Source organism: Copadichromis virginalis, linkage group LG22 (assembly GCF_057382275.1).
Source record: "Copadichromis virginalis isolate Kocher_CV1m ecotype Utaka linkage group LG22, C_Virginalis_male_GT1.1, whole genome shotgun sequence".
NCBI lineage: Eukaryota > Metazoa > Chordata > Actinopteri > Cichliformes > Cichlidae > Copadichromis > Copadichromis virginalis.
In genome coordinates, this window is record NC_140638.1 from 2,405,216 (window position 1) to 2,476,594 (window position 71,379).

The following is a 71,379-nucleotide window of genomic DNA, read 5'->3' on the forward strand; positions in this document are numbered from 1 at the left end:
ATGAAGTTAAATTAAAGAGACTCAGCTCAGAATAATTTTATGTGGAATTAAAAAAAAATTAACAACTGCCATCAGGAAAATTTTGCTGAATTGTTTTGAAATACTTGGGATTTAGGTTTAACTTGACGTAAGAGTTACATTTTAATGAATGCTGATACATACCCACAAATAAGGTCTAGGGGAAGATGTGGGGAGCAGGGAATAAAAGAAAAGGACACCAAACAGAGCAGCATGGTAAATAATAGGTTTTTTTAATTAGCAGTTTAACACAAAGAGATGGCAATGGCGCTTTATCAATAAGAACAAAAAAAGGTCACAACCCAGTGTTGTGTGTCTAGGTGAAAGAAAGAACAAACAACAAAGATAAATGCACTTCTGCGGCCTACCTCGCCACAGCTCCCACATCTCCAAACTGCAGCACCAACAACCACACCATAGGACCTCTCCACTCCCTGGAAGGCAGTGCAAAGACAGTTGGACTGAAGAAGTCACTTGGATGAGTGACAAAACGTCACTGAAAATGCTACGTCCAGATGAACAGAATCAACTTTGGAGAATGGCACAACAGGTAAGTCAGTCAACGAAAGATGTTGTGGTGTTCGGTTAACCATTAAGCTGTTTAATTGTTGGCTAGCCTGTGACAGAGAGGTGTAGTGGTGCCTTAATTAGGTGGGACAAGACAACTGTAGCCTGCTAGCTCTACTGACGTTTGTCTCTGCTTGTGTATTTGCTGACCCTTCTCCAATTCTAAAATGGATGAAAAGCTTAGAATGTGTCTGGCACGCCGTCAGTTGGTGAAGGAGGAAAGAGAGAGGGAGTTCCAGTTCAGGAGGATGGAACAGCTATCACGTTGCATCAGATAGAGCTGATGAGCTCTTGGCCTACACCTGTTGGTGCACAGGTGTTTAGGAGCTTGTTTGTGGGCAATGACATTCACCTTGTTCTAGTTTTTTCTGAATCAAGTGTTCATAGTTTCTTCATTGCATTTGAATGCATGGCGACTTCGCTGCACTGGCCTCAGGATGTGTATTGTGTAATGTTGCTGTGTACGTTGACAGATAAGACTCATGAAGCTTGTTCTGGTCTGTTGACAGAGGACTGTTTAGTTTACAAAAAGCTTATGAACTTGTACCTGAAGCCTGTAGGCAGCATTTGGTCGCCATACTATAGCAGGGCTGACACAGACTGAAAATCACTTGCAAGCACATTCATGTGTATGGGCAATTTAGAATACTCAGTTAACCAAACCCCACTAACTGCATGTCTTTGGGCTGTGGGAGGAAGCCCAAGTATCCGGAAAGACCCCACATTCTATATACACGGGGAGAGCACTCTGCACACAGAAAGGCCTCAGCCAGTTGATGGATTTAAACTCTATATGTTCTTGCTGTAAGGCAACAATGCAAAATAAAACAAGGTAATGTTAATGGTCTGGTTCTTATATAGCACTTTTCTACTCTGAGCACTCAAAGCACTTTATACAACTAATTCAAACTATGAAGACACTCAAAATAAATTTCCTGTGGTTGGAAACTGTTTGTGCTACATTTTTGTATTTACACTTTTGAGGGATAAACCGAATAAATTTCTCCAACCAGAAATATATGTAAAAAAATAAATAAATAAATAATTTTGTAGTTTATTGCACTTTTTTCCAATTTATGTAGTTACTATGGACTTAATGCAAACATATTATTAGAATTTGGGCTATAATGGTTGTATTGATGTATAGCAACTTGAAATGCTCCCAAAAATGGCTCCACAGCATGTAAAAATGTAAAGATAAGCTCTGGAGGACGTGGTTCTATGGTAGGACTTAAAGGGTTAAAGAAATACGTCATAAATATAATCACCATAGAAACAGGTAAAGACTGAGCCTCTACTTGAATGTAGTGGTCTGACGACTGTGCGTCATTGTGGACTATTATTTATAATTTATCTTAAAAAAAAAAAAAAAAAAAAAAAAAGAAGAGAAAAGGTGTTTTTCTGTTCAGGGTTGTTCACTTCTCATTTAGGCAACTTAAATTTTACTTCTATGATGACGAACCTGGAATCCAAAAAAATGTTGCATTTAATTTTTACATTGAATTAATCAACTGAAGATCCAAATATCAGTCAAACAGAAAAGACACATTTTATATCCACTGCAACTGATTTTTGTCATTTTCTATCGACAATTAAACATTTAATCACTACATTTCAACGTGTAAACATTTTCAACATGAAATACAGTCAGAGCACACTCCGATTATCTGCAGACCGAATTTGTCATGGTCCTCGATGACCCTGTCATGAACCGCAGTTCATGCACACAAGTGGGATCCAAAAGCAAACACAATACGTAAGGGGTGACTAACGGGCTGGCGTGGTGCAGCCATCTGTGCAGTGTTAAATAATCCTCCTGGTAATCACCTGGAATGGGATGCAGGTGCGATGGTGACGGCCCAACCTGAGGGTGTGGCCACCGGGGCATCCCAAACACACCTCAGACACAGAGCCACTGACCATGACAGACCCAGTGCTTTGTGTCTGTTTAAGTTGTATTCCCTGAGTATTGTTATTCGTCGGTTTTGGTTCTGCTTGTTATATTATTAGTCCTCGGATTTTGGTTTCTGTTATTGTGATAAACCGAGCAGCGAAGAAAACTTTGGCACAGGTTAAAGTCCAAAAATCAGTCACCCACACATTCACATTCACACACTGGGGATGGCAAGCTACACTGCAGCCACAGCCGCCCTGGGACGCACTGACAGAGCTCTATACTCAAAGCGCTCTATACATCATGCCACATTCACCCTGTCACGCCCATTCTCACAAGCACTTTCTCTAAACTTAGTGCTGTCTAACCACATTCACACATATTTGATGGATACATCGGAGAGCAGCTTGGGGTTAGCATCTCGCCCAAGGCTGGAAGAGCCAGGGATCAAACCACCAACCTTCCGATCAGTAGGTGACCTTCTCTACCTCCTGAGCTACAGCCACCCTAGCAGCTGCAACTAAGGTAACTCAGAAGATTAAATCATACATAACAGTGTAAACTAAAATGTGCGCACTTATTTTAGAATGCAGTGTTATGTGGATATGTGAAATAATTCTAAACCAAAACCAGTTATTTATTGTCCTGTAAATTAATTCTTATATTTAAAGAAAGACAATGTGAATGCAATGTACAAGCCTCTACACCAGGGGTGTCAAACTCAATTGCACAGGGGGCCAAAACTCAAGGCACACTTTAGGTCGCGGGCCAAACAAGATAAACATTTATTGAACACACTAAAACATGTTTTTTAAACATAAATATGAATACAAACAGACAGGAATATTATTCCAGATTAAATAATCTTAAAAAATTAAATAAACTTTAACTTTAAATATGTTGCTCTTCATAAAAATATATCCTGTCAAAATTATGCAAGTTAGAAATATGAACATGCTGCCAAAACCCCAGAAAAAATAAATGAAAGCAAACACAAGGTTGGAGCCGCATGTAGACGGAGCTGGGCGTTGCTGCAGGAGTGGAACTAATAAACTGTGCGGACCATTCAGTGTCGTACTTTCCCCGAGTGCATCATTACACTGCAGCTCCATCTGAATCTGCACAGGTGCAGCTCAGCAAAGTCCGCTGACTTGGTTCAACATTACTTGGCAACAGGGAAAGTGAGGCAGGTTGCACAGGTGCATTTGTGACAGCTTCACTTGAAACGCCTTCACCGCATCGTACATGTCCATGAACTGACAGGTTTCCTTGCTGAGCTCAAAAACTCTGTTGAGAATTTTTATCCCAACGCAGCCAGCGGACCTCTGTATGAAGGAATGTCAGCAAACTCTGAATCTATTTCCCACATAAAAGACTGAAACTGACGGTGATTTAAACTTTTAGCTCAGATAAAATTTACGGTTTGCGTTACGGTGATCATTACATGCTCCATTTTTAGGACTTTACCACACAGCCTTTCCTGGTGTGTGATGCAGTGATGTGCTGTTAACTCACCGGTACAGTTCTCCTCCTGCATCTTTACTCTTTCATGTCGTTACACTTTGACATACGTTTTCAAAAATGTCTTTCCCTGTCGTTGTCCCGTGCATCGATTTAATGTTCAATATTTCCTCTCCACGGATGAAGCTGGCCAGCCGTGCAGTGTCCATCATGTCTGTCCTTTCATCCACAGCAAGAGAGTATGCAATAACGTTTTTGCTTCTTTCACACAACTGTGTTCTTAAATCAGTGGCTGTCTCACAAACCCGATCAGCAATCGTATTTCTGCTCAGGCTCACATTTGCCAAAATCTGCGTTTTGTCTGGACACAAGACGTCGCACAGCTTCATCCTGCAGCTCTTCAGAGTGGTACCGGGCTCATTTGGCTCCTCTGCTACAATAAAACTTGCTGTCACAACAGCTTCACTTTGTGATTTTGCTGTCAATGTCCATCATGTCTATACTTTTCTTGTCTATACATGTCTGTACTTTTCAGCTTATCCTGACGTTTTGTCTCGTAGTGCCGTCTTAAATTAAATTCCTTCATTATAGCCACATTAGCTCCACTAATAAGACACATGGCTTTACCAGCATGTCTGTAAACATATATTCAGGCACCCACTGGCGCTGAAAGGCTCTGCTTTCAGAATCAACTTTTCTCTCCACTATTGTGAGCGGCGAGCTTCGCAATAACAGAAGTTTGTCTTGATTGACGCGGGAATGTTCCCAGTTAGCCTAGCGTTCAGCAAGGAGGCTGCAGCGCTGCATTATGGGTATGGCATTATCTGTAGTTTGTATATTATTAGCGCCTCATATCACCTGGCCATGCATAACAATAATAGTATATCTATATAAAATGATCTCGCGGGCCGGATATAAATGTACGCCGGGCTGGATGTGGCCCGCGGGCCTTGACTTTGACACATGTGCTCTACACTAACATGGTGGATAATACCACTGTGTGGCTGTACGTGCAGCCATCACAGTTATTTTGCCTTTTTCATGTTCCCCGTCATCTCATGTCTTGTCTCCTTGTTCTCTCCGTCTCCCTGGTCAGTCCGGTCTCAAGTCCGCGTCTCTGTGTTGTACTTCCTGTTTTACTTTGACAGTCCCCCGTCTCATGTCAGTGTTTCTAGTTTTGCTTTCCCTTGGTCTCATCATGTTTGATTACTCCCAGCTGTGTTATCCTCCTGTGTCTCATTCCTTCATTATCTCTCAGCGTATTTAAGCCTTGTGTTTCCCTCTGTCAGTGTTGCGTTGTATCCTCACCATGCTGTGTCGTCACCTCTGTGTTATGATAGGTTTCCAGTTCTCTGTTCATAGTTTAGTGTTCTAGTTTCCCCAGTTTCTTAGGTAGTGCTTTGAGTTTCTTGTTTTGTTTCCTTGTATTCATGAAGAGTTTTTCCTGCACTAAAAGCTGCACTTTAACTTTCCGTTTCTGGATCCTGCATTTGGGTCCTTCATCCTACATGCCGAGTCCTGTTAATGTTGGTGGCGTCAGTTACACAATGGACCCAGAGCCAGCAGTGCACGGGCAGAAATGGAAATTCCGACACCATTTCATAAGAAAAATGGGATTGTCAAAACTTCAGTATCTTCAATGTACTATTACTGTGTGATTTTTATTACTATTAATGAAGGCTACTCATCACCAAGCTAACATTGTTAACTTGCGTTAGCTGAGTTTAGATCATAGACTGCGGACCGTTAGGCTGTTTCTAAATACTCGTGTATACAGGAGTCCGCACTCCGGTTTTCACTAGTCCGAAGTTCACACGGGAGTCCGGACCTCCCAAGAACGCAGCACGATCGTTTTACAATTGGAACGGCAGTGAACGTGATGGCATCACAGCTCCGAAGCTTTTACTGCCACCCCCTCTTAATTTAAGTGTGATTAATATTTGCAATGGAAATATTAATCACACTGTAATTGATGACATTTATTTTATGTCATCAATTACACATGACATAAAATAAATTATACATGATGTAGTAGATTTCTAAAAAAATATAATTTGAACTCATTTGAATTGAACAAATATTTGAAAGATAATCTGATCATTTTTGGAGCAGCCTTCAGGATCCCCATGTATTAACATGCTCTATTTAAACTTGATGTATAGCGTTAACAATCTGCAAGCTGCAAATAATCATGTGCAGTTCCACATGATTATTAACAGATAAAATATCCACCCTACTGTTACTCATTTTATAATATTTGGAAATCTAGTAGGTATTGGTACGGCGAGCAGCCTTCAGTAATAGTAATAAATCGCACAGCAATAGTACATTCATGTAGTTGTAAAAGCATGATAATATATTAAGTAATCCAAAGTATTCAGAATACGTTACTCTCATTGAGTAACGTAACGGAATACATTACAAAATACATTTTGGGGCACGTAATCTGTAATCTGTAGTGGAATACATTTTAAAAGTAACCTTCCCAACACTCATTATGGCTTTGCCATATTGGCCCACTTTATTATTATTTATTCAGTTTATTTTAAGTTAAAGGAGAAAGAAAGAAAGGGAGGGAAAGAAAAACAGAGGAGGTAAAGTGACTAAAGACACTAAAAGAATCTGCTGCATCACCTGCTGGAAGGGAAAAAAAGAAAAGAAACAAAAAGAGAACAACACAGTAGGGAGACCAACAACCACAGAGCAACAACCGAGATAACTATAAGTAACAGTTAATAATAAGTATTGAATGTTACTGAGCAGCATGCAAGACCGACAGCGTACGTATGCTCTGAGGCAGCAGCCTAAAAAGATGGTGTGTGTGTCACCTGTGTGCGTGAGCGTGCTTGTATTCAAAATGTTGGGGGGGGGGGGGCAGCCATGGCACCCTCTTGGAAAGAGCTGAGGCAAGCCCCAGCTGGTGAGGGGGGGTCACCCAGCAGCCATGGTGGAAAAGCCACAGGGGCCTGCGGTGATGTGCCAGCTGTGCCAGAGTGTACCGAGGGCCCCGGACCCCGAAGGGCCCCTGGAAGTGGCCTGAGGCCCCGCCAAGCAGCCACCGGGAGTAAGCCAGTACATAGCTGAGCACCCAGACCCCGACACTGAGAACCACCAATGCACCGACAGACAAGGGCATCAGCCACCAGCAGGGAGTGTGGTGAGGGGAGATAGGCCCCCACACCTGGGGAGCCCTGAGATTTTCCCAGAGAGGTGGAGTCTAAGACCTGACCTGACACATAAACATAGACAAGCAGGCACACACAGACACAAACATGCATTCCCACCCTCATGTGCACCAAATACTCAATACCACATGAGGGGTACTGGTACTATCCAGGTACTATCATCCCCAGACAGGCAATCCACCCTGTCTGGGGACAAGCAGACCACCCCCAGCTCTGCAGCAGCAGGGAGGCCCAGCATCCCAGACCCCAAGCAGACAGCCAACTCCTCCTCCCAGCCCCCCGCCCCGACTGCAAACAGAGAACAGGGGTGTGAAGTCCCCATACCTCTCTCCACCCGGACATATGTGGTGTTGCTGCGTGCTGTTCTAAGGTGTATTTAAAACACGGGAGGGCATGGAGCTTTCTACCAGAGAGCAGCAGGTGTGCAGTTTTAAGACACTTTACCATGAGCTTTGTCAATCTCTTATGGACAGTCTGTGGTCCCATTTATTAAGTCTTGTATATCATTTTAATGAGGTAGTTACTGACCATTTGACAAACAGCCGCTGCAGCCTCTGGACAACACTTCAGTCCACATGTTGGAGGTTTGAGTTGCAGAAAAGAATTTGGTGTCACACACAAACAGGTACACTTGTAGTAAATGTTTTAATACATAACTATAATCACATTCCCAGTAAGTTAAACATGTTGACAAGATCACAATAACAATGCATAGAAGTCACAACAACACGTTTAACATCAAAACAACATGTGAGCCAGGACTCCTGCATTATCTTAAGATTAAAAGCAATTTTCTTTAAGATTTTAAAACAGCAAACAGAAATGAATCCAGACTTTTGATTAGTGCAGTAATTGCTGTAACAGACAGCACATTATGGTTGTTGAACACACATGGATGTCTTTGAATTTTAGACCACTGCTCAAAAATCACTGAATTGTAAGACTGAAATGTTTCTCCATGCTGTATGTTTTTAGTTTTCAGTTCTAGGAAAGATGATCAGGCCTGATTCACTCAAAACTAAGTGCTTCCATGGATTAAAGAAAGGCGTCATAAATAGATTCACCATAGAAACAGGTAAAGACTGAGCCTCTACTTCAATGCGGTGGACTGAGGACATATTATTTATGTTTATTTTTAAAAAGATGGGGGGAAAAAGTGTTGTTCAGGGTTGTTCGCTTCTCATTTAGACAAATTAAATTTCACTTCTGCGATGACAAACCTGGAATCTGACTAAATGTTGCATTTAATTTTTACATCGAATTAATCATCAGAAGATCCAAATATCAGTCAAACAGAAAGACACACTTTATATCCAGTGCAACTCATTTTTGTCTTTTTTGACACATATAAATACATTTGACATTTAAACATTTAATGACTACATTTCAACATGTAAACACATTTTAACATGAAATACAATCAGAGCACACTCAGATTGTCTACAGACTGAAATGAGAAATTGCTGTAAGCATTTATTTTTAGTCATTTTCAGAAAAAACATCAGGACAGAGTAACACTGGTACACTTACTGTCTGGATTAGTCACATGTGTAGTAGTAATTTTGCTTCAGAATTTCATTTTTAAAGCTACCTGTTACTTAAGAAGAACAAACGAGTATTTTGTCACAAAGCTCAGCAGCTGCATAAATCAGCGATTTCTAATGCTACAGTTCACATGAAACACTACATGTGTCGAGGCTAATTTAAAAAAAAAAAAAAAAAAAATTACACCATGGAGCCCTTCTCAAAAAATCTTTTAAGGCTGTTTATGAAGCTGAGTTTAAGAAATATGTGTTTAAATCCTCAAAAATCTTGTGCATTATGGCTAACTGTTTCAGTGCAGGTAACAATGAAAAGCACCGACTGCTTCAGAGACAGAGAGTGAAACTGAATCTTCTTGATTTTTAACATAAGACTCATTGTTGCAGCCACGGTCAGTACAAACGTGATCCTCTTATACTGCTTTTTAGTTTCATTTTCATTGTTTTTCACTAAGTTACTAGTTAGCTAGCATAAATTAATATAAGTCTGTTTGCAGCAGCCAACCAACCAACCCAGTGATGCCACATTTTTTTAGAGTCGAGGTCCATATAGTAAATTTGCCTTAATGCTTAATAAACAGGGACAGCTAACATTTAAACATTACGTTTTCACAATCCCACAGTGACAGATATAGTGCTCGGTGGTACAACCAGAGTGTATATCAAAGTATTTTTATTATTTCTCTGTATAAAAGGGCCATTATGTTGGGTGGCTAAACATGGCTAATTCGTTTTTCTGACTTCAGATGCAATGGCCCTACTTTTCTATTTACCTAAGTCAACATGGCATGTAGACTTTATCAACATGAACATGTTAGCCAAAGGCAACAATTTCTATCAAAAACAAACAAAAAATGTCAGTAGATAATCGAATCCCCCAAAATTCTGCAGTTTCTAGTCAACCCAATGTTATTCTATTTCCTCACAGACTGCTAAAATTATTATAGTTGTATTTTTCATATTATAGTTTTATTTGTTTTTGTCATTAGTGTGTGCTCAGATATGGAACTTTGCAAATGCGAGACTTGTTCTTTATATTTTAACTAACTATACTTGAAAATAAGTTGATGTCCCACATGACAGATTCTCATTTACTTTGATTGTAAGGAAGATCAGTGAAAACTTAGGCTTTTATTCTACATAGTCTTTGAAATATTCATGTTCAGACATTGCCTCAGATTTCAATGTATGAGAAAAATGGGTTGGACCGCTTTTCAAAACAATATGTTAAAACGTATTTGAGATATGAAAAAGTACACAAGATCCATTTGAGTTCATTTAAACACACTCGTCAACCTTTTTATCATCAATGGTGGTCTTTTTGTCAATTCAATACTATGTTGAAATTTCAACATCACAAATAAAGTTACAAGTGGTATACCACCCAGCACTAGTACGACACTGTTCAAAAAGATTTACCAAGCATGTACGCAGGCAGGCCATGCATGGAGTCGCAGTAAGCCAGCTCCATGGATAGCCTTCCATCTCAAAACATCTGCAATGACACCAAGAGTAAAAGCAAGTGGCTGAAACAATGCATGTGGAGCACACGCTCTTGATCCATCATCTGTTGGTTCAGCTGCAGGTGAGAAACAGAAGAGAGGCGAGAGAGAGAGACAGTCTCATCAACACAGAAATATCGAATTACAAACACATGATTCTTTCTCACAAAAACAATCTGACACCTGTACTACGAAACAAGGCTTGGATCTGAGCCCACTTTGGGTTTTAAGTGTTAAGCTACGCCCACTTCAAATGAGTACAAGCAAAGTAACCTGTAGAAATTCTGAGTGGGTGTGTCCAGAGATAATCTTTTGTCAACTGTGAGGACGAGTAATTGAAGCAACTACCAATAACACAGTAGTATATCACTGACTGATGCATGACCAGGAAGTAAATACATTTGAGAGTTACCTACACACGAAGTAAGGGATGTGTGTGTGCAAAGCATGTGCAGTGACTGAATAACTTCCATTGTGGACGCAGCTTTAGAAAAGCAGATCACTTCTTATTGGGTTACTAATCAATCAGTTCTTCGAACAACTGCATCACAATTTCTGCAACATCCTTTAGATCTTGTTGGTCCTTTAATGCAACAGCAGTTTGTACATTTCAGTATTTCAGAAACTGGTGAAATACACTAACTGCTGTGTGTGATATTCCCACACAAACATATCGTAGGGTTGACAGAGGATAGTTGGAAAATTAGAAAAAGGATAAGCGGAAGAGAATGGATCTACAGGGAGTGCAGAATTATTAGGCAAATGAGTATTTTGTCCACATCATCCTCTTCATGCATGTTGTCTTACTCCAAGCTGTATAGGCTCGAAAGCCTACTACCAATGAAGCATATTAGGTGATGTGCATCTCTGTAATGAGAAGGGGTGTGGTCTAATGACATCAACACCCTATATCAGGTGTGCATAATTATTAGGCAAAGTCCTTTCCTTTGGCAAAATGGGTCAAAAGAAGGACTTGACAGGCTCAGAAAAGTCAAAAATAGTGAGATGTCTTGCAGAGGGATGCAGCAGTCTCAAAATTGCAAAGCTTCTGAAGCGTGATCATCGAACAATCAAGCGTTTCATTCAAAATAGTCAACAGGGTCGCAAGAAGCCAAGAAATATCTCAAGACTGGTTTTTCTAAGGTTTTATGGACTGATGAAATGAGAGTGAGTCTTGATGGGCCAGATGGATGGGCCCGTGGCTGGATTGGTAAAGGGCAGAGAGCTCCAGTCCGACTCAGACGCCAGCAAGGTGGAGGTGGAGTACTGGTTTGGGCTGGTATCATCAAAGATGAGCTTGTGGGGCCTTTTCGGGTTGAGGATGGAGTCAAGCTCAACTCCCAGTCCTACTGCCAGTTTCTGGAAGACACCTTCTTCAAGCAGTGGTACAGGAAGAAGTCTGCATCCTTCAAGAAAAACATGATTTTCATGCAGGACAATGCTCCATCACACGCGTCCAAGTACTCCACAGCGTGGCTGCAAGAAAGGGTATAAAAGAAGAAAAACTAATGACATGGCCTCCTTGTTCACCTGATCTGAACCCCATTGAGAACCTGTGGTCCATCATCAAATGTGAGATTTACAAGGAGGGAAAACAGTACACCTCTCTGAACAGTGTCTGGGAGGCTGTGGTTGCTGCTGCACGCAATGTTGATGGTGAACAGATCGAAACACTGACAGAATCCATGGATGGCAGGCTTTTGAGTGTCCTTGCAAAGAAAGGTGGCTATATTGGTCGCTGATTTGTTTTTGTTTTGTTTTTGAATGTCAGAAATGTATATTTGTGAATGTGGAGATGTTATATTGGTGTCACTGGTAAAAATAAATAATTGAAATGGGTATATATTTGTTTTGTGTTAAGTTGCCTAATAATTCTGCACAGTAATAGTCACCTGCACACACAGATATCCCCCTAAAATAGCTAAAACTAAAAACAAACTAAAAACTACTTCCAAAAACATTCAGCTTTGATATTAATGAGTTTTTTGGGTTCATTGAGAACATGGTTGTTGTTCAATGATAAAATTATTCCTCAGAAATACAACTTGCCTAATAATCCTGCACTCCCTGTATAGCATGTAGTTTCATTTTTCAACTCCAGGGATCAATCCTGATGTTATAGACAAAAAATTGAGGACAAGCTTGTTGATGTTCTTTCAGGGCAGCTGGAGCTGTATGGTTCAACTTTACAATTAAGTGGGGAAAGACTTCCAACCCCCCTGCAACGCACTTCATATTTGCAGTGGTTTGAACACTTTTGACAGGTAGCCAGTCTATCACAGGCCAGCACATAGAAGCACAAACGTATTCGTTCTCACATTTATGCTTACAGCCGATTTAGAATCACTAGTTAACAAAGCAAGCGAGTCTTTGGACTGTGGAAGGAAGCCAGGAAGAACCCAAACAGGAATAATGAAAGGGCCGACTGGTAGATATGGTCTAAATAAGACTAAATTAGTTGTCAGGAACAGCCTTGAAACGTATTCTGCAAAAGTCTGTTAACTTGAACAGTCAGCATTGTAGGACATCCTAACACATTTCTGGGCTAACTTTGGGCTTTTGTTTAGAAAATCTGACATATATCTGAGTATATCTGCTTTTTTGCTTTCAGCCTGTTTGTAAAATCAGTCACTCTGCTGACACTAGACGGGCCACATTTCTGATTGGTCAAAGCAGATTAATTAATAGATTAATAAAGCTAGCATTGCCCTACTGATTAGAAAACTACTTCAATGTGAAGCCAGATGAGGAAATGATAATCTGGTGTTGTTGGATAATTTAGTGCTAAGACTGCACACCTTTGCACCCAGTATTCAGTAAGGGTCCTGACAAGACCTTCTTCAAAAAAAGAAAACAAGCCCTGGATTGGCAAACTTGTTTTCCAGTACAGGCTCCGGAAACTTCTGTTCTTCTACAAACTCACCCATTGGATTCATTGTCAGCTTGATGACAATCTTCAAAATGGCTCACAGCCATTTGTTTGTTACTCCCTGTGTTGCCAGAAAACAAAATAATCGCCATCCGTCTTCTCTCTCTCTATGCTTATCCAGTTCAGTACTTCTTCCTGCTGACTGATTATTTCAGAGCTATTGCTGTAGTACACAAAAACATAATGTGTTTTCGTGTCAGTGTGGGTCCACACGACGCCTGCGATGGATCTATCTTTTGAAACGTGACACGGCAGAACGACATCCTGTCCGACCGTAGCTCTGATGGTTGTTATTTCTGAAAGACAGAAGCAACAACACAGAACAGAAAGGTTGGATTTAAAGCGTCTGTGATGCCAAACAAACCAGAATCCAGTGTGTGCTAAATATGAATAATATTATTGAAAATCACATGAGGAGAAACTTTTAGAAAATCAACTGCCCACAAACAGAAGTCAAATAACAACTTCAACCTTTCACAGCGTAAGAATCGTCTATGAGATGATGTCACGCTGGAAAACATGTCTCCCTTCCTCAAACAGAAACTGAGTTTTTACACAATCTGCTCAGTATCACAGTTACAAAGTAGAAGTACTGATGTCGTGATGTCAATGTTGATAATTTGCTCATATACATATTTCCATGCCACATATACACGTGCACCCATGGCACTTTATTGATGTATGCAGAACAACAAGGTCTTAAAATGTCTTCATTCCTGCAGCCTCCTACATGATGCATCTCAGAGTGGATGAGTCACCCACTTCACACCACATCTACGGTACCATTAGAGTTACCTGAACCTGGAAGCTGAGCTGGACTGCACTAAAAATAAAATCACATATGGAGGTTTAGACAGACTACTAATTACATAACGATCAGTAGTTAAAAGTATGGACAATTTCGAGTGAAGGTGGGTTCAAAATGACTTTTCTAAACTTTAAAAATTGGACTAAATATAGTTTAACCACATAGGACATCACCACGATACTAAATGTTGCTCTTTCAAATGAGCCATATTGCTCAAAGGGACAAAATTGTTGTTTCTCATTTTTTGTACACCAAATAAAGAGTTTTGCGCATCGTTACTCAATTGTGACTAAAAATGCATCCCATGAAAGAGTTTGGGTCTTTGGGGGTTAGAGTGAGGTTTTGAATTGAGTCTGCAGGCTGACGGTGTTTCATCATTTCATGTTGAAATATGATCACATGTTTAAAGTGAGATCAAGCAGCATTTTTATTTTAAAACAGTTTCATAAAACAATAATAGATCTCAAAGATTTTTTTTTTGTGTCCTGATTGGCTGTAGACCATTTTCAGTCAATCTCGTGTCGTGTCTCCTGTACTGCACCGAATGTGTTCAGCTTGTCAAATTTACATAAATGTTCACTAGCAGAAGAAAACAAACACAACAGTGTCGACGTCAAAGGATTATAAGGCGCATTAAGTGAAACCAAACAGTCAGATGAGTCAAACTTTACTCAACTCATTCTTCTTGCTTCCTCTACTTCTGTACCATTGATTCATTAATGATTCATTAGTGTTGAACTCTCTTGCAGCTGCTCTATTTCCATGTTCTGGACCTAAAAACAGGGTTCGATCTTTAGTTTCATTCTATAATACTGGATTTATTTTTCTACGTAAGTTTGATCTTTGAGAGTTTAAACAAGAGAGAAAAGTGTGAAAATGTTCATGCCTGTCTGAGAAAAGTGTATAAAGTGTGTAGTGAGGGGTTTTACAGCCTTAAAACATCTATGATAATTGTAAGAAATAAAGTTCACTACTTTGCTGATTTCATCTTTCGCAGGTTATTTTTAGAACGTAACTCCCGCGATAAACGAGGGACCGCTGTATTAAAAATGAATTTGCAGACAATGAGAACGTACAACATTTTATATTAACAGAAACTAGCTATGACTTGAATTTCAGGCTGAAGTTGGATTTTTGTTTTTGGTTATGTTCTTTAGTATCTGTGAAACCATTAGCTTAATTATTGCAATTTCAAACAATAGTTTATGCCTTATACGTGGAAAAATATCTGACCCCTACCTGCATCGCTGTGATTTCTACAGTCTTTCAAATCAGCTGTCAAAGGTGGGACATCCAATTATTTTTGGAATTTCAATTATCCATAATTTCATGTGAGCTTCACCTCTGAGAGTCCATATTCATAAAGCCATGGTACCAGAGATTTGCCCCAATAAATTGAAGATTTTACCTTCTTTTTTTTTGTTAAATGAAAGACTTTTAAAATAGCCTCAAATTATTTTAGCTGCTGTCAGTTGAATATTTATATTTAAAATTCAGATGTATAGTTTGTTACTGGATGATTCCAACTTCAGTGCCTATTAAGGAACACTGATCTCGGACCAGTGAGATTGTGATGAATGAGATAAACATTGTGCTACAAATTTAAAATTATTCAGATTTCTCTTCTTCGCTAAATTCAGATGGAGGTTCTGCTGTTTAGTTATTTTTGTTGTGGGGAATCCTGATGGATTCCTCTCATGACACACACCCTAACTTAACACCTGTCTGTCCTCCACCTGTTCAATTCATAACTACAACGACACCAGTCGCTCACAATTCAGACACTAAGCTTACAGTGCAGGAGACGAAGTATCTAACATAACACAGACTAACAGAAATACACTTCTCTGTACTTACATGTATAACTTTGACATTGGACATACATCCAAAAGAACTGATTTACATCTTACTTATTAAACTCACCTTTAGAAGATGATGGTGAAAAAGAAGAGAAGAAGAAGACGAGAAGCAGACAAAGAAGAATCAAACCCAGCACAGCTTTTCTGGACATGTTTGTCTTCGTCAGCAGTAGCGGTAATGTCTGAAGTGCTGCTCAGATCTCTTTCCCTTATCTTCTTGAGTTTGGGTGTTGTGAGGGCTTGTAGCAGGGCTAACTGGACACAGTGTCTGCTATTCATGCGCAGGTTTTCTGCTTCAGCCCCTCCTCCTCATCCTTCAGACTGGGCGCAGAGCTGGAGGTTTGCTGTTCTCTACTGTTCATCAGTGAACTGTCTTACATCCACATTCATTTAATACTGAATCAACACAAAATGGAGTGGGAGTCTACAAATAAGATCAGATTGCTATATTTATGATATATTTGTCACCTATATGAAATCAAACCAATTTTAATATTAGATAAAGATAAGCCACGTAATTACACCGCGTTCCAAATTATTATGCAAATTGTGTTTACGTGTCATAAAGATTAAACAAGTCTTTTTTCAATTGAACCCATGGATTGAATTGTGTCTCAGGGCTCTTTGTATCACTGAAATCAATCTCAGACAGCTATGATCATTAGTTTGCCAGCTGAGCCCAATTAAAGGAAAAACTACTAAAGAAGGAGGTGGTGGAGTCATGTTTTGAGCCGGAATCACGGGAGAGAACTGATCGGCCCTTTAGGGTCCCTGAAGATGTGAAAATGACCTCTGCAAAGTATGTGGAGTGACTGACCACTTTCTTCCATGGTAGAAAGAGAAGACTTAAAATCCTATTGACAACCTTTGGAGCATCCTCGAGCAAAAAATATGAGGGTGGGGCAGTTTGCATCCAAACAGCAGCTCGGAGGCTATTCTGACATCCTGCAAAGACATTCAAGCAGAAACTCTCCAAAAACTCACAAGTTCCATGGATGCAAGAATTGTAAAGCTGATATCAAATAAGGGCTCCTGTGTTAATGTGTAACTTGACCTGTTGAGATATTTTTGATTGAAATAGCTTTTGATTTCAGTAAAATTGATCTACTAATGCTGCAAATTCAACAAATGACCATTTTCAACCTGTAAAATTTTTTGATACTCTGTGTGTAATAATCTGGAACAGTGCATTTTAAGTTTTTTATTTTTGAAAAACACTGGTTCCATTGGCAGTTTTGTACAGTTACGTTTGAAATATACTCAAATGGTTGATGACTCGAAAATTATGCTGACTGTGTTTTGAATTTAGGAAAATCTAAAACAATTACATTTGCATAAAATTTGGACCAAAGTGCAGCTTTTAAATTATGATTTCATTTACTAGGGGAAAAGGTTATCCAAACCTAACTGGTGTGAAAAGTAATCCTCCTCCAAACCTGATAACTGGAGTGCAACCATTGGCAATCAACCATTAGTGCTAACTGGCAGTGAGTCTCTCGTCACTGTGGAGGAATTTTACCCACTGTGCTTTGCAGGATATGGATAAAACTAAGAAATCAGGAGGGACCCAAATGCTTTTTCACAGCACTGTAAATTAATTCACCTACCTTTAAACTTGTCATTTAAGAGAGACGATGTGTCACGGTTCTGGGTCATTTTGACCCAGCATTTTTGTCTCTTGTATTTTTGGTATTTATCTATACGATGGTCTATGTTCTGATTCTTTGGTTATCCTGTTTTGAATATTATTTTCCATGTTTCAGATTATTCTGGTTAAGGGTTTAGTTCTTAGGTTTTGTTTTGGTGCACTCGTTTTCCCTGTAGGTTTAGTTCAGTGTCTAGTCTGTCTAGTCTACCCATACCCTGGGTGTAGCCTGTGGTATGAGGTCTGGTCAATAGCCTTGTGTTGTTCTAACTGCTTCAGACATCACCCTCTTCCAGCAGCCACTTCCTGGGTCTTGTTTGACGGGCTCATAAGTATTTTCGTCACTGAGTAGTGACAAAATTTTCTCATGATAGTCTTTCTGGTTTAGCAAAGCTGTGCACCTACCCTTGTCTGCCGGAAGGATGATAATGTTATTGTCATTACCTTCCTCTCCTCCATGGTGATGTTGGATGCTGGGGGCTTTGCATTGCTGAGACGAAACTTGTGTTCGTAGTTGCTCTGCTTCCACTTCTGCAATATTGTTTTTTTCAAATTGCTGTTTCTGTGGCTGTGATCAGCTCTACTAGCAGGATTTGTCTTAGCGTGACAACAAAATTCAAGCCTTTAGCAAAGATGTTTTTCTCTGTTTGGGTGAGCTGTCTGTCAGACTAATTCTTCACCCTTGGTGTCACATTGTTCCCTCTTCTGGCCGTTTAGGACACTCTCCGTATTTTACTGTAAGTAAGTAAGTAAGTAAGTAAGTAAAATTTTATATTTATATAGCACATTTCTATATAAAAAGATCACAAAGTGCTTCACAAGTATAAAACAAAAGCAGACAAAAGTTAACAAAATGTAATTCTAAAAAGATGTTTTAGTTGTTTTTTTTTAAAAAAGTGACCACTGAGTCCACAGTCTGGCAGCCACAGTGGCAAAAGCTGCGTCTCCCTTAGTTCTCAGCCTTGTGTGCTGAATAACAAGCAAGCCCTGATTGCATTACCTCAGGGACCTCCTAGGGACATAGCACTGTAAAAGTTCAGTGATGTAGGCTGGTGCTTGTGCTTGAAGAGCTTTGGAGGTCAGAACTAGTATCTTAAAATGGACTGTGAATTCAACGGGGAGCCACTGCAGCTGTATAAGCAACAGTGTCACAGTATGAGTTCAGTATGAGATACTATAGGGCTCAATTTAGAAATGTTTCTTAAATGATAGAAGCAGGACCGAACCAGAGATTTGACGTGAACATCCAAAGTAAGAGCAGAATCAAAGGTTACCCCGAGGTTGCTGATAGACGATTTTACAAATGTTGAAAGAGGACCAAGAGCATTCATTAGAATGTAAGGGCTGCAAAGGCTGGTGAGGTCCAACATTAGGAATACAGAACATTTTCCTGCATCCTTTTGCATCAGAATATCACTGCTTCCAGTGATATTCACAGGGGAAAAACAGATTCACACTTAAATCTTCTTCCCTATAAGCTCACCTGAGTTGTCAATGTTCTGCATGGCTTTTCTCTTGCTCAATGGCTCTCTGCCATTTTTCTCTTGGTCTCCGAGCTCCACTCAGTCATGGTGGGCTTGGCACTCATTGTCCAGATCTTCAGGCATCAGCAGTATGATGGCCTCATCACTGCATACCAAAGACTGAAGAGTAGCATCCTCTTCAGTCCCTACCTTGCTCTTTATTGCCTCTTGAAGAAAAAAAAAGAAAACAGAACTTTCCAGCAACATTTTGCCAACTTTATTCAAACCACACCACACTGATTAAAATCTGTTAATCATTAGCACCGAGGTCCCACACGTGGTAAATAACATACTCATGGCTTTAACTATTTAAGGTCACAACAATAAGGCATTTTCACTGTACTGAATCCCAGTGATCTAACATGCTCCTTTTTTTTTTTGCTGTAATTTCTAGGACCCCATTTTCATAGTAATTGGTAAATTGACTGAAATTAGGCAGATGGAAAATCTCGACTGGATTCAAGAGCTTTCGGTTGAGTTGTGGAATCATTCGAATTGCACTGTTGTACTGATGTGTTGTCTACTTCTGTCTGCTGGGTCACTTTTTCTCAGGTGAAAGTGTCAGAATAGCATTAGTCTTAGCAAGCACTTGTCTAAGGGTCAATGTCATACTGTGTGTACTGCATTTTGTCTTTTACCTGAAGAAAGACTCCTCAAATCCTTCAAGTTTTGAACTTATCCTAAGGCTCTGAGTACACTCCCAGAGACTCACCAGGAACAAAAATACCAAGAACTCATACACAAACATATATATTAAAGAAGGTAGACACTGCATGTTTTGCTGGGTGGCAGAGTGGGGAGGATGTTCATCTGTGATCTGTGTGTGTTTTGTGGTAAGCACCGAAACATCACTACACAACACCAATGCTGTGGAGACCTCACCTGGTGAAGCTCTAACACAGCAGCTATGGAAGGATTCAGGATGAAGGACATTAGGAAACATGAGGCAAAATAAGCTGACTTGTCTCTTAATTCATGGTTTACTGTTAAAATGTGTTGTCTCATTCTAAATTTGATTTCAGCAGCAGGTTTCAATAATGACAGTGGCAGCAGTTTAAGCATTTATAGCAAGTGTGTAAGACAGAGAAAGATAACGTGGGATGCTGTATTTGTTCTGGTACATGTGTCCAAAAGAATATCTGCCCGAGGGTCTATCTCACCTTAGTTTTCACTGGCTGGCATCAGTGCTTATGTTTGTGTAGAATGATTCATAAATGACCCTTGCAGTATGACTGAATGGAGACAGCTGGGGCCCCTTAGTAAGGTCATGTCGCTAACTGTCACTGCAAACTTTGTACATTGCTGCTGTGTCTGATTTGTCCACAGGCGACCGTGGCTCAGGGGGTTGGGAAGCGCATCTGTAACCGGAAGGTTGCCGGTTCGATCCCCGGGCTCTCTGTCCTGGTCGTTGTGTCCTTGGGCAAGACACTTTACCCTACTGGTGTTGGCCAGAGGGGCCGATGGCGCGATATGGCAGCCTCGCTTCCGTCAGTCTGCCCCAGGGCAGCTGTGGCTACAACTGTAGCTGCCTCCACCAGTGTGTGAATGAATAGTGGTATTGTAAAGCGCTTTGGGTGCCTTGAAAACCGCTATATAAATCCAATCCGTTATTATTATTATTATTATTGTCAGTCCTAAGGGGCCCCCTGCTGGTGCTATTGCCTTTGGGCACCAACCAGTTATCTGCCTAACTTAGAGGCACCTCTGCATGCACCAAGAATGCATAAAGGATTTCAACTGATTTCTATAATCACTCAGAGGCATTCTACCAAAAACATATAATACCTGTCCTGGACTCATTGTGGCGAATAAAACTTGTGTATTCCAAAAAGTCTTAATACTGACTGAGTAGCTCTATTAAGGAACATGTCATTACCAGTGTTGGGCAAGCTACTTTGAAAAAGTAATTAATTATAGTTACTAGTTACTTCTTCAAAAAAGTAACTGAGTTAGTAACTGAGTTACAATATTCTAAAAGTAATTAATTACTTGAAAAGTAACTACTGCGTTACTTTAAAAAAATGTTTAACCCTCTGGGGTCCAGGGTATAATTATAAGATGCTGAACACAGCTTCAGCCGTCTGTTTGTTGAAAAATAGTAACGGACCACATTTTCTTGTTAGTAACTGTAACGGCGTTGTAACGATAGGAATAGTAATTAGTTAGATTACTCGTTACTGAAAAAAGTAACGCCGTTGGTAACGCCATTACTTGTAAAGCCGTGACAAAGCTGAAGCTGCGCCGGGGCTGGATCTTTCAACAAGACAACGACCCGAAACACTGCTCAAAATCCACTAAAGCATTCATGCAGAGGAACAACGTTCTGGAACGTTCATCTCAGTCCCCAGACCTGAAAACCTTGAAAACCTGTGGTGTGAGTTAAAGAGAGCTGTCCATACTCAGAAGCCATCAAACCTGAATGAACTAGAGATGTTCTGTAAAGAGGAATGATCCAAAATACCTTCAACCGCAATCCAGACTCTCATCGGGACCTACAGGAAGCGTTTAGAGGCTGTAATTTCTGCAGAAGGCGGATCTACTAAATATCGATTTCATTTCTTTTTTTGTGGTGCCCACATTTATGCACCTGCCTGATTTTGTTTAAACAATTCTTGCACACTTTCTGTAAATCCAATAAACTTCATTTCACTTCTCAAATATCACTGTGTGTGTCTCCTATACGATATATTTAACTGACATTTTTTATTGTAACAACCACGATTTATACAGGAAAATAATGACTATTAACAAGGTTGCCCAAACGTTTGCATCCCACTGTAGAAATGAGCTGAGTAGAGTCATAGGCGCGGGGCTCAGCCAGCAGCCAGTGGAGAAACCACAGGGGAGCAACATGTACTGAGAGAGGTGAAGTTTAATACCTGACCTGACAGACATAGACAAACAGACACAAGAGCCACCTCCACGGGACAAGACTCTGTCCATCTGCATCTAAAGGACACTCCTTCGAGGATGCCAATGTTCACATTTTCAACAGAGAGAACAGGTGAAAACATCTTCAAGCAACTTAAAGAAGTCCAGACGCTTTTCTTTCCAAGCTTCTAAGAAGACACAAACATGCATTCCTACCCTCATGTACACAGATACAAATACTCACCTATCATAGAGACACACACAAATAAATGCAGCACACATACTCCCCATACACACTCTGTACTCCCAGTGTGTTGTTCTTTTACAATAAACAGGAACAATCAGAAAGTGTGTTTGGATTGACAACAACTGTGATGACACATTATAACCTGTTATTAAAGTTCTGCCCCTGCTTTGATCAAATGTGGGTTACTGCTGGTTAGTTAGTGTGACTTCATACAAGCCTGTGTGTTACACCAGTGGAAGAAGCTTTTCCTTCATCAGTCTTCTTGTTTCTTACTATAGGGCTGAACAGCTACACTAACACTCTCTGGCTCTATGCTGCCCCCCTGTGGTGACAGTTTTGGTTCATATATATATTGAAACTAAAAAAAATAATAACAAAGACGATTAAATTATTAAATATTTAAAGATAATAAGAAATAAGTTCTGTTTTTATACAATCTGACTTTATAACAGCACATTTTATAGTTTTCATTACATTTTCCCATAAGGTATATAACAAGTGAATAAAGATGGATACTGTTAGGGTGCTGGGTCATCGACCCAGTGTTTTTGTTTTGGTTCTTTGATTTTGTTGATTTTATTAAATTCCAGCTGTGACTTATGGGTTATAGGATTATTCTTAGTTTAGGTTCTGTGTGGGTTTTGTTAGAGTTGTAGTCGTCTGGTTTTCTGTCTGTGATCCATAGTTGCTGTCTTCCCGGTCTGCTGTACCCTGTGTCAAGTCTGTGTTTCTGTGTTATGTTTCCTGTTTTACTTTGAAAGTCTGTGTCTCATGTAATGCATCTGGTTTTGCTTCCTTTGTCTCGTCAGGCCTGAGCTGCCCCAGCTGTGTTTCCCTCCTGTCTCTCATTCCCTGATTGCCCACTCTGTGTATTTAAGCCCTGTGTATACATCTGTCTGTGTCGCAAACTACCCTCAGCTTGCTGTGTTCTGTCTGTCTGTCTGCGTAAGGTTATTTGGAAGTTTGTTACTTTTTGAGTAACGCCGTCGCCTGCAGCGCCACCTCCTGGGGCTCCCACGCCGGCGCCTGCAGCGCCAACTCCTGCGGCTCCCACGCCAGCGCCTGCAGCGCCACCTCCTGGGGCTCCCACGCCGTCGTCTGCAGCGCCACCTCCTGCGACTCCCACGCCGGTGCCTGCAGCGCCACCTCCTGCGGCTCCCACGCATGTCCTCATTGCGGCCGGCCTCGGGACCTGCTCTATCGCCATCACTGGCTTTGCGGTCGGCCTCCTGAACTGTTTTTTGGACTTTTGTGTTGTTGGGCCGTTGACCTCGGGAGTTTGTTTTTGAGTTCAGTTTGTCTCCGGAGTCTGCACTTTGGGTCCTCCATTTCACCATTCATGCCTGCACACAGCCTTCACATTACAATTACAAACATCATGAAATCACACACTCCTTAAGATTACTTATTCAGTACTTAAATTTAGAAATTAAATTTATATAAAGTATATATTACAGAAGAATCATCATCTACAGTGCATAATAACATCAGAAGGCTCAGAGAATCTGAAAAAATCTGTCTGAAATGGTAAAAGGTGAAAATCAATATTAGATCTTTTTTTATATATATATATAAATCAATACATTTTTAAAGGAATTGATACCATTGGCTGGTCCCCATGTTTGCCAGGTCTTGAACAAAAGGAGAAGGAAATCTGAAAAATACCTAAATAAGATTTGGCATGATGGTGGCAGTAATGGGAACATTACAGTCACATCATTGTTTTAGTGCTCAGTGACTGAGAGATGATCTAATGAAAGCATCTACAATCTTAAGCAGTCAAAATGGTGTGTTTCTCTAAAATGCAACAGAAATAAAAGTGGAGCTGAGAAAGTACAAGCGAAAGGCTGAATTTGTTTGTGCTGGCGCCTCTGCCAGTGCGCCCCGGGCGGCTGTGGCTACAGTGTAGCTTGTGTCAATGTGTGTGTGAGTGGCTGGATGCTTAAAGCGCCTTGGGGTCCTTAGGGACCAAGTAAATCACTATACAAATACAGGTCATTGACCATTTACCATATCTCTAAGCTCACTTTTTATTGAGCAGATCAAAATGCACTTATTCTTTTGTTAAACAAGTGTTTTTATAGTTAGTCTCAGGCTTTACAAATATAAAGACAAAGAAATGCTCCTCTCAGCACAGCCGAGGTTTTGTGGGTTTGTGCTTCTTTGTTGCTTCTGAAAAGTTTCTTCCGTTCTGAAAGCAGGAAGAAGGCCGACCAAAAGTGACATCAGTGTCAGGACAGTATATCATTGTATCTGCCAGAGTTAGCAGTGCACAACGGTTAGAGTGCAGTTTAAGCTCCTGCTCAGTGTCTCAGTCCTCTCAACATGTCCTCACATATCTATGCCAAACCAGATCTATCAAAGAAGGTGAGAAACAGCAGAAAGGAGGACGGAGCAGAGTGGGAGCAGAGGGAGGTGGATATCTATACTACATGTATCTACGACAGTGCAGACTTTGCTCACACTGGAATTCAATCACAAGGAGGAGGTAAGTCACCTGTAATAATCTGTTTGCTTCCAGTTTGTTACAGTCAGCTTTTAATCCCAATGAACTGCAGCCCATCAATCATCTCCATGTGCTGTATGAACCTTTTACCTGATTTGCTCTTTTCTTATGCAGCATGATTTCTTCATATTACCTGTTTATACAGTTGGCTCTGCATAGAAAACACATTTAGACTTAATGATAAACCAGCACAGTGGATGGTTATGGACAACGCTGCTGCTTTCAGGGATGTTCAGACAATGTTTGTAACTGTTACTCAAATACTATCTGCCTGCTGCTGAGCTCTGTGTGCAGGAACAGCTGCTAGCTTTCAGACACAAGTGCAGTTTCAGAAAACGTATTCTTTCTAAACAAGACCGCTTCTTCTTCTTTTTTGGGTTTTTTTTAATAAAACAAAAGTAATGATATCAGGTTAGAATATGTTTGACAGCTAATAAAAACAGTATGTGTATGATAAAAAAATAAAGAGCCACTTAGAATATATTACTCTAAAATGTAAGGTCATAAATGACCCACTCTATAACTTTAGTCAGTTGACGTCTTGCATAAATAGTTTGGTTGGTTGAGGGTTAATCACAATAAAGATATATTTTGGTATCTGATTCTTTTGTGAAGTTGAGCTCATCCAACCACAACCACAGGTCTATTAAAGGCAGAGTGACAGGAAATGACCACAAACCAACATCTGCACTGTTTTCTAACAGGACCAAAGACTAAGAGTCCTTCAGTCCAGAAGGGCTCTTTCAGATGTGCTACACTGGGTCTAAGAGTGCTGTGCCTCCTGATGTTAGCTGGGATCATCATCCTGTCCATATGCTGTAAGATAAGATACAACCTCTGAACTTCTCCTGCAAATGAATGTATGACTGATACTGAATCCCAGCAGCCAACAAACATGCAGCTTCACAACCAGAACGTCTCCTTCTGCCACAGCAAATACAGGAAGTACATGAAGCCAACACAGAAGCAGCAAACACTGCAGTTCCTTTAATGACCACTGGAGGCTGATGCTGAAAGCGAGTCAGTCCCCACAGACTCCCATGTTAAAATGAGCACCTTTGCTGCAGTAAAAACATGTTTCCATTCAGGACCAAATGAGTTTTGGTCTCTAAGGATAGTTTCCTCTTCATAAAAACTGCACGGTGGCATTTTAAATGGAATTCTCTGATCAATAATATGAGCTGCTGTGTGGTACAGCCTGACCAACACGTTGGTTTTGCTGACTGAGCTTCTAGTATTTCATGAGTCTGTTACTTAGCACTGATTAGCAGGTGTGTGTCTGTGTGCATGATTCCTGGCTCATATCTTGTGTGTGTTGTGGAGTGAATGTTCTTGTTGTTCCTTCAAACTCTTCACTCAACACGGTGATTCTGTGATTACATCAACAAAGCAGACAGGCAGCAGCATCTGCTGCAGACTGATGCAGGTGCAGCCACACTATGTTAGACAGTGGCCGTCTGTCATTGTGCGACTAGTTAGTTCACTTGGTGTATTAAGCAGGTAGCTAACAAGCTAATGTTAGCTCCATTCATCTGCTGGGATATATCAATGAATCTTTTTTTATTACATCAAATCACAACAACAGTTGCCTCGAGGTTCTTTATATTATCAGGTAAAGACTCCACAATAACAAAAACAACAACACAGAGAAAACTTCCAGCAGCTGCTGATGTTTGGATTTTAAGGTGGTTTGATTCTATGTTTTAAATCAGTTGATGATCTTCAGCTGACCTTTAGCTCCTGGTGGAGCTGTGACAGACTTAATGCTGGATCAGCAGAAACATCACAAATCTATGATGTGAGAACAGAGACGCCTGCAAAAGGACGTCTGAAAGCAGGAAGTTCCTGGAAGCTGCAGGAAGAAACATTTATTAATTATAAATAAGCAGAAAGAGGAAGTGTTGAAGCCTCAGAGCAGCTTTGACTGAATGTAAAAAGACATATTTTCAGTGAGAACAGGCACATGTCACATGAGTCAGAATCTATTCTTTCAAAGCATATAGATAACATCTCTGACTACAGGTGTAGAAATGCTGTTTGACTCTTCACCTTCTTCCTCCACACTGAAGCACAATTATTCTGAATCTTGTCAGTGGTTTTTGTTCACAGTTGATACGTATTTAGCTCATCAGATTTCCTGTAGTTCTAACACCTCCACCCACAGGACATGTTAAAGAACAATGGCTGCAAGTTTCTGACTCTTATTGATATTTGACAAAGCAGAGGAAGAAGATTATTTCTGTTCAACGTTTCACTCATTTTATTTTATTTTATTTTATTTTGGTTTCACTGAAATATTTCAGATGCTTTGAACAAGAGTGAGCTCCAGGATGAACTTCAAGGTAAGCAAACACCAAGTTCTTATATCACAGATATATTTGTAGAACATTTTAACTTAATTTGAATCTTTTTTCTTCTAAAGGCACAAAAACCAGCCTGACTCAGTTACAGAGCCGTTATGATGAACTGAGTAAAAACCACAGTCAGCTACAGGAAGAAGTGAAGAAGCTGAAGGAGACGATAGAAGGTAATAAAGTTTGAATAACTGATAGAAAACATCAGTGTTACACAGTGATAACCTGATTGTGTCTTTGTTTTGAATCCTACATGTTTGATGCTGTGTAACAGTTTCTCTGTATAAATGTAAGTTTCAGTTCATTATGAATAAGAGAGAAAACCTGAGTTTAAATGAAGCATTTACAGGGAAAATGACAGGAACCAAAGATTCATGTGATACAACAGGACACAAAGTCTGTCTTTAAAACATGTGTTTGACTTTAAGAGAAGTGTCCAGAAGGATGGAGGAGATTTGGAAGCAGCTGTTACTTTAAATCCACTGAGAGTGAAACTTGGTCTGACAGCAGGAGAGCCTGTCAGGATAAAGGAGCTGATCTGGTGATGATAAACAGCAGAGAGGAACAGGTGGGTGTGTTTGTTCATGTCTGTGTGATCTTTGATGGAGCTGACAGTCCTCTGTTACTTGTGTCTTTGACCTGCTGTCAGTCTGTGACCTGCTTCCTGTCTCCACTCTGATGGATTTCTTTCTGATTTCTGCACAATGGAAGAAAAGTTTCATCACAGTTATTCTTCCTTCAGACATGTTCACAAGATGATGTCACTACAACAGAAGTGCTGAATTATGACTGGAGACAATATTTGTGTCTCTTCTCAAACAGGAATTTGTCAATGAACTGAACCTGAGAGGAGAGTCCTGGATTGGTCTGAGATCCAAACAGACATCAGGAGGATATAAATGGGAATGGGTGGACGGATCAGCGCTGACAGAAAGGTGAGACATTAGTTTGTTTCTATTCCAGAGTTATTATTTAGAAGTGAAACATGGATGTTTTGGAAGATAGATCAGCAATACATGAGCTGAGCTATTTTCCAACAGCCCCACAAACTGAATGTAAAGAAAAGCAGAAATCCTCCTTTGAATGAACAGCTGTGCTTGAACTCTCTTCATCTGCAGTCTGTGATGACGTTCAGTTACAACAAGTCAGTTTGAAGGAATCAGGATTGAAACATGTTCAAAGCAGCGACCGACACATTTCACTTTGTTCAATTTGTCTTCATGTTTTTGTGCTGTAATGTTTCTTTTCTCACAGAACAAAAAGTGTTTCAGAGAATTCCTGTCTCTTCTTCTTTGGTGTTTGTAAAACTTCAGAACATATGAAGGAAGAAGCTTCAGTAAATATGACCTGATAGACACACATTTCAAAGTGATGTCTGTAAACAGCTGACAAACAGTTTCAAACAGCAGAAAGTCAGCTCTGACTTCTTTTTATTCTCCATTTTTACAGCAGGAAGATTTCATATTCATCAAAGCTTGAAAGCTGTTTTAGTGTGCATGATGATTCTCAGAGAAAAGTCTAAAGGAGGGAAAGTGGGCGAGAAACCTGGGAAAGAAATACAGCAAATATTGGAAATATTCCAAAAGAGACGCATATTTATATGAATGTGACAATAGTTATGAGTTTAGTCCAGTTTCATATCAGATTTGATCTCTCTGACAGGTTCTGGGCAGAAGGATGGTCAGATCCTTATTCTGGAAACCGTGGAGCCTGCTGTGACAATAATAGGAAATGGACGGGGTCATATGATCATGAATCAAAGACCTTCATCTGTGAGAAATGAGTTTGGTGCTTTGATGTAAATGTTTGAATAATCCAACCAAAGACACCTCACTATGAAATGTCCTGCATGAGCCTCAGACTCAGCTTACAGTCTTTACTTGTTCATTCTGCATCATATATTGATTACATATATTGTCCCTCTGTGCTCTGTGCTGTACAGTAAGGTTGGAAGTCATCCACACAAAACCTTGAAGTACTTCATTACTCTGTAGTTCCAGCAAATTGTTCTAATAAAAGTCAAAGTGCAGCTTGTCTTTACTTTGCTTTACTTGGTTTATTCATCAGCCTGTTGGTCCTAAAACTACAGTAAATGTCTTGTTTGTAAAAGTTCAGCAAAAAATATGTTTGATTAATAAGAATTTTAAAGGTTCTGATCAGCTGGAACATCAGAAGGACATTTTTAAACCTCTGTGTATGTGAAAGTGACAGAAAGACATTAAATGTTAATTGTGTTATGTGAGTCATGTATATTTAGTTTTGCATTTTATATGGAAGTTGTATTTAATTTTTGTATGATGGATTTGAAAAACAAATATTTCATATAAAGCTTTAAGTGTTGATGACTTTAATTACAGATAAAATAACTTACTCAGTAACTTATTGGTTGAATTGTAAACGAGAGAAAACGGCTTCAGAGCTCTAAGTGTCGCTATATTAAAGGTTCAACATTTAACTTGGAGACACTTTGAAATATTTCAAAACTAAAAAACATCAACAGAATATGAAGAAAACATCTCTGACGTCACGTTCAACACATCTACATATGAACTGAAGTTAGCATCCAGCTGATGTCAGCCTGTACTCTCATGTAATACCACTTTGTACCACAAGAGGCTGCAGTGAGTCAGCATCTAGTCTGCACTGAGCTCACATTTGTATAGTTGTTGTTGCACTACAGCATTAGGTCAGACCACAAGTGTGTTGTTCTTTTACAATAAACAGCAACAATCAGAAAGTGTGTTTGGATTGACAACAACTGTGATGACACATTATAACCTGTTATTAAAGTTCTGCCCCTGCTTTGATCAAATGTGGGTTACTGCTGGTTAGTTAGTGTGACTTCATACAAGCCTGTGTGTTACACCAGTGGAAGAAGCTTTTCCTTCATCAGTCTTCTTGTTTCTTACTATAGGGCTGAACAGCTACACTAACACTCTCTGGCTCTATGCTGCCCCCCTGTGGTCACAGTTGTAGTCAGTGTTGGTATGAAATGTTTGAAAGCTTCAGCACCACAGACAGCTGCAGGCAGCTCCACCCTCTCTGTACCATGTCTGCAACCTGTAACTTCAGTGTGTTCATTTAAACATTGAAATAATCTCTGGCTGCACATCGTTCTGCTTTTCTTTAAAAACAAAAACGGTTAAATAGTGTAAAATATGTAAATGTACAAAAGTTAGTGGTCCCAGAATAACTACAACTTTAAATAATTATAATCATAGCAAAGTTTGGCCTGATGGTGGCAGTAATGGAAACATTAGAGTACCACCATCATCACTTTCATTTTACCACATTTTATTTGAAGAACACTCAAGGACACTGTACACAGCAGAATAATAAAAGCAACAGAAAAGCAGGCAGTTTACACAATCATAAAGTCATAAGGCATAAAACTAATTTAACATAGCAGAGTGGAGAGGTTATGTGGGATAAGCTATTTTGAACCAGTGAGTTTTTGTCTAGACTTAAAGAGAGAGAAGGAAGAGATATTTCTTAAATCAGGAGGTCGTGAACTCCAGAGTTGAGGAGCAGAGCAGCTGAAAGCCACGGCGGCAAGACAGGGGGCGGGGCTAGAGAGAGAGAAGAAGGAGATCTAAGACACCGAGACGGGATCATCATCAGAGATAGATGATGAACAGCCTTAAATGTGTACAAAAGTATTTTGACAATGATGTGATATCTAACTGGGAGTGATGAGATCTGTAGAAGGGGTCCTGGTGATGATACGAGCAGCAGAGTTCTGGACACATTAAAGCTCATTAATGGATTTTTGAGTAAGACCAAAAAGAAATGAATCACAGTAATCGATCCGAGCAGTAACAACACTGTGAACAAGAACGGCAGCGGCACGTGGAGTGAGGAAAGGACGGAGACGATTAATGTTGCACAATTGAAAATATGCAGACTGAGTAACATCATTAATGTGTGAACTGAACGATAGAGTACTGTCGAGGATGATACCCAAACTTTTCACAGAGGAAGAAACGGAGACCGGCGAGTTATTGATCGTTATAGAGAAACTGTTGGTTCTGGATAATGTTGATTTAGAGTCGACCAAGAGAAGCTCAGATTTGACGGTAACAGCAGTCGGTAAGAAGATTTTTACCCAGAACTAAAATGAAAACCAGAGAGCAGAAACGTAAAAGAACAAAAACAATGGTGGGGTTGGCCCGGAAGCAGAGAGGAGAAGAGGCTCAGAACATGTGGACAGTATGAAAACGGAGGAGATGAAAGAACGTCTCTGGAGGTCGGACGTGTTGCTAACAGTGGAGGGGCTGCTTTGAAGATTGGCTGCAAAGGCAGAGTTTCTCTGGAGACTTGGAGGCAGACAGGAGCCCTGCTGGGGCTTGGCTGGATAACTCAGAGGACTCAGGATACTCGGAAGTTACACCTCCTCCAGCTTATCCAAGGGAACATCAAGGTGTTCCCAGGCCAGCCAAGAGATCTAATTTCTCCAGCTTGTTCTGGGTCTATCCAGTGATTCTATCATAGAAGCATGAACAGGTGGAGACGGAGGCTGCAGCCTGACTGCTCATCAGTTACCTGCTGAAGTTCAGGGTCTGGCTGCTGCGCTAGTTATGGTGTTCTTGATTACAAAAGCACCACAAATAAACCAGGAAACACTAACTAGAACACACAGCCGGAGGGATGAGGGAGATCATGACAAGTGTTGGAGTGACTTTGTTAAAAATTGTCATTGTTGTGCTTCGAATTGTGAACCTTGTTTAAACTGCATGATTGAAGATATCCTTGTTTCTGTTCTCCTCCCTGCATGTAGGATGGTGGGGGAGGCTACAGCTATAGTGTTCAACTGCAGGCACATTCCAGGTAAAGATTCTGGTTTCCTTATTTGCTCGGGAACGTCCACTTCCTGTCCTTCATGGGCTCACCTATGCTTGTATATGGGGGAGCATTAAGGGGGTTAAGCCATATACAGGGTGGGGGGAGATGACCCTTTTATGAATAGGGATGTTGTTAAACGGTTGTAAACAGATGTTGTGTAGCAGGAAGTCACGTTTACAGAGACACACACACACATACAAACACATTCACAGTGTGTGTTCTCTGAATAAAAGGCTGCGAGGGGAGTTTGGAGTTGGCTACAGGGAGCTTGTGTCAGTTCTGGGAGGCAATCTCCCCTTGCAAGCAAACCGTACCAGTGGCTCTTGTGTTCTGTTTGCAGTCTCTCGTGGTCTGAATCCAGCAGGGTCGTATGTTCAGACCCAACAACAAGCAACACAAGGGAATGCAGACAATGAATACAAACAATAAGGGAACAGACCACAGGTGGGAACAAAGAGCAGAGTCTAATCGTCAGTTTTACTCACAGAGGGAGGATAGTAGGAGCGTCGTCTCCTCCGGCCTGAGGAAACAGGAGAGTTTGGAGCTGCTGATGCAACATCATTCCAGCTGAGGAGCCTGTGATGAGCCGGCCCGTAAAATCTCCGGCGAGCAAAACGGCATCATCCAGGTGGAGTCGGCAGCTGGTGATAGGTTGTTGCTCCACGTGAGAAGGAAATCTGCACTTTTTTCTTCTTGGTGAAGGAAAAAGGGAAACCGGATAATTGAGCCTCTGATGTCCCCAGACAGGAAACTCTTTGAGGATCGAGGTGGAAGAGCTTATGAGGAGGCAGGCCAATGAGCGGGCAGCGGAGAGGCTGATCAACAACCGTGAGCAACCAGAGATGGGTGGATGATGCCCACTTTCAGCTGCAGAGCATCAGGTGCAGGCAGGGCAGCAGGTGGACGAACACGGCGTCTTTGAGGACCCCTTAGAGCCCGGTGAGTACCACTGAAAATGTGCTCCTACCAGGGGTGAGCCAACGCTTCCACTTCAGCTTTTCCTCAAGAAAGGAAACGGCTACTTGCTGCCACTTGTAGGTCGGAGTCTGCTGCTTTATTTTAGTGCTCGAGATCTCCTGTCATGTACCGCTGTGTGAGGCAAGGCAGGATAGCAGATAAAATGTGGGAGTCGGAGACAGAAACCAAACTTAAAGACAATTTATTACTGACTACAAAACACCATAACTAGACCAAGAAATACTAAACAGACGAACACACAGCTGGAGGGAATGAAGGAGGCTGTGAGAAGAAACACAAGGGAACAGATCACAGGTGGGAACAAAGCTGAACATAATCAAACTAACGAGACCAGGAAGCAAAACTAAACAAGATGCACACAGGACGAGAGACTGTCAGAGTAAAACAGGAAACAGCAGAAACACAGAGACACGACTGGGGAACAGGCCAATCAGCATGGAGACAAGACTGACTTCACAGAGAGATACTAACACAGGAAGAGGGCGGGGACACAGAGGGGGGATGATAACACAAAACCTGAGGCTAGATAACAAACTAAGACCTGGGACACAAACAGAGACACAACAATCATGACCAAAACTTCACCTCAGAACATGAAATGAACCAGAATCAGACGTCAAACACAAACGCTGGCTCACAGACCAGGACCATGAGCCTCCACACAGAAAGACTCCACCCAAAACAGGAACTCTCTTTCTGAGAAGTGATGGTGCTCACCACTGCAGCACCACGCTGCCCTGTTAGTTTCTGTGCTGGTAAAAATAAATAGTTCACTCTGACATATTTCCTGTGTCACAAACACTTCTTGTCTCTGCTGCTTCGATGTACTTACAGTTTGTAGAAGGCAGCGTCTAACAAAGCCGTGTTATTACAAACATACTGCAGCTGCTGAGTTAAAGCTTATTATCTCTGTGATAGAAAATATTAAAAACAAAACTTCTTTCAGTGTTTTACATTCTTGTAACTGAACTTCAGATCTTGTTGAATGTTGTTTTCATTTGTACATAACTGACAGTCTGACGCCTCCTGACGTGTCAGAAGAACTGTGACTCGTCCTGTTTTACTTCCTCTTTGTTTTCTCGTCAAAGCTGTCGGACTTAAAGACACAGACAGACGGTGAAGCTGCTCAAAGATCTTTCAGCTCAAAATGTCTACAGAAATTCAAAGTGTTGAAGATTTCAGGGTGAAATACAGCAGAGGGTCCCAGGAGGATGGAGGAGTGAGAGAGCAGAGTGAGGTGGAGGTGTTAGATGATGGAGAGCAGCACCCTGACGTTGGCCTACAAGAAGCTGGTAAGCAGGAAATCATCAAAGTGACAAAACCAAAGAAAATGTTGGTGATGAAAGTGTTGTTCAGTGTCTTTCAAAGCTCTGATATCCGACCACTTTAAGACATATTAGTGTTCGTGTCACATGTCCCCAGAATATGTTTCCAGTCCAAACTGGCACACAGATCATTTGTTGCACTGGGCCTGTTTACTCCCAGTTAGGAGCTCCGTTTCTAACCGTCTGACTGTTTCAGTGTCTGTGGCTTCAAGTCAAACTGGTTCAGCTGCTGCTCTGCTTTCAGGAAGAGGTCTGTGAGTGGCAGAGAGAAGCAGCCAATAGGAGCAGCACAGCTCTTTCTGCTTCCTCTCCAAGTGATAACATGACTGTAAATACAGCCAGATTGTCCACACAGTCATTGTTTTAAACATATGTGAATGTCGAGTTTGTCCGACAATGTTGTGCTTCCAAAAATGCGTCTTTCAGAGGTGCAGAGCAGCAGCTTGGTATGCAGCTGCAGTGTGTTAGCAGCTTCCCCCTGTAGTTAATGCAGCACGTTTAAATCAGTAGTTCATAGTTGTTCTGTGGTCTGACAACAGGAACAGAAAGATGCAGATTCATTGTGAGTTCAGCTGCATCAAAATGCAGTATGAGTGAGTGTAGAGAGGAGAGAAGCAAACTGATGGAAACAGCTAGCAGAAAGCTAACTGAGTGTAACTGAAGCACAAACACAGAGTAACACACACCCAGCACCACTCTGTTATAAATCAGCTTTAAAGTTTCCACAGTTCATGGTTGTTCCTCAGCATTACACTTTCCTCACAGCTCTGACCCGCGTGCAGATGATCATCATACAAACTAATATTCTGGGACTCTCCTCCATATTTGTCCCTCAGGTTTCTACACTTCTTTCTACGTTCCCTCACGTCCATCAGGATAGTTTTGCTCATTTAGTCCTTATATTGAGAGGAGGATTGTTTTTCTCTCACTGATCTATTCAAAAGCTGCGACCAAGAAGTGGCCAGAAATGCACCGACCGATCACAACAGCTGGAATGGACTAATGTTACTTTGTCCTTGTTTGAGTTCCTGTAACTTTTAACAAACTCGACTGATTTGTTTGGTAAATCTGATTTACTTTCTACTGGGATCATTCCTACAGTGAGGATTAATAAAAAGCTCCAAAGTCTCTCATTAGTGCTTCATAAATGGACTTTTTGTTTTATCTTTGTAGATGTTCACACCGAGAAGAAGCTTCCAGCTGTGAGAAGAAGCTGGTTCAGAGCTTTTGAAGTGAACCTGGGAGTGCTGTATCTGCTGATTGTGGTGGGAATCATGACACGCTGTGAGGAATTTGATTCCAATATGTTAGATGTTTGATTTTGAACATTAGAAGTGAAATGATTTGATGCTGCAGACCTGATTGTGTTTAGTTCCTGTTCCCACACTGCAGTGTTTCTCCTACTTCACTGGAAAACACACAAACAGCAAACTTGTTACTGTAATGTTATTGTAGGGTCGACCTCACAACATAAAGCACCTTGAGGCTGTTGCTGTGATTTGGAGCTGTAGAAGTCAAAGTGAATTGAATGATTAAGACAACGTGTGTCCTCCAGTTGGACAAACCTCCAACACCTAAGTAGCACACAGGTGTAATCCTAGTCAGGTGCTTTCAGTGTGGAGGAGCTCCAGCTGGGCTCATCACTCCCACACATCCTGGAGAGAATGAAGAGCTCGTCCAGTGCTGCATGACCAGGATGGAAACCACACTGTTGCTCTGAATTTGAGATTTCACAATTGGATGGAGTTTCTCCTTCAATATTCTGACATAAACCTTCTCAGGGAGGCTGAGGAGTGTTTGAACCCACCAGCCCAGATTTACAAATCCAGAGGCCGAGTGCCCGACTCTCATGTAATGTTGCAGAGGTGTGTTAACCAGGACGGCCCAACAACAAGGAGTATTTCCTGGTGACCTCACAGTAAGATGTGCAACATTTAAGTGCACTGTAATTTCAAAAAACTTTTCCTCCTTATGTTGGACACTTTTTCACACAAGTACTTCTGTATTCCTTTGAAAATCAAATCAAAGATCTCAAAAAATGAACTGCATCAGTTTTCCTGAAAGTGCAAAATGTAGAAATGAAAGGAAAAGTTACAGTTTAAAAAACTTTAAAATCTTCGGTCAGCAGTGAAGCTAAATTTAATTGTTGTTCATTTAAAGAGTGTTTGAGACGTGGTTCAAACTTTCCACATCGACTGGATGAACCTCAACAGTTCAACAGTTTGTTTCTCTATAAGGCAACAGCAAGAAAACAAACTGTAACTGACAAAATAACATTTCCTGGGTCGAACCAACTGTGACACTGAGGTGTGACTGTGTTTGTGCTTTTATGTGTGAACGTTCAACGTCTTTAGAAAAAGAAGAGTTTATACATTTTCTGCTTTATGCAAACTCAGTCAAAAGCTCAACAAAGTACACATATTGTACAACACAGAGTTTTATCTGTAGTTAAGAGAAACACAAAATGCAGTTAAGAAATTTTTATGCAAATTAATCACACGGTCTGTGTTTCCTTACACGCTGCCACTTCCTCAAAGCTTCTTCCTGCCTGAAAGCAGACAGAAGGCTGGACAAGAATAAAACAGCTCGATATCTTCCAGGGTCAGTACTGCAGAACTGTTAGAGTACAGCTTAAACTCCTGCTCAGCGTCTCAGTCCTCTCAACATGTCCTCAGATATTTATGCCAAACCAGATCTATCAAAGAAGGTGAGATACAGCAGAAAGGAGGACGGAGCAGAGTGGGAGCAGAGGGAGGTGGATATCTACGAGAGTACAGATGAGATCAGAGATAGTTATGATCATTTTCAGTCACAGGAAGGAGGTAAGTCAATTATGAATCTAAATGTACTTCCAGTTTGTTACAGTCAGCTTTTAAAGCCAAATTACTGCAGCCCACCAAACATCTGTTTCTCCATTTGCTGTATGAACCTTTTTAATTTAAATTCTTTCCCACAATAGTTTGTAAGTCACTTATTGATTAACAGGAACTTCTTTCAGTCACAGCGCAGATGTTATATTTCCTTTGTTTTTTGGCAACCGACCCTTTTTTGACGTTAAGCTGATACAACCACAACCACAGGTCTGTTAACCACAGAGTGACAGGAAATAAGCACAAACCAACATCCACACTGCTTTCTAACAGGACCACAGACTCTGAATCCTCCTTCAGTCCAGAAGGGCTCTTTCAGATGTGCTACACTGGGTCTAAGAGTGCTGTGCCTCCTGATGTTAGCTGGGATCATCATCCTGTCCATATGCTGTAAGATAAGATACAACCTCTGAACTTCTCCTGCAAATGAATGTATGACTGATACTGAATCCCAGCAGCCAACAAACATGCAGCTTCACAACCAGAACGTGTCCTTCTGCCACAGCAAATACAGGAAGTACATGAAGCCAACACAGAAGCAGCAAAAACTGCAGTTCCTTTAATGACCACTGGAGGCTGATGCTGAAAGCGAGTCAGTCCCCACAGACTCCCATGTTAAAATGAGCACCTTTGCTGCAGTAAAAACATGTTTCCATTCAGGACCAAATGAGTTTTGGTCTCTAAGGATAGTTTCCTCTTCATAAAAACTGCACGGTGGCATTTTAAATGGAATTCTCTGATCAATAATATGAGCTGCTGTGTGGTACAGCCTGACCAACACGTTGGTTTTGCTGACTGAGCTTCTAGTATTTCATCAGTCTGTTACTTAGCACTGATTAGCAGGTGTGTGTCTGTGTGCATGATTCCTGGCTCATATCTTGTGTGTGTTGTGGAGTGAATGTTCTTGTTGTTCCTTCAAACTCTTCACTCAACACGGTGATTCTGTGATTACATCAACAAAGCAGACAGGCAGCAGCATCTGCTGCAGACTGATGCAGGTGCAGCCACACTATGTTAGACAGTGGCCGTCTGTCATTGTGCGACTAGTTAGTTCACTTGGTGTATTAAGCAGGTAGCTAACAAGCTAATGTTAGCTCCATTCATCTGCTGGGATATATCAATGAATCTTTTTTTATTACATCAAATCACAACAACAGTTGCCTCGAGGTTCTTTATATTATCAGGTAAAGACTCCACAATAACAAAAACAACAACACAGAGAAAACTCCCAGCAGCTGCTGATGTTTGGATTTTAAGGTGGTTTGATTCTATGTTTTAAATCAGTTGATGATCTTCAGCTGACCTTTAGCTCCTGGTGGAGCTGTGACAGACTTAATGCTGGATCAGCAGAAACATCACAAATCTATGATGTGAGAACAGAGATGCCTGCAAAAGGACGTCTGAAAGCAGGAAGTTCCTGGAAGCTGCAGGAAGAAACATTTATTAATTATAAATAAGCAGAAAGAGGAAGTGTTGAAGCCTCAGAGCAGCTTTGACTGAATGTAAAAAGACATATTTTCAGTGAGAACAGGCACATGTCACATGAGTCCGAATCTATTCTTTCAAAGCATATAGATAACATCTCTGACTACAGGTGTAGAAATGCTGTTTGACTCTTCACCTTCTTCCTCCACACTGAAGCACAATTATTCTGAATCTTGTCAGTGGTTTTTGTTCACAGTTGATACGTATTTAGCTCATCAGATTTCCTGTAGTTCTAACACCTCCACCCACAGGACATGTTAAAGAACAATGGCTGCAAGTTTCTGACTCTTATTGATATTTGACAAAGCAGAGGAAGAAGATTATTTCTGTTCAACGTTTCACTCATTTTATTTTATTTTATTTTATTTTGGTTTCACTGAAATATTTCAGATGCTTTGAACAAGAGTGAAAACAACAAACTTCACTTCAAACACAATAAACTGAACCACAGTTACAACGAGCTACAGACTGAACATCAAGGTAAGAAAGTTTTTAAAATTAACAAGAAAATACTAATGTCAGATAAAATTTATATTTACATTTTTTAACATGTTTTTTTCTACAGAAACAAAACGACTCAACAGTCAGTTACAGGAAGAAGTGAAGAAGCTGAAGGAGAAGATAGAAGGTAATAAAGTTTGAATAACTGATAGAAAACATCAGTGTTACACAGTGATAACCTGATTGTGTCTTTGTTTTGAATCCTAAATGTTTGATGCTGTGTAACAGTTTCTCTGTATAAATGTAAGTTTCAGTTCATTATGAATAAGAGAGAAAACCTGAGTTTAAATGAAGCATTTACAGGGAAAATGACAGGAACCAAAGATTAATGTGATACAACAGGACACAAAGTCTGACTTTAAAACATGTGTTTGACTTTAAGAGAAGTGTCCTGATCGATGGACGAGGTTTGGAAGCAGCTGCTACTTTAAATACACTGAGTGGAAAACTTGGCCTGACAGCAGGAGAGCCTGTCAGGATAAAGGAGCTGATCTGGTGATGATAAACAGCAAAGAGGAACAGGTGGGTGTGTTTGTTCATGTCTGTGTGATCTTTGATGGAGCTGACAGTGAGTTACAAAGTTCTTCATACTGTGAATTAAAGCCACACATTGATGATAAGTATACATGTGCAAACATACAGACACATAAACAAAGCAGCACATTCATTCCATCAGAAACACAACAGTTAGAAACTATGGAGGAAAATAAAGGGGAAAAGATTGAGGGAGAGCTAACCTGTAAAAATGAGTTTCAGCCGTTAACAGTCAGCTGACCTGATAGTCTGAGGAAGGCTGTTCCACAGTTTGGCTGCAACAAGCTCAAAAGCACGATGGCCTCTGGTGTTCAAATCAGAGCGAGGGACAGTTGGGAGACGCTGATTAGATGATCAGAGAGGCCGGCTGCAGTGATAAGGTCCAAGAAGCTCTGCTATATAAGCAGGGGCCTGTTCATGCACAGCTTTATATGTTCATAACAGGATTTAAAAGAGGATTCTGAATTTCACTGTAAGCCAGTGAAGAGAAGCAAGAATAGGTGAGATATGAGACTGCAGGCCAGGTTTTGTTTGCAGCCTTGCTGCTGAGTTCTGCACTAACTGCAGACCAACTATGGAGGACTGAGAAATGCAGGTGAAAAGTGAATTACAATAATCAGGCAGGAGAAAGTATGAACTCAAAGTTCCAGATGATTGAATCACAGTAAAGATTTGATCTTTGCAATATTTCTGAGCTAAAGGAAACAAGACTGGCTGACCTTTGACATGTGAGGCTCAAAATGATCTTTAACAGGTGATTGGATGTTACTGGTGAGGGGGACGATGTACTGACTGACCTCCTCAGAGAAACTGAGCCAAACAGCACAACTTCAGTTTGAGATGAAGGAAGTTTAAATCCATGAAGTGATGACAGAGAAGCATTCACTGAGGCAGGAGAGGCTCGACAGAAAAGCATTAGTGTGTGTGTCATCTGCACAGCAGTGCTAGGAGATCCCATTAAAACCATTAAGCAGGTGTCACAGGGGCAGCATTTATAAAGAGAACAGAACTGGTCCAAGGACTGAGGCATGTGGGACTCAGATGAGGACACACATTGATTAATATGAAGTATCTGTTTGATAAGTATGAAGAAAACCATGTGAGAGCAGCACCAGTGATGCCAGTTTGTAGTGTGTTAATAAGAGGAGCACCATCAACAGTATGAAGGCTGCAGAGAAGTCAAGCAGGACTCAAATGGAGTCTTTATCCCAGCGCAGAAGAATCTGGTTAGTAACTTTCATGAAAGCTGTTTCAGTGCTGTGGTTTGTCTGGAACCAGGTTGGAATTGATCAAAGATCTGAAGGAGCTGACGAGCAACTTGATTTAAAACAGTGGGATGTAAGGAGGGTTGATCCCACTCACAAAGACTCTGGCTGTTTGAAAGTCAGCTGAAATGAAAGCGACTGGTTTCTAATAGAGAGAAGTCAGGGGGAGATGGCAGCAGGAAGGAGTTTGAACTCCAACAACAGAACTGGAGGAGAGACTTGGGGCGGTTGAAGAGGTACAGACTTGAACTCTGACCTGATACTGTTGATGTTGCCAGTGAAGAAATCGAAAAATGTCCACAGTCATTAGAAGACATGGGAGTGACAGCAGTTTGTCTCTGGGAAGACAACACTGACTGTAAGCCTGTCAAAGATGATACATCTGTGATTGGATAGTAGGTCAGACATGTGGAAGGTCAGCGTTATGTGTGGGGCCGACAACATGATGCACTACATGAAATGATGCTGCAGTGTTCATCAATTGTGTGACAGTGTTGTTAGAGGGATCATCAATAAGTAAATTAGACTCATCTACTAAAATGACTTTATGAACAATAACCGATGAGAGAAGATTAGAGAATCCATTCAGGAAATGATTGCAGGATTTGGGAGGTGGATCGATTACAATACAGCAAACTGGAGATTCACATTGAATTATGAAGGAGAGGAATTCAAAGCAGTTAAAGAACCAGGATTAAATGGGAACCAGTTCAGATGATCCTTAGAAACCAAGTCAACACAAAACATTGAAATAACAGAAATGTTATAAAATGAGAGAAATCCTCATAATCCAGATTATTTTTCTGATTCAATCCAACTGAATCAAATGATTTGTTAACACTGATTCCACTGCAACACTGACTGAGCTACAGGAGGAGCTGATATTCATTGATTCTTTGGCTCTTTCTGATTTCTGCACAATGGAAGAAAAGTTTCATCACAGTTATTCTTCCTTCAGACATGTTCACAAGATGATGTCACTACAACAGAAGTGCTGAATTATGACTGGAGACAATATTTGTGTCTCTTCTCAAACAGGAATTTGTCAGTAAATTTGCAGGATTCTCTTGGATTGGTCTGGAAGCCAAACAGACATCAGGAGGATATGATTGGGAATGGGAATGGGTGGACGGATCAGCGCTGACAGAAACGTGAGACATTAGTTTGTTTCTATTCCAGAGTTATTATTTAGAAGTGAAACACTGATGTTTTGGAAGATAGATCAGCAATACATGAGTTGAGCTATTTTCCAACAGCCCCACAAACTGAATGTAAAGAAAAGCAGAAATCCTCCTTTGAATGAACAGCTGTGCTTGAACTCTCTTCATCTGCAGTCTGTGATGACGTTCAGTTACAACAAGTCAGTTTGAAGGAATCAGGATTGAAACATGTTCAAAGCAGCGACCGACACATTTCACTTTGTTCAATTTGTCTTCATGTTTTTGTGCTGTAATGTTTCTTTTCTCACAGAACAAAAAGTGTTTCAGAGAATTCCTGTCTCTTCTTCTTTGGTGTTTGTAAAACTTCAGAACATATGAAGGAAGAAGCTTCAGTAAATATGACCTGATAGACACACATTTCAAAGTGATGTCTGTAAACAGCTGACAAAACAGTTTCAAACAGCAGAAAGTCAGCTCTGACTTCTTTTTATTCTCCATTTTTACAGCAGGAAGATTTCATATTCATCAAAGCTTGAAAGCTGTTTTAGTGTGCATGATGATTCTCAGAGAAAAGTCTAAAGGAGGGAAAGTGGGCGAGAAACCTGGGAAAGAAATACAGCAAATATTGGAAATATTCCAAAAGAGACGCATATTTATATGAATGTGACAATAGTTATGAGTTTAGTCCAGTTTCATATCAGATTTGATCTCTCTGACAGGTTCTGGGCACCAGGACATGAGAGTCCCCGTTCTGGTTACTATGGAGTCTACTGTGACCGTGATGGGAAATGGAGACGGTCATCTTATTCTCATTCAATGACCTTCATCTGTGAGAGATGAGTTTGGTGCTTTGATGTAAATGTTTGAATAATCCAACCAAAGACACCTCACTATGAAATGTCCTGCATGAGCCTCAGACTCAGCTTACAGTCTTTACTTGTTCATTCTGCATCATATATTGATTACATATATTGTCCCTCTGTGCTCTGTGCTGTACAGTAAGGTTGGAAGTCATCCACACAAAACCTTGAAGTACTTCATTACTCTGTAGTTCCAGCAAATTGTTCTAATAAAAGTCAAAGTGCAGCTTGTCTTTACTTTGCTTTACTTGGTTTATTCATCAGCCTGTTGGTCCTAAAACTACAGTAAATGTCTTGTTTGTAAAAGTTCAGCAAAAAATATCAAATGTGGGTTACTGCTGGTTAGTTAGTGTGACTTCATACAAACCTGTGTGTTACACCAGTGGAAGAAGCTTTTCCTTCATCAGTCTTCTTGTTTCTTACTATAGGGCTGAACAGCTACACTAACACTCTCTGGCTCTATGCTGCCCCCCTGTGGTCACAGTTGTAGTCAGTGTTGGTATGAAATGTTTGAAAGCTTCAGCACCACAGACAGCTACAGGCAGCTCCACCCTCTCTGTACCATGTCTTTCTTAAACAGAAATAAGACAAAATAGAAACAGTAGAAGAAAATATAAAAGGCCAATTCAAATATAAAATAGACACAGCGGTCTGCAGCATCAGCAGAAGTGATACAAACAGGTGCTGAGATGCAGTGAACATAGAGCAGCATTATTATTTTCAGACTCGTGGATGGGAAATAATACATACAAATACATATTTAGATATTTCTTTTACTGCATGTTGACTGTTTATATGAAATATATTTATATAAATCACAAAATAAATAGCTGGTGTCTAATATGTGTTTTCAGCGCCTAAAGTGGAAACTGGTGAGGAAAATGTACTCAAAACAAGGCTTTACTTGCACAGTCTCCCCATCAGTTTATCAACAGACGTCTCAAATAACAGAAAAAATTGACATACAAACATGGGGGGATCAGACTGAAAGACCACGCTGCATTTTAGATGAAGCTGCTGTCCCAAATACTTCCATGTTAGAACTTTGAATCTTTAGATATTTCAGGGTATTTCAATCGTTTCCCACATTTCTGAACACATTTAGAATAACGACCACAGCACGTCTTATATTTTCAGTGACCAATCTAAAGTCTGCAAACATTTTCATGCACCAGCACATCACAGAGCACAGATGATATCATCACATCTGTCAGGACAGAAAGACTAGCAGCAGTAAAAAGTACTGCAGAGTCTCAGGTTTGTGTTCAGCCCAGGCTCTGTGCTGCAGCTCAGCCCCTCTCTCCCCACTTTCTGTACTGTTTCAATGGTCTCTGTCCAAAAACAACACTGAAGAAATAACTATGGGAGTAGTAGAGTTCATAAACTCAAATCATGTATGAATAAATAAAAATATAACATTAATACATGCTGTATAATTTGTTAAATAAACTTTGGACAAACCCAGAAAGTTGATTCTGTTTCTCTGCATGTTGTGTTTTGTTTTAATTTGAATCATGAAATATAAAAGTGGTGCAGGGGTTTTGGTTTTTCAGGCCTAGTTTGGACACCACAGTCCTGCAGACGAGGACTCAAAATTTTATTACAGACACAACAGTGCAGGTCCAAACATACCTGAGTGAACCAAACAGTGGAAGACTGAAGAATCCCCACGAGTACTGGGCAGGACTGAAAATGTTCATCCCAACTTGTATAAACTTGCTGTTGCTTCTTCGGCTACACCTGCTTCATCTGTGAGCTGTGAAAGGGTTTTTTCTAAATCAGGTGAAATCATCTCAAAAAAAGAGAAACTGACTGAAGCAAAACACAGTGGAAAAGATTTTATTCAATAAAAATAAAAGGTTATTATGATATAAAAATAAATTACATGTTGTATCATAAAGATCATAAAGACAGATTAAGATTATATTTGGAATTTATGTACTGCCATCACAAACATTATTCACTAATTCTATTCTTTCTATTCTATTTATTCTATTCTATTCTATTCGTTCTATTCAAAGCTTCACACCAAAGTTATGTCATTATAATGTCTTTGCCTGTTTTACATTTATTGTCCACTTGATGGCACAGTAGAGCAAGTGACACGTCATGAAGCGTCGGCTCATAAGTGGCCAGTTGGATGGAAAGCTTCAGTGCTTCATGAAGCTTCATCTTGGCACCACTAACAAAACCTCAGGCAACACATTAAACTAGAAACTAAGAAACTGGGAAACAACTGGGAGGACACAGAACCCATGAAATTCACAGGAACACAGCTTGATGGGACAACATGACAGAGACCAGAGGGAGACAGACAATATTTACTCAGGAGGAGATTAGTGCAGAGTGGACACACCTGGGGAACACAGCTGAACAGAATCTGACTGATGAGACATGAACACCAATATAACGCACACAAAATGGGAGATTATCAAAGTAAAACAGGAAGTAACAAAAACACACTGAGACTCAGATGGCAATATGTGAACTTGACACTTTAACTGTGGATAAACAGACATGAGGACATGACAGACTGAGGAGACAAAAAAAATAAAATCAGGAACTAGAAAATAATTATCCAAAAGAAAAACTCAAAAACTGGGTCATAGACCCAGGACTGTGACAGCATCAGTGTGCAAGCACAGTGAACACAGAGCAGTAACTGTTAGTAAAGCACAGCTGTGACTCAGCTATCTGAGCAGAAAGGTGAAGGAAGAGGCATCAGAGTGTAAGAGGACATGCACATCTACGACAGTACAGACGATATCAGAGATAATCAAAGAGATTTTCAGTCACAGGAAGAAAATGATGAAAATGTTTAACTCTCGTCTGGTGTTCATATTTTTGTTACTCAGCCAGTGTTGACAGGTCTGGTGGCCCCACCCCCATTATTGTCATATTAAATCAATACATTCATAAATAATCAAAACGCTCCTTTTACATCCTCACATCATTTGTATAAAAGCAGTTTGATCAAAGGTGGGTTACTGCTGGTTAGTTAGTGTGACTTCATACAAACCTGTGTGTTTTCCTTCATCAGTCTTCTTGTTTCTTACTATAGGGCTGAACAGCTACACTAACACTCTCTGGCTCTATGCTGCCCCCTGTGGTGACATTTCATGATGATATAAAATATTAATATTAAACAAAAAGTTTGCAAATGCACATATTTAAACACATTGAACTATGGAAGTTATATTTATATTTAGAGGCCTAAACATCTAAAAATGGTCTCATATTATTTTAGTCACAAAATGTTTCAGCTTCACTTCTATTTGATTCCAGTCTAAGACATAACTGTCAGGTTGAGGTGTGGAAGAGAGGGAAGGACTCGAACGCAGGACTCAGAATAAAAAGAAGTCTTTAACATCCAGATATTTAATGAACAAGAGCGAGCTGGAGATCACAGAGGGACATACAGGGAACATAACAGATGTCTCAAAGAGACAGCACTTTATACACAAACAGCTGATTGGAAAACAGGACACAGTTTTGGGGGGGAGCTCCCAATTCTTACTAAAGAGTTCAGTGCATTAGTGATGGATCTATTAAGGTGGGATAAAGTTTTTACAACAGCTCTCACAAATCTTTTCCAATATGGTTTCAAATCTATCAGGACTGTCAAGAGCAGCTTTGTGATAAAAACAAATATCTGTGATGGAGAGGTAATCAAAGAGTGTCATGCTAAAATGCTCTGGGAAAAAAGAATCCTTTGGGAATGTGCTCTTCACCAGGTGAACTGTGACAACATGAATCAGGATTACTGAGGGAAATCTGGAGTTAGTTTATTAGGGTTGAAAATTGAAGGCAGCTGTTTGAATTATTTTATTATACACAATGCAAATGTGCTCATATGAGTTGGCACTCTGTCTTTCGAAGGTCGAAAGCTTAGAGACATAGAGTGCACGGGGACTTTGCAGCAACGCTTACATACACATGAAAATGGTTTCCTGTAAGTCTCTGGGTGTCATGGTCCTGGTCGTTGACCCAGCGTTTTGTGTTCATTTTGGTGTCATCTTATGTGTTGTGTTCATTCTTATTTTGTATTAGTTCTTAGGGTTTGGTTCGTGTGGTTAGTGCTTTAGTGTTCTCCCTCCTGTGCTCTGTTCGTGTCCCTGAGCTTGTCTTTGTGAATTTCCTGTTTTACTTTGAAGGTCTGTGTCTGTTATCACTGTGATGTTGACCAGCAGGCGTTTAGGAGTCTTGTAAGGGCGGCTTCAAGATGGGGTCCGCCATGCTTCAGCATTTCGGCGAGGATTTCGTCCAGGCCTGCGGCCTTTCCACTCTTGAGGAGTCGGATCGCTGTCTTGACTTCAGTGATGCTGATTTGTCCGATATCGACAGGAAGAAGATCCATGGAAGGTGCCAGGTCTTTGGCCTCGAACCGTTGGGGTGGCTCAGGTTGGTTCAGAGTATCGCGGAAGTGTTCGACCCATCGTTGGTCTCTTCCTGTTGGTAATTGACTTCATCATGCGACGATCAGTTGACCAAGCTGGCATCGGTGTGCCCATGGAACGAAGCGCGTAATCTCACTGACTTGGACTTCGCAGATGACATCGCCCTGCTGGGCTCGACTCAGGAAGACCTCCAAAAGTTGACCGCGGCCCTGCAGAGGGAGGCAACGAAAGTTGGATTAAGAATCAGCACCAAAACAACCAAGGTACTCCGAGTTGGCTATGCACGTGCCCGCATTCCTGTTATGATCAATCAACAACGTGCTGAAGAGGTGGAGAATTTTACATATCTTGGCAGCATCATCTCGAATGACGGGGTCTCTGATCGGGATGTCGACGCCAGAGTAGGGAAGGCAGTTGGTGTCCTGCGACGTCTCCAACCTATTTGGAACTCGACCTCCCTGAATGTTAGGGTCAAGATCAGACTACTGAACTCTATCGTCTTCCCTACTGCACTTTACGCTAGTGAAACCTGGCGCTCAACAAGTGCAATTATTCAACACCTGAATGTGCTTCAACAACGTGGCCTGCGGCGAATCCTGAGAATTTCCTACCGGGACCGAATAACAAATGAGGAGGTCCTACGAAGAGCAGGCACCCGCCCATTAGCCGATGTTGTTGCAGAAAGGCGCTTCCGCTTTGCGGGACATATTTTACGCCTACCCCCTCATCGCCCAGCTAAGATTGCCATGGCATGGCATCCACGCACTGGCAAGCGAAAGCAAGGCCGACCAAAGACCACATGGCGTCGAACATTTATGGACGATCTGAGAACTGTCGACATTGCCTGGGACGAAGCTGAAGCAGTCGCTGCTGACCGACATCGATGGAGATCACTAGCTGCCCGATGCGCCGCCCGGCGTAGGAGGAACTAAGTCTAAGTAAGTCTGTTATCACTGTGTCAGCTTGTGTCTTCCTGTCGTCTTGTGAATTAGGTTCAGCTGTGCTCCCCTCCTGTGTGTCATTACCTGATTACCTTGTGTTTGTATATATAGTGTGTGCCTGCCTGTGTTCCTCATCGGTTCGTCTGTGTTACTCTGTTGTTCTGCAGCTTTCTGCTCCACAGCCTGCTCTTTGTTCCCAGCTCACCTCCTTATGTGTTTCCCTGATTGTGACCTTGTGAGTTACGGTTTTGTGTTTTGTTATTTTTAGTTCTCCCCAGTTTAGGGTTTTGTTCAGTTCCGCCCTCACTTTTGTTACTGAGCACTGTAAATAAACCTCACTCGCATCTCCACCACTGTCTGCAACTTGGATCCCCATTCACGCCACCACACGATAGCTGCACCAGCTGTGACACTGGGTCAGAGAGTCCAAACTAGGTATCCTGAACCAGACCTTAGAATCAGTAGAAGAACAATAAATAACAACATTAGATAACCAAGGCTACGCAGGGTGTGTTTTTGTGTCCTTGTGTCTCTGATTCCAGGAAAAGAAGCAGATAGGAGGTCGAGGGAGCAGCAGACGTGGAGTGAATGAGGAGTTGTGGCAGACTGCCACGCCGCTTCTGGAAGAACATAGTCATAATAATACATGTTCCTCTTGTAGTATAAAACTGTACCGCCCGCTCTGAGGGTCATCTTTGGTGTGAGGCTGACTCTGGCATCACATCACAGTCCAGTGCTGTAAAATTGGAATTTCAAATACCAAAGCAAATGAAATCTTTTTAATAGACAGATATTTTCTCCTGAAATTCCTTCTGACATTTTGAACACGACAAGCTTCAGTTGAAAAACAGAGTGACTGCATCTCTATTTTGGTGGTGTCTAAGACCTGAAGACACACGCAGTAAGTGGACAAGCTCACTGTGGCCGGTTGGGAGAAGCTGGAACTAAATCCTATAAAACACATTTCCCTCAGTCGGGCTCAACAGCAGAGCAGCTCAGTCAGAAACATTTCATGTGTGTGCTGGAAAATAAAGTGTGTGACCTGAAGAGGCTGTGGTGGCCAGTCTGTGCTGAGAGAAACACACCAGTGACACAGGGCCCGACCTCATATTTCCTGTGACACTCATGTGCTTCTACGTACTTATGATGTGTACAGAGTCATGAAACCAGGAAGACTCATGAAAAAGGCATTATGTGCAGATTATTGCTGCTGACTTATATTTATAAATAACTTTTTAGCTTCTTTTTTTTATTTTAAACAAACTCTCAGTAAAAAGTTTGCTAACCACAATGCAAAGCAGAAATGAAGTTGGCCCCTCTGTTGGTGGTTTGGTCTGCTGCTACTTCCTGTTTGATGTCTATTAAAAGCTGCCCGACTCAGAAACAAACCAGACAGACACTGAAGCCTCGTCAAACACTCTCACCCACCAAGATGTCCGCAGAAATTCAAGCTGCAGCAGATTTTAGAGTGAAATACAGCAGAAGGACCCACAGTGATGGACGACAGAGAGAGTACAGCGAGGTGCAGATGATAGACGATGGAGAGCAGCATCCTGATGTTGGGATACAAGAAGCTGGTAAGTAGGAAGCAACAAACATTTGAAAAGTTTACAATGAAGGAGGGAAGTGCTGCATGACTCTAATGGCTTATCCAGCAGGAGCTCTTCGGTGGTGCAACAGAAGTTTAAAAACAAACTTGCTAGAAACTGTGTGGAGCACAAATAACCTCAGAAAACAAGTTGATGTACATTTTTCAGAGCCAATTATAATATTAGGTTTTTTTTAGGCTTCAGTGACACAGGCCTAGACACAAGTTAGTAACCCATTGGTGGCCTTCGTACACTATTGCTGGTAGATTGGTCTTGCAACGTTTGTGTGGAAGTGATCAAGTGTGTTGCATCGAGTGCGATGCAAACTAGAAACAGAGAACATTTACCTCCAGGGTTAAAGTTGCTAAAGCCAGTTTGTACAAAAGGTTCAGCTTTTACTTTGAAGGTAAATGTTAAAGAAGAATCTTCATACAAAAAGTGAATTATGGAGCTCCACAGGGTTCAGTGTTAGGACCAGTTTTGTTTACATTATACATGCTTCTGTTAGGCAGTATCATCACAAGGTATAGCAGACATTACCACTGCTATGCAGATGATACCCACCTTCATCTGTCTATCAAGCCACACACCAATGAGTTAAACTGGCCATCATTAAGTGGTCTCTATGCCTGCTTGGCTGGGACCTAACATCTCAAAATAAGTCTTCCTGTGAGCAAATTATGAAGATTATTCATAATTATCATTATTAATATTGTCCTTTGCTTTAAAAGAGGTTTGTCAGACACTGTTGAAGAATCAATACATGTGGGAATAAACTAAAGATATGATTTTGCACCAAATTATATCAACCATGTTTTCCTCCAGTAGAACATTTTACCTGATTTCCTGTAATTCTCAAATATACAAGATCAACTTGTTGGAGATATCATTATTACTACAAGGCAGATCCATTTAATTAAGGCATGCACCAGTATTAAAAATCTCAATTAAAAAGAAATCAGTAATATTATTATATAAAAAAGTTGGGTTTTTTCCCTTTAGGTGTTGACACTCAGAAGAAGCTTCCAGCTGGGAAACGAAGCAGTTTCAGAGGTTTTGAAGTGAACCTGGGAGTGCTGTATCTGCTGATTCTGGCTGCAATCACGACACGCTGTGAGAAATTTTATTACCATGTTGTGTTATCGCTCCAAAACCCCATGTACTTAGAGACTGTGTCTGCACCCAAACTAACAAAAAACAAATGAAGAATGTGGATTATTAAACATTAGGTGTCTCTCTTCCAAATCTCTGTGAGTACATGAATTAATAATGATCATCAAAACTGTCTTACTCTGGCTTACAGAAACATGTTTACAGCAGGATGATTATATTAGTTTCAATGAATCAACACCTCCAAGTTATACTAATTGTTAGAATTCTCTACCCTTAGGCAGGATCGTGAGAAGACATAGCATACAGTTTCACTGCTATGCAGATGACACCCAATTCTATCTGTCCATGAAGCCAGATAACACACACCAATTAGTTAAACTGCAGGAATCTCTTAAAGACAGAGACTTAGACTATGAACAGAACACACAGCTGGGTATGAGGGAGACCGCAACGCAGGACAGAGGGAGATGCAGCCATAAATACACACAAGGGCAAACATAAAGACTGCTAATGAACCTAAAACATAAACCATAATACAAAAATGACACCAAAACACAAGAACTCAAAAACACTGGGTCACAATGACCCAAACCATGACACGTTTTTATTACAGGCTTTTGACAGCATGGCTCTCTGTTGTTGAGTAAATGTTCGATGGTTGCTTCAGACCACTCATAGTTCTTTGATTATATTCAAGTGCATAGTTATAGCTGAAGTGGCTGCTATATGACAAACATGTTATAGTGAGACAAAAACATAACATTTAGATTGGACCCCATAACAGTGGCAGGCAGCCTGCATGCTTCTACCAGTGGTTGGACCGGATCTGCCCACAGTTTTTCCTATCTTTGGAAGGCTGACACTCCACTGTTTTCCTCAGCTGTCAATGAGTGATAAACATCAATCTTTATTTACTCTGGAAAGTGTCATAAAACTTTGTGAAAGGAGTCAGGGAAGCTCAGCCATACTGAGGTTTGAAGATAGGTTGAAATGTTGATAGTTCCTTTGCGATGAGAGGGTTGCATGTCTAATCTGCTGACAATAAGTAATTGTTACAATATCAAGAAAAAACAAGTATGTCTATGCACGTTTCATGTGTTAGACTCCTGACTTCAGCTCAGGAGATGAGGCATGAAGTGAGGATGAGGAGGAGCATTTTATTAAGATTCTGTTCAGGTTTTCACTTCTTCTTCTTCTTTCAGACTTCTTGTTGTCTGTGCTCTAGCCATATACAAAAAGAAAATAAAACAAAACAACTGAGTGGCATCAATCAATAGTGCAAAATATGAACGTAGGCTAAACTACTGGAGTAAAAGATGGCTATAGCCACTGTGACTTCACCTGATGGATGAAATGTGTTTGAAACAGGATGTGGAATGTATCTGAGTAAACTGCTGAGGAAAGAACAGGCTAACCTAACAATCAGTCACAAGTCATTAGCCAGTAGGCAGACCCTTAATAATCCTACTCATAAAACGACCATATGTTACAAAACTGACTTAATATTCTGTTCAATTAGACATGAAGCTGATATGTCGTTTGGGTGTCATTCTCAATATTTGGTTCACAACACTGTGACGTACCGTAGTGAAAACTTTTTGATGTTTAATTATGGACTGAGAAAAACTGAAAAAACAATTTAGTAACTTTGGTCACATGAAATCTTAAATTCAATAAAACCTTATTGATCCTGAAGGTTGACCCCGAAGGAAATTGGGTTAAGGCTGCCAACCTTTGCCAGCACCATCTTACCCTCTGACCATACATACATTACACAAAACATCACATGGGGAAGACAGGTCAGAGAGGTATAACATGGAAAATGCACCACATGAGGAAAGATAAGGAGAAAAAAATAACTCCCCCCAGACTGAGCTCCAACAGGGAGATCAGTTTGAGAACAGAAAAAAACACCTCTGCACATGAACAAACTCTTAATACACCAAAGAAACACATGACAAGCAACAGGGGAGGGTAAAGGGTGAGAGACAGCCAGTGTAGACAGTACATCTGGGCCTGCAGCATAAGCGCTGGTCTCCTTGATCCACCGTCAGCATCAGAGGGGAATAAACATCAAAGGCGTTTGGAGGGGGGATGAGTGTACATCTGCATGTGTACATATGTCTGTGTCTGTATGTGTGTGTGTCCAGAGTTCAGCTGAGACAGTGTCCTTCGCCCTGCCAGGCTAAGTAAACAGTCTTCCAGCCAACCCAGGTGGCCTTGCATGGAATGGGAAGAACAGTCTAAACACAGTCGTTATCAGAGTGTTGATGTTCAGCTCCAGCCTTGAGACCACAGCTGGCACAGAAGGGGTAGCCACATGAAGTGATGGTGGTTTTTACTTTAGTGCGAACAGCTCATATGAATTTCAAAGCTGCTGTAACAGTCCAACACTGGTCTCTCAATCTCCTGTTGGAGAGCTGCGAGCTTCTCCATGATGTTATCAAACTTGCCGTCATTCTTGTGCTCAAAGAGCCGATTCTGAGAACTCACGACCGCAGTGAGCTGCTCCAAGATGTGATCCAGTTTGTGCTCAGAGGTCTTATTCTGAGTATTCACGGCAGCCGTAAGCTTCTCCAAGATCTTATCCATGCTGCACTCAATGAGCCCATTTTGAGAAACTCACGCCTCGTCCCATCGTTTCAATCCCAGCGGGCAGCCTTGTGGGGGTTTGAACAGCCGGTTCCGCTTTCTTAATTCTTCGATAAGTCAGGACCAAGCCAGCTCCGATCAGCAAGAACCCTGTTATCATGGTTCCGAATAGGTAGATATCTTCAGCACTCAGGCTCACCCGAGCCCAGACTTCTCATTGAGAAAAGGGTGTCAATTGCATTCAGGGACCAGTTGATCCAATCCATAATTCCTCTTTTACGTTTTAGAGAACAGACTGTGAGAGAATGTTCCAGGGAAAGTAATACAAAAAACACGAGACTAGAGAAGGACATAAGAGCTAAGCAGGGAAGCTAAGGAGCGATTTCATGGAGCGAGTGTTCATTTTCTGTTTGTTGTAAAGCAGGCGGTTAGCTGTGCAAGTAACAGAAATGGAGGGGTCCAGGCACAGAGGTTCAGCTGTAGCCAAAATCAACTGACTGCCTGGAGGAGGAGGGGAGGAGAAAAGTGCGACCTCCTTCGTCAAGAGCAAGTGTTAAAACTTAACATGTTTTTCTATCAAGCAAAAGAAAAAGGTGTTACTGACAAAGAGACATTTCCTGCTTTGTGCACACTGTGAGCATGAGGTATGAATGTGGTTGTGGTTTGTTTCACCATGAGCTCACCTTTAGTTAAACAAAGAAAAATTTATTTATTCTTGTTTCATGCAAAATGTTTTCACACTTTTCTGAGTGGCTTTGCAAATATAAATACAATGAAATGTTCTATTTGTGTGTTCCACCACACTGGAGGTTTTTATTCACATTAATTAAATGAAAGTTTGGGTCTGTGGTTCTTTGCATGCTGCCACTTCCTCAAAGCTTCTTCCTGTCTGAAAGCAGACAGAAGGCTGGACAAGAAACACTGAGAGCAGCATCAGTACAGAACAGCTCGATATCTACCAGGGTCAGTACTGCAGAACTGTTAGAGTACAGCTTAAACTCCTGCTCAGCGTCTCAGTCCTCTCAACATGTCCTCAGATATTTATGCTGAACCAGATCTATCAAAGAAGGTGAGATACAGCAGAAAGGAGGACGGAGCAGAGTGGGAGCAGAGGGAGGTGGATATCTACGAGAGTGCAGATGAGATCAGAGATAGTTATGATCATTTTCAGTCGGAGGAAGGAGGTAAGTCAATTATAAAAACAAGAATTTGTAGAGCTCTGTGAACAGGAAATTTATTTACACACTTTAGTCACAGCGCAGATGTTATATTTCTTTTGTTTTTGGCTAAGCTGATACAACCACAACCGCAGGTCTATTAAGCCTTTCATGCATGAATTACTTTTCAAAGAGTTTTTTACATGTCCACTTAGGTGGACAACATACATTTGAAATTAAGTGTTTGGTATGGAGTGACGCATCAGTGTCCAATGTAGTGGTTTAGGTGTAAGTAGACCATCAACACTGACACAAATACAAGACAGCCTGTAGTGACCACTATGTGTTAATCACAGACTGACAGGAAATAAGCACAGACCAACATCCACACTGCTTTCTAACAGGACCACAGACTCTGAATCCTCCTTCAGTCCTGAAGGGCTCTTTCAGATGTGCTACACTGGGTCTAAGAGTGCTGTGCCTCCTGATGTTAGCTGGGATCATCATCCTGTCCATATGCTGTAAGATAAGATACAACCTCTGAACTTCTCCTGCAAATGAATGTATGACTGATACTGAATCCCAGCAGCCAACAAACATGCAGCTTCACAACCAGAACGTGTCCTTCTGCCACAGCAAATACAGGAAGTACATGAAGCCAACACAGAAGCAGCAAAAACTGCAGTTCCTTTAATGACCACTGGAGGCTGATGCTGAAAGCGAGTCAGTCCCCACAGACTCCCATGTTAAAATGAGCACCTTTGCTGCAGTAAAAACATGTTTCCATTCAGGACCAAATGAGTTTTGGTCTCTAAGGATAGTTTCCTCTTCATAAAAACTGCACGGTGGCATTTTAAATGGAATTCTCTGATCAATAATATGAGCTGCTGTGTGGTACAGCCTGACCAACACGTTGGTTTTGCTGACTGAGCTTCTAGTATTTCATCAGTCTGTTACTTAGCACTGATTAGCAGGTGTGTGTCTGTGTGCATGATTCCTGGCTTATATCTTATGTGTGTTGTGGAGTGAATGTTCTTGTTGTTCCTTCAAACTCTTCACTCAACACGGTGATTCTGTGATTATCTCAACAAAGCAGACAGGCAGCAGCATCTGCTGCAGACTGATGCAGGTGCAGCCACACTATGTTAGACAGTGGCCGCCTGTCATTGTGCGACTAGTTAGTTCACTTGGTGTATTAAGCAGGTAGCTAACAAGCTAATGTTAGCTCCATTCATCTGCTGGGATATATCAATGAATCTTTTTTTATTACATCAAATCACAACAACAGTTGCCTCGAGGTTCTTTATATAATCAGGTAAAGACTCCACAATAACAAAAACAACAACACAGAGAAAACTTCCAGCAGCTGCTGATGTTTGGATTTTAAGGTGGTTTGATTCTATGTTTTAAATCAGTTGATGATCTTCAGCTGACCTTTAGCTCCTGGTGGAGCTGTGACAGACTTAATGCTGGATCAGCAGAAACATCACAAATCTATGATGTGAGAACAGAGACGCCTGCAAAAGGACGTCTGAAAGCAGGAAGTTCCTGGAAGCTGCAGGAAGAAACATTTATTAATTATAAATAAGCAGAAAGAGGAAGTGTTGAAGCCTCAGAGCAGCTTTGACTGAATGTAAAAAGACATATTTTCAGTGAGAACAGGCACATGTCACATGAGTCAGAATCTATTCTTTCAAAGCATATAGATAACATCTCTGACTACAGGTGTAGAAATGCTGTTTGACTCTTCACCTTCTTCCTCCACACTGAAGCACAATTATTCTGAATCTTGTCAGTGGTTTTTGTTCACAGTTGATACGTATTTAGCTCATCAGATTTCCTGTAGTTCTAACACCTCCACCCACAGGACATGTTAAAGAACAATGGCTGCAAGTTTCTGACTCTTATTGATATTTGACAAAGCAGAGGAAGAAGATTATTTCTGTTCAACGTTTCACTCATTTTATTTTATTTTATTTTGGTTTCACTAAAATATTTCTGGAGAACTGGTGCCAGAGGAACAACCTCCTTCTAAACGTCAGTAAGACAAAGGAGCTGATAGTGGACTTCAGCACTAAGCAGGAGAGGAACTACCAGACCCCCGTCATCAACGAGTGCCCAGTGGAGAGAGTGGACAGCTTCAAATACCTCGGAGTTCACATCACGCAGGACCTGTCATGGTCCTGTCACATCAACACCGTGGTGAAAAAGGCCCGACAGCGTCTCTACCACCTCAGACGCTTGAGAGACTTCCAACTGCCCTCCAAGGTGCTCAGGAACTTTTACTCGTGCACCATAGAGAGCATCCTGGCGGGAAACATCTTAACCTGGTTCGGGAACAGCACCATGCAGGACAGACGAGCTCTACAGAGGGTTGTGCGGTCAGCTGAGCGCACCATCCGCTCCGAGCTCCCTGACCTGCACTCAATCTACAGCAGGCGGTGCTGGACCAAGGCCAGGAAGATGGTGAAGGACCTCAGCCATCCCAACAACAGACTGTTCTCTCTGTTGAGGTCAGGAAAGCGATTCCGCTCCCTGAAGACCAACACAGAGAGACTGAGGAGGAGCTTCTTCCCGCAGGCGATACGGTCTCTCAATCACACCACCACACAGTACTGACCCACACATACAGTTCTTACACACACACTGGACTTTCTGGACTTTGTTTTTGCACAACACTGGTCACTATATTCTTCATTTCCGGTTAATACTTGTACAGCTGCTGTTATTGTGTATATATTTATTTATATTTAGATTTCTTCATACATTCTTATATAGTTCTATATTGTGTATTGTGTATTTTGTATTTTGTTGTACAGTTATTTTATTTTCAACTTTAATTTATATATTTTATCTTATTCTTCCCAGTTAAATTTACCCTTCATTCTAATTTGTGTTGTACAGTTATTTCATTTTTAACCTTAATTTATATTTTATTCCTTCTTAGTTAAATTTACCCTTTTTAATTTTTCATATTTATTTCCTATCTTATTCATAGCCTTTTCCTTTTTTGCTCTCTTTAGGTCACGAGCAGTTGTCCAAGCATTTCACTGCATATCGTACTGTGTATGACTGTGTACGTGACAAATAAAATTTGAATTTGATTTGAATTTGATTTGATGCTTTGAACAAGAGTGAAAACAAAAGACTTCATGCTAAATGTGACAAACTGAACCACGTTTACAATGACACCAAAAAGAATCACACTGAGCTCCAGGATGAACTTCAAGGTAAGCAAACACCAAGTTCTTATATCACAGATATATTTGTAGAACATTTTAACTTAATTTGAATCTTTTTTCTCTAAAGGCACAAAAACCAGCCTGACTCAGTTACAGAGCCGTTATGATGAACTGAGTAAAAACCACAGTCAGCTACAGGAAGAAGTGAAGAAGCTGAAGGAGAAGATAGAAGGTAATAAAGTTTGAATAACTGATAGAAAACATCAGTGTTACACAGTGATAACCTGATTGTGTCTTTGTTTTGAATCCTAAATGTTTGATGCTGTGTAACAGTTTCTCTGTATAAATGTAAGTTTCAGTTCATTATGAATAAGAGAGAAAACCTGAGTTTAAATGAAGCATTTACAGGGAAAATGACAGGAACCAAAGATTAATGTGATACAACAGGACACAAAGTCTGTCTTTAAAACATGTGTTTGACTTTAAGAGAAGTGTCCTGAAGAATGGACGAGATTTGGAAGCAAGTTTTACTTTAAATCCACTGAGAGTAAAACTTGGTCTGACAGCAGGAGAGCCTGTCAGGATAAAGGAGCTGATCTGGTGGTGATAAACAGCAAAGAGGAACAGGTGGGTGTGTTTGTTCATGTCTGTGTGATCTTTGATGGAGCTGACAGTGAGTTACAAAGTTCTTCATACTGTGAATTAAAGCCACACATTGATGATAAGTATACATGTGCAAACATACAGACACATAAACAAAGCAGCACATTCATTCCATCAGAAACACAACAGTTAGAAACTATGGAGGAAAATAAAGGGGAAAAGATTGAGGGAGAGCTAACCTGTAAAAATGAGTTTCAGCCGTTAACAGTCAGCTGACCTGATAGTCTGAGGAAGGCTGTTCCACAGTTTGGCTGCAACAAGCTCAAAAGCACGATGGCCTCTGGTGTTCAAATCAGAGCGAGGGACAGTTGGGAGAGCATGTGAGAGCAGCACCAGTGAGGCCAGTTTGTAGTGTGTTAATAAGAGGAGCACCATCAACAGTATGAAGGCTGCAGAGAAGTCAAGCAGGACTCAAATGGAGTCTTTATCCCAGCGCAGAAGAATCTGGTTAGTAACTTTCATGAAAGCTGTTTCAGTGCTGTGGTTTGTCTGGAACCAGGTTGGAATTGATCAAAGATCTGAAGGAGCTGACGAGCAACTTGATTTAAAACAGTGGGATGTAAGGAGGGTTGATCCCACTCACAAAGACTCTGGCTGTTTGAAAGTCAGCTGAAATGAAAGGGACTGGTTTCTAATAGAGAGAAGTCAGGGGGAGATGGCAGCAGGAAGGAGTTTGAACTCCAACAACAGAACTGGAGGAGAGACTTGGGGCGGTTGAAGAGGTACAGACTTGAACTCTGACCTGATACTGTTGATGTTGCCAGTGAAGAAATCTAAAAATGTCCACAGTCATTAGAAGACATGGGAGTGACAGCAGTTTGTCTCTGGGAAGACAACACTGACTGTAAGCCTGTCAAAGATGATACATCTGTGGTTGGATAGTAGGTCAGACATGTGGAAGGTCAGCGTTATGTGTGGGGCCGACAACATGATGCACTACATGAAATGATGCTGCAGTGTTCATCAATTGTGTGGCAGTGTTGTTAGAGGGATCATCAATAAGTAAATTAGACTCATCTACTAAAATGACTTTATGAACAATAACCGATGAGAGAAGATTAGAGAATCCATTCAGGAAATGATTGCAGGATTTGGGAGGTGGATCGATTACAATACAGCAAACTGGAGATTCACATTGAATTATGAAGTAGTAGTTTACTGTAGATATGACGGGAAATGCCATCTTCACGGTTCTTATGAATTAAAGTTCTTCATCTGCGAGAAATGAGTTTGGTGCTTTGATGTAAATGTTTGAATAATCCAACCAAAGACACCTCACTATGAAATGTCCTGCATGAGCCTCAGACTCAGCTTACAGTCTTTACTTGTTCATTCTGCATCATATATTGATTACATATATTGTCCCTCTGTGCTCTGTGCTGTACAGTAAGGTTGGAAGTCATCCACACAAAACCTTGAAGTACTTCATTACTCTGTAGTTCCAGCAAATTGTTCTAATAAAAGTCAAAGTGCAGCTTGTCTTTACTTTGGTTTACTTGGTTCATTCATCAGTCTGTTGGTCCTAAAACTACAGTTCTGGGTGTTTTTCAGGTTTTTCAACTTCAAATATTTTCATGATTTTTTACCCATTAAATTTTAGTTTAATGCTTTTTCATTATTTTTACAATATTCATTATATTTCCCAATATAATAAATATTGGAAGATAAGAGTCTAATCACCACCAGTGACCTCTGTCAAAGATTAATTCAAAGTTCAGCAACAAGATTGATTTGGTTGCATAAATATTTTGATGTCGTGTCAGATTTGAAATGTTTCACTCTTTAGACAAAATGCACATGAACAAAATCTGTAATCGTCTGCAACGTCCCAAACGTGTCAGCTCTAAACTGAAGATGTTTTGTGCATTTTAACATCGTTGTGTAACGTGTTGCTACATCTCTGGTCACAGGCTGCCGTGTAGGTCACAGCACGGGGTACAGGTCAGTGTAGATTTAACATAAACATATAAACGAAGGATGAGTGTGAACAAGTGTGACCTCCATGAAGAGAAAAACAAGACTCACCTCAATAATGAACGTGACGTCAGGATCCCACCTTGAGCTTTGTGTTAACAGGACTGTGGGCCCTCTGCCAGTAGGAGGCGCTACAAACTGACTGGTGCTTTGTTGTTGGAGCAGTCAGAGGTGGGGACGGGTGGACAGGCTGATCATTGGTCCCAGAATTGGTGTTATGGACATTTATGGGTCGTAAATGAACATTTGTCAGATCACATCTGCATATGTTCCTGGTCACCACAAGTTTTTCTTTCATTTAATGTAAATTGTCCCTTAAATATATTAAATATCATCTGCTGTGTAACAAATATAATGTGTGTAATTTTAAACTTCAACTCACCTGAAAGTTTCCAGTCAGCCTCCTGCTGTTGCAGCTCCAACAGGCTTCCTGCTCACTTCAAGTTTAATCACACTTCAGTCCAGCAACACATTTACAACCAACACACACACAGGCAGCACTGATGGTTGTACTTCAGTTTTATTGTTCTAATAAAAGTCAAAGTGCAGCTTGTCTTTACTTTGCTTTACTTGGTTTATTCATCAGCCTGTTGGTCCTAAAACTACAGTAAATGTCTTGTTTCTAAAAGTTCAGCAAAAAATATGTTTGATTAATAAGAATTTTAAAGGTTCTGATCAGCTGGAACATCAGAAGGACATTTTTAAACCTCTGTGTATGTGAAAGTGACAGAAAGACATTAAATGTTAATTGTGTTATGTGAGTCATATATATTTAGTTTTGCATTTTATATGGAAGTTGTATTTAATTTTTGTATGATGGATTTGAAAAACAAATATTTCATATAAGGCTTTAAGTGTTGATGACTTTAATTACAGATAAAATAACTTACTCAGTAACTTATTGGTTGAATAGTAAAAGAGAGAAAACGGCTTCAGAGCTCTAAGTGTCGCTATATTAAAGGCTCAACATTTAACTTGGAGACACTTTGAAATATTTCAAAACTAAAAAACATCAACAGAATATAAAGAAAACATCTCTGACGTCATGTTCAACACATCTACATATGAACTGAAGTTAGCATCCAGCTGATGCCAGCCTGTACACTCATGTAATACCACTTTGTACCACAAGAGGCTGCAGTGAGTCAGCATCTAGTCTGCACTGAGCTCACATTTGTATAGTTGTTGTTGTACTACAGCATTAGGTCAGACCACAAGTGTGTTGTTCTTTTACAATAAACAGCAACAATCAGAAAGTGTGTTTGGATTGACAACAACTGTGATGACACATTATAACCTGTTATTAAAGTTCTGCCCCTGCTTTGATCAAATGTGGGTTACTGCTGGTTAGTTAGTGTGACTTCATACAAGCCTGTGTGTTACACCAGTGGAAGAAGCTTTTCCTTCATCAGTCTTCTTGTTTCTTACTATAGGGCTGAACAGCTACACTAACACTCTCTGGCTCTATGCTGCCCCCCTGTGGTCACAGTTGTAGTCAGTGTTGGTATGAAATGTTTGAAAGCTTCAGCACCACAGACAGCTACAGGCAGCTCCACCCTCTCTGTACCATGTCTGCAACCTGTAACTTCAGTGTGTTCATTTAAACATTGAAATAAACTCTGGCTGCACATCGTTCTGCTTTTCTTTAAAAACAAAAACGGTTAAATAGTGTAAAATATGTAAATGTACAAAAGTTAGTGGTCCCAGAATAACTACAACTTTAAATAATTATAATCATAGCAAAGTTTGGCCTGATGGTGGCAGTAATGGAAACATTAGAGTACCACCATCATCACTTTCATTTTACCACATTTTATTTGAAGAACACTCAAGGACACTGTACACAGCAGAATAATAAAAGCAACAGAAAAGCAGGCAGTTTACACAATCATAAAGTCATAAGGCATAAAACTAATTTAACATAGCAGAGTGGAGAGGTTATGTGGGATAAGCTATTTTGAACCAGTGAGTTTTTGTCTAGACTTAAAGAGAGAGAAGGAAGAGATATTTCTTAAATCAGGAGGTCGTGAACTCCAGAGTCGAGGAGCAGAGCAGCTGAAGGCCACGGCGGCAAGACAGGGGGCGGGGCTAGAGAGAGAGAAGAAGGAGATCTAAGACACCGAGACGGGATCATCATCAGAGACAGATGATGAACAGCCTTAAATGTGTACAAAAGTATTTTGACATTGATGTGATATCTAACTGGGAGTGATGAGATCTGTAGAAGGGGTCCTGGTGATGATACGAGCAGCAGAGTTCTGGACACATTAAAGCTCATTAATGGATTTTTGAGTAAGACCAAAAAGAAATGAATCACAGTAATCGATCCGAGCAGTAACAACACTGTGAACAAGAACGGCAGCGGCATGTGGAGTGAGAAAAGGACGGAGACGATTAATGTTGCACAATTGAAAATATGCAGACTGAGTAACATCATTAATGTGTGAACTGAACGATAGAGTACTGTCGAGGATGATACCCAAACTTTTCACAGAGGAAGAAACGGAGACCGGCGAGTTATTGATCGTTATAGTCAAACTGTTGGTTCTGGATAATGTTGATTTAGAGTCGACCAAGAGAAGCTCAGATTTGACGGTAACAGCAGTCGGTAAGAAGATTTTTACCCAGAACTAAAATGAAAACCAGAGAGCAGAAACGTAAAAGAACAAAAACAATGGTGGGGTTGGCCCGGAAGCAGAGAGGAGAAGAGGCTCAGAACATGTGGACAGTATGAAAACGGAGGAGATGAAAGAACGTCTCTGGAGGTCGGACGTGTTGCTAACAGTGGAGGGGCTGCTTTGAAGATTGGCTGCAAAGGCAGAGTTTCTCTGGAGACTTGGAGGCAGACAGGAGCCCTGCTGGGGCTTGGCTGGATAACTCAGAGGACTCAGGATACTCGGAAGTTACACCTCCTCCAGCTTATCCAAGGGAACATCAAGGTGTTCCCAGGCCAGCCAAGAGATCTAATTTCTCCAGCTTGTTCTGGGTCTATCCAGTGATTCTATCATAGAAGCATGAACAGGTGGAGACGGAGGCTGCAGCCTGACTGCTCATCAGTTACCTGCTGAAGTTCAGGGTCTGGCTGCTGCGCTAGTTATGGTGTTCTTGATTACAAAAGCATGACAAGTAAACCAGGAAACACTAACTGGAACACTCAGCTGGAGGGATGAGGGAGATCATGACAAGTGTTGGAGTGACTTTGTTAAAAATTGTCATTGTTGTGCTTCGAATTGTGAACCTTGTTTAAACTGCATGATTGAAGATATTCTTGTTTCTGTTCTCCTCCCTGCATGTAGGATGGTGGGGGAGGCTACAGCTATAGTGTTCAACTGCAGGCACATTCCAGGTAAAGATTCTGGTTTCCTTATTTGCTCGGGAACGTCCACTTCCTGTCCTTCATGCGCTCACCTATGCTTGTATATGGGGGAGCATTAAGGGGGTTAAGCCATATACAGGGTGGGGGGAGACGACCCTTTTATGAATAGGGATGTTGTTAAACGGTTGTAAACATATGTTGTGTCGCAGGAAGTCACGTATACAGAGACACACACACACATACAAACACATTCACAGTGTGTGTTCTCTGAATAAAAGGCTGCGAGGGGAGTTTGGAGTTGGCTACAGGGAGCTTGTGTCAGTTCTGGGAGGCAATCTCCCCTTGCAAGCAAACCGTACCAGTGGCTCTTGTGTTGTGTTTGCAGTCTCTCGTGGTCTGAATCCAGCAGGGTCGTATGTTCAGACCCAACCACAAGCAACACAAGGGAATGCAGACAATGAATACAAACAATAAGGGAACAGACCACAGGTGGGAACAAAGAGCAGAGTCTAATCGTCAGTTTTACTCACAGAGGGAGGATAGTAGGAGCGTCGTCTCCTCCGGCCTGAGGAAACAGGAGAGTTTGGAGCTGCTGATGCAACATCATTCCAGCTGAGGAGCCTGTGATGAGCCGGCCCGTAAAATCTCCGGCGAGCAAAACGGCATCATCCAGGTGGAGTCGGCAGCTGGTGATAGGTTGTTGCTCCACGTGAGAAGGAAATCTGCACTTTTTTCTTCTTGGTGAAGGAAAAAGGGAAACCGGATAATTGAGCCTCTGATGGCCCCAGAAAGGAAACTCTTTGAGGATCGAGGTGGAAGAGCTCATGAGGAGGCAGGCCAATGAGCGGGCAGCGGAGAGGCTGATCAACAACCGTGAGCAACCAGAGATGGGTGGATGATGCCCACTTTCAGCTGCAGAGCATCAGGTGCAGGCGGGGCAGCAGGTGGACGAACACGGCGTCTTTGAGGACCCCTTAGAGCCCGGTGAGTACCACTGAAAATGTGCTCCTACCAGGGGTGAGCCAACGCTTCCACTTCAGCTTTTCCTCAAGAAAGGAAACGGCTACTTGCTGCCACTTGTAGGTCGGAGTCTGCTGCTTTATTTTAGTGCTCGAGATCTCCTGTCATGTACCGCTGTGTGAGGCAAGGCAGGATAGCAGATAAAATGTGGGAGTCGGAGACAGAAACCAAACTTAAAGACAATTATTACTGATTACAAAAACACCATAACTAGACCAAGAAATACTAAACAGACGAACACACAGCTGGAGGGAATGAAGGAGGCTGTGAGAAGAAACACAAGGGAACAGATCACAGGTGGGAACAAAGCTGAACATAATCAAACTAACGAGACCAGGAAGCAAAACTAAACAAGATGCACACAGGACGAGAGACTGTCAGAGTAAAACAGGAAACAGCAGAAACACACACTGAGACACAGACTGACTGAACACAGGGAACAGAGGGAGGGAGAGAAACAGAGACACGACTGGGGAACAGGCCAATCAGCATGGAGACAAGACTGACTTCACAGAGAGATACTAACACAGGAAGAGGGCGGGGACACAGAGGAGGGATGATAACACAAAACCTGAGGCTAGATAACAAACTAAGACCTGGGACACAAACAGAGACACAACAATCATAACCAAAACTTCACCTCAGAACATGAAATGAACCAGAATCAGACGTCAAACACAAACGCTGGCTCACAGACCAGGACCATGAGCCTCCACACAGAAAGACTCCACCCAAAAGTGTTAGGATGCCTGGGTCGTTGACCCAGGGTTTTTTGAGTTTATTATATTATTTATAATTTCTAGTCTTTGGGTTTTTGTTAGAGTCATGTCTTATGGTTTGTCTCTGTGTAATCCTTAGTTGCTGTCTCCCCGTGTCCAGTCAGTGTCTGTGTCTGCCCTGGTCCCACGTCTCTGTTCCCTCTGTTGTAGTGCAGACTCACAGGCAGTGTGAGTCTGTGTCTTTGTTCAGTCTGTGTTATGTGTTTCCTGTTTTACTTTGAAGGTCTCTGTCTTATCTCAGTGTTGTCTCGTCTCGTCAGTTCTGATTTGCCTCAGCTGTGTCTCCCTCCTGTTGTCCATTCCCTGATTGCTCCCTCGATGTATTTAAGCTCTGTGTTGCAGTTTGTCATTGTCGCCATCTACCGTTTATTTTGCTGTGTGTTTTGTCTGCCCGTGTAAGTTATTTGGATTCTTACGTTTGTTCTGTTTGAGTTCAGCATCAAAGCTGTTTCAGTTTACGTTTGTCTCTGGAGTCTGCACCTTGGGTCCTTTTCTTGCCTGCACACAGCCGTCACATAACAAAAACAGGAACTCTCTTTCTGAGAAGTGATGGTGCTCACCACTGCAGCACCACGCTGCCCTGTTAGTTTCTGTGCTGGTAAAAATAAATAGTTCACTCTGACATATTTCCTGTGTCACAAACACTTCTTGTCTCTGCTGCTTCGATGTACTTACAGTTTGTAGAAGGCAGCGTGTAACAAAGCCGTGTTATTATAAACATACTGCAGCTGCTGAGTTAAAGCTTATTATCTCTGTGATAGAAAATATTAAAAACAAAACTTCTTTCAGTGTTTTACATTCTTGTAACTGAACTTCAGATCTTGTTGAATCTTGTTTTCATTTGTACATAACTGACAGTCTGACGCCTCCTGACGTGTCAGAAGAACTGTGACTCGTCCTGTTTTACTTCCTCTTTGTTTTCTCGTCAAAGCTGTCGGACTTAAAGACACAGACAGACGGTGAAGCTGCTCAAAGATCTTTCAGCTCAAAATGTCTACAGAAATTCAAAGTGTTGAAGATTTCAGGGTGAAATACAGCAGAGGGTCCCAAGAGGATGGAGGAGTGAGAGAGCAGAGTGAGGTGGAGGTGTTAGATGATGGAGAGCAGCACCCTGACGTTGGCCTACAAGAAGCTGGTAAGCAGGAAATCATCAAAGTGACCAAACCAAAGAAAATGTTGGTGATGAAAGTGTTGTTCAGTGTCTTTTAAAGCTCTGATATCCGACCACTTTAAGACATATTAGTGTTCGTGTCACATGTGCCCAGAATATGTTTCCAGTCCAAACTGGCACACAGATCATTTGTTGCACTGGGCCTGTTTACTCCCAGTTAGGAGCTCCGTTTCTAACCGTCTGACTGTTTCAGTGTCTGTGGCTTCAAGTCCAACTGGTTCAGCTGCTGCTCTGCTTTCAGGAAGAGGTCTGTGAGTGGCAGAGAGAAGCAGCCAATAGGAGCAGCACAGCTCTTTCTGCTTCCTCTCCAAGTGATAACATGACTGTAAATACAGCCAGATTGTCCACACAGTCATTGTTTTAAACATATGTGAATGTCGAGTTTGTCCGACAATGTTGTGCTTCCAAAAATGCGTCTTTCAGAGGTGCAGAGCAGCAGCTTGGTATGCAGCTGCAGTGTGTTAGCAGCTTCCCCCTGTAGTTAATGCAGCACGTTTAAATCAGTAGTTCATAGTTGTTCTGTGGTCTGACAACAGGAACAGAAAGATGCAGATTCATTGTGAGTTCAGCTGCATCAAAATGCAGTATGAGTGAGTGTAGAGAGGAGAGAAGCAAACTGATGGAAACAGCTAGCAGAAAGCTAACTGAGTGTAACTGAAGCACAAACACAGAGTAACACACACCCAGCACCACTCTGTTATAAATCAGCTTTAAAGTTTCCACAGTTCATGGTTGTTCCTCAGCATTACACTTTCCTCACAGCTCTGACCCGCGTGCAGATGATCATCATACAAACTAATATTCTGGGACTCTCCTCCATATTTGTCCCTCAGGTTTCTACACTTCTTTCTACGTTCCCTCACGTCCATCAGGATAGTTTTGCTCATTTAGTCCTTATATTGAGAGGAGGATTGTTTTTCTCTCACTGATCTATTCAAAAGCTGCGACCAAGAAGTGGCCAGAAATGCACCGACCGATCACAACAGCTGGAATGGACTAATGTTACTTTGTCCTTGTTTGAGTTCCTGTAACTTTTAACAAACTCGACTAATTTGTTTGGTAAATCTGATTTACTTTCTACTGGGATCATTCCTACAGTGAGGATTAATAAAAAGCTCCAAAGTCTCTCATTAGTGCTTCATAAATGGACTTTTTGTTTTATCTTTGTAGATGTTCACACCGAGAAGAAGCTTCCAGCTGTGAGAAGAAGCTGGTTCAGAGCTTTTGAAGTGAACCTGGGAGTGCTGTATCTGCTGATTGTGGTGGGAATCATGACACGCTGTGAGGAATTTGATTCCAATATGTTAGATGTTTGATTTTGAACATTAGAAGTGAAATGATTTGATGCTGCAGACCTGATTGTGTTTAGTTCCTGTTCCCACACTGCAGTGTTTCTCCTACTTCACTGGAAAACACACAAACAGCAAACTTGTTACTATAATGTCATGTACTTCCTTCAAGGAAGGTACATGAAGCCAACACAGAAGCAGCAAAAACTGCAGTTCCTTTAATGACCACTGGAGGCTGATGCTGAAAGCGAGTCAGTCCCCACAGACTCCCATGTTAACATGAGCACCTTTGCTGCAGTAAAAACATGTTTCCATTCAGGACCAAATGAGTTTTGGTCTCTAAGGATAGTTTCCTCTTCATAAAAACTGCACGGTGGCATTTTTATCATTTAAGGAATATTTCAAAAGTCAGACTAATGGGGTCAAAGGCTGAACTTAAGATGATAATTCATACTTTTATCATTTTTTTGTAATGCCCTTTTTACTTGTTTTAACAAATCAGCTTTAAATCGTCTTCAGACTGTGCAGAATGTGGCAGCACGACTCTTTACAGGCACCAAGAGAAGATCCCATATTATTCTAGTTTTGGCCTCCCTTCACTGGTTGCCTGTAAGTTTTAGGTTTCATTTTAAAATTTTAGTTTTAACCTTTAGGTTCAGGCTCCCCAGTACATATGTGACCTGCTGAAACGAGCTCTACGGTCATCAGGTCAGAGACAGTTGGTGGCCCCAAGCACTTGATTTAAAACTAGTTGTGATCGGGCCTTTCAGGCAGCGGCACCAATGTTGTGGAATTCTCTCCCACTGGTTTTATAGAATAGAATAAAATAGAATAGAATAGAATTCCACTTTATTGTCATTGCACATGTCACAGGTACAAGGCAACGAAATGCAGTATGCTGTACAGACTCCACTGATTCTTTTAAAAAGCAGTTGAAGCAGCATCTGCTGCAGACTGATGCAGGTGCAGCCACACTACGTTAGACAGTGGCCGCCTGTCATTGTGCGACTAGTTAGTTCACTTGGTGTATTAAACAGCTAGCTAACAAGTTCATGTTAGTTCCATTCATCTAAAGTGAGAATAAAAAAGTCCATCTGGGAAAGTGCAATGATTTTAAATTAATTTCCTGTTTTGTTGCATTTCTAACCAGATATTTTAGTGAGTTTGGAAAAAGAGCAGCTGCAGAAAGAAGTGAAGCTGAAGGACAAGATGGAAGGTAAGAAACTATTAAGAAGTATTAAAGTTGGAGATGACTGTATTTGAGAGTGGGTTAATTTTATGTTTTAAATCAGATTCTTGTGTAAAGATAATCTGATAAAAAGAAACAAAACAAGTTGCAGCTGCTGACCTCCCAAACTAACATAAACAGGAGAAAACTGTTCAAAGTCAAAGGCAGCTCAGCCCTACAAACTATCAGGTTATGTTGTCCACGGTGTCGTGGAAGCTTCAGGACCCAAATGCAGAACATGGTGGGCAAATGTTAAACATAAAGTGTGTTTATTCCAGGAAAGTACAGATGGTGGAGAAACAGGAAACATTAAAGTCCATAAGAAAGAAAAACAGGCAAAAACATTAGGAACAGCACAGCTCGTGAGACGACTGGACAAAGGGTGAGGGAAACAATGGGAATGAATACATGAGGTAATGTGGGACGATGAAACAGGAGGGGAACACAGCTGAACCTAATCACAGGAAAACAGAAGGAAAGTAAACTAAATGCCAAACACAGCAGACACAGGTTAAACAAAGGTTAAACAGGAAGTAATCAAACAAAGGAAACATCACTGACTGTAGGGCCAAACATCGCTAATCGAAGATCAAGATGATGAGTGACAGGTGCTCTGACCTGTGCAAAGTGTCCATTAATCATTTCCATTAAATTAAAAATGTATTCTTTATTCTTCTAATTTCTGAAGATGACACCAAAAGGATCTCACACGACCTGATTCACACTGATACACGGTCAAAACACTGTTTGCCTCTGTCCCATCTCATCACACCTGAGCACCACTGAACCTGGATTAAAAGGTTATGGCGACAGTGGCAAGTAGGGTTACTACTCCCTCTTGTGCTGAGAAATTGCAATAGCACCAAAAACATAAAATGGCTCCAACACTGACAGAAACTTTACACAAAAGGGCAGAACACTGAAAATATAACATGCAAAAGTAGCATATGAATATAAACCCAAAGAGTTAAAGTTACATGAAAATAATAGAAAGGCCAAAAAAAATCTAAATCACATATAACAGACCCAGGACCATAACACAACCTGCTTCAAACTCATCAGGAAACACAGAGTGAGAGCTGCACAGGTGTGGCAGGTTGGAACAAGGAAAAGCTGAATGAGTCGTCTGCAGACAGCGGCCATCTTGGCTCTTTATGTAATCATAAAGCAGCATGTTGGTGCACCAATCACAGCAGAGTACCTGCACATGCCCGTTATCATCCTCTCATTCAGTCACAGCTGAGGCGCAGCATGCAGAGCTTTGCATGAAGGACAGAAAAACACAGCAGTTACACAAAATGACACAAATATGATGACAGTCATAACAACAGGTCAAAGTTCAGTCTGTTACTGTATCATAGACACTGATGCTGTGTGTGCTATATGAGATGCTGCAGGCAGTCAGTGTGAGTCTTCAGCAGTCTGAGCTACAAAGATGGGATCTTGGCTGCAAATGAATGTATGACTGATACTGAATCCCAGCAGCCAACAAACATGCAGCTTCACAACCAGAACGTGTCCTTCTGCCACAGCAAATACAGGAAGTACCTGATCACATGGAAACACCTTTGATATGAGGAAGTGTTGAAGCCTCAGAGCAGCTTTGACTGAATGTAAAAAGACATATTTTCAGTGAGAACAGGCACATGTCACATGAGTCAGAATCTATTCTTTCAAAGCATATAGATAACATCTCTGACTACAGGTGTAGAAATGCTGTTTGACTCTTCACCTTCTTCCTCCACACTGAAGCACAATTATTCTGAATCTTGTCAGTGGTTTTTGTTCACAGTTGATACGTATTTAGCTCATCAGATTTCCTGTAGTTCTAACACCTCCACCCACAGGACATGTTAAAGAGCAATGGCTGCAAGTTTCTGACTCTTATTGATATTTGACAAAGCAGAGGAAGAAGATTATTTCTGTTCAACGTTTCACTCATTTTATTTTATTTTATTTTATTTTGGTTTCACTGAAATATTTCAGATGCTTTGAACAAGAGTGAATTCAACAAACTTCACTTCAAACACAATAAACTGAACCACAGTTACAACGAGCTACAGACTGAACATCAAGGTAAGAAAGTTTTTAAAATTAACAAGAAAATACTAATGTCAGATAAAATTTATATTTACATTTTTTAACATGTTTTTTTTCTACAGAAACAAAACGACTCAACAGTCAGTTACAGGAAGAAGTGAAGAAGCTGAAGGAGAAGATAGAAGGTAATAAAGTTTG

At 41.0% G+C, this 71,379-nt stretch overlaps 4 protein-coding genes and 1 long non-coding RNA gene across 7 annotated transcripts in view; 4 read left to right on the forward strand and 1 right to left on the reverse strand.

The window, feature by feature from the left end:
• Positions 1–7,772: 7,772 nt before the first annotated feature.
• On the reverse strand, positions 7,773–16,062 carry LOC146682371 (uncharacterized). Its single transcript, XR_014917417.1, has 3 exons — positions 15,829–16,062; positions 13,092–13,393; positions 7,773–10,245 (listed from the first exon to the last, which is right to left on the reverse strand). It is a non-coding gene; the product is annotated as an uncharacterized LOC146682371 (long non-coding RNA).
• Positions 16,063–24,321: 8,259 nt separating this feature from the next.
• On the forward strand, positions 24,322–28,950 carry LOC146682372 (CD209 antigen-like protein A). Its single transcript, XM_085445609.1, has 7 exons — positions 24,322–24,538; positions 25,261–25,374; positions 26,860–26,898; positions 26,979–27,083; positions 27,339–27,478; positions 27,733–27,845; positions 28,573–28,950. The coding sequence occupies exons 1-7, from the start codon at positions 24,376–24,378 to the stop codon at positions 28,691–28,693; spliced, it is 795 nt and encodes a 264-aa protein (XP_085301735.1). The 5' UTR covers positions 24,322–24,375; the 3' UTR covers positions 28,694–28,950.
• Positions 28,951–33,689: 4,739 nt separating this feature from the next.
• Positions 33,690–42,967, forward strand: LOC146682373 (low affinity immunoglobulin epsilon Fc receptor-like). 3 transcript variants are annotated; one of them, XM_085445599.1, is made up of 7 exons: positions 36,272–36,877; positions 37,199–37,315; positions 38,801–38,890; positions 38,976–39,038; positions 39,294–39,433; positions 41,749–41,861; positions 42,590–42,967. In XM_085445599.1, exons 1-7 carry the CDS (start codon positions 36,721–36,723, stop codon positions 42,708–42,710), a joined length of 801 nt encoding a protein of 266 aa, XP_085301725.1. In that variant the 5' UTR covers positions 36,272–36,720; the 3' UTR covers positions 42,711–42,967. The 3 variants fall into 3 exon arrangements, with proteins under 3 accessions (XP_085301724.1, XP_085301725.1, XP_085301723.1); XM_085445598.1 differs by lacking the exons at positions 36,272–36,877; positions 37,199–37,315; positions 41,749–41,861; positions 42,590–42,967 and adding exons at positions 33,690–34,022; positions 35,229–35,339 and having other exon boundaries at positions 39,294–40,170; XM_085445597.1 differs by lacking the exons at positions 41,749–41,861; positions 42,590–42,967 and having other exon boundaries at positions 39,294–40,170.
• A 6,533-nt stretch (positions 42,968–49,500) lies between these two features.
• LOC146682374 (uncharacterized) lies at positions 49,501–58,673 on the forward strand. Its single transcript, XM_085446930.1, has 5 exons — positions 49,501–49,645; positions 50,660–50,770; positions 51,973–51,986; positions 57,900–57,933; positions 58,189–58,673. The coding sequence occupies exons 1-5, from the start codon at positions 49,501–49,503 to the stop codon at positions 58,578–58,580; spliced, it is 696 nt and encodes a 231-aa protein (XP_085303056.1). The 3' UTR covers positions 58,581–58,673.
• Positions 58,674–65,706: 7,033 nt separating this feature from the next.
• Positions 65,707–71,379, forward strand: part of LOC146682375 (uncharacterized) — a 7,742-nt gene continuing 2,069 nt past the window's right edge. The window contains exons 1-5 of the mRNA XM_085445610.1: positions 65,707–66,588; positions 67,795–67,905; positions 69,064–69,129; positions 71,128–71,217; positions 71,304–71,366. Coding sequence (XP_085301736.1) covers positions 66,444–66,588; positions 67,795–67,905; positions 69,064–69,129; positions 71,128–71,217; positions 71,304–71,366 — 475 coding nt within the window. The 5' untranslated portion in view covers positions 65,707–66,443. The remainder of the gene's footprint in view (positions 66,589–67,794; positions 67,906–69,063; positions 69,130–71,127; positions 71,218–71,303; positions 71,367–71,379) is intronic.

Coding starts and splice junctions, on each gene's coding strand:
- LOC146682372 (XM_085445609.1), top strand. CDS start 24,376: ATGTCCTCACATATCTATGCCAAACCAGATCTATCAAAGAAGGTGAGA. Junction 26,899..26,978: donor GCTCCAGGATGAACTTCAAG/GTAAGCAAACAC, acceptor TTTCTTCTAAAG/GCACAAAAACCAGCCTGACT. Junction 27,479..27,732: donor TAAACAGCAGAGAGGAACAG/GTGGGTGTGTTT, acceptor CTTCTCAAACAG/GAATTTGTCAATGAACTGAA.
- LOC146682373 (XM_085445597.1), top strand. CDS start 36,721: ATGTCCTCAGATATTTATGCCAAACCAGATCTATCAAAGAAGGTGAGA. Junction 36,878..37,198: donor TTTTCAGTCACAGGAAGGAG/GTAAGTCAATTA, acceptor GCTTTCTAACAG/GACCACAGACTCTGAATCCT. Junction 39,039..39,293: donor GCTGAAGGAGAAGATAGAAG/GTAATAAAGTTT, acceptor TTTGACTTTAAG/AGAAGTGTCCTGATCGATGG.
- LOC146682374 (XM_085446930.1), top strand. CDS start 49,501: ATGTCCGCAGAAATTCAAGCTGCAGCAGATTTTAGAGTGAAATACAGC. Junction 49,646..50,659: donor TGTTGGGATACAAGAAGCTG/GTAAGTAGGAAG, acceptor TTTTCCCTTTAG/GTGTTGACACTCAGAAGAAG. Junction 57,934..58,188: donor GCTGAAGGAGAAGATAGAAG/GTAATAAAGTTT, acceptor TTTGACTTTAAG/AGAAGTGTCCTGAAGAATGG.